The 72089-nt window shown below is 37.7% G+C and overlaps 2 protein-coding genes across 2 annotated transcripts; one reads left to right on the plus strand and one right to left on the minus strand.

The window, feature by feature from the left end:
• Nucleotides 1–25880: 25880 nt before the first annotated feature.
• On the minus strand, nt 25881–26927 carry LOC132603139 (protein TIC 20-I, chloroplastic-like). Its single transcript, XM_060316057.1, has one exon. It carries the CDS (start codon nt 26834–26836, stop codon nt 26021–26023), a length of 816 nt encoding a protein of 271 aa, XP_060172040.1. The 5' UTR covers nt 26837–26927; the 3' UTR covers nt 25881–26020.
• A 7941-nt stretch (nt 26928–34868) lies between these two features.
• Nucleotides 34869–53463, plus strand: LOC132601284 (uncharacterized). Its single transcript, XM_060314383.1, has 2 exons — nt 34869–35192; nt 53209–53463. The coding sequence occupies exons 1-2, from the start codon at nt 34869–34871 to the stop codon at nt 53461–53463; spliced, it is 579 nt and encodes a 192-aa protein (XP_060170366.1).
• Nucleotides 53464–72089: the final 18626 nt, after the last annotated feature.

A 72089-nucleotide genomic window follows, 5' to 3' on the forward strand; every position in this document is an offset into this window, starting at 1 on the left:
CAGCAACGGGGGGCTGGACAAATACTTCCTCAACTCCCTTAGGGCCTCTTGGCACTCCGGTGTCCAAACGAAGTCGTTCTTCTTTCTGAGCAAAGAGAAGAACTGGTGACTCTTGTCCGAGGATCTCGATATGAAACGGCTCAGCGCCGCTATCCTCCCGGTGAGCTTCTGCACCCCTTTTATGTTGTTCACGACCTCGATATCCTCGATGGCCTTGATCTTGTCCGGGTTGATCTCAATTCCCCGATTCGACACCATGAAACCCAGAAATTTACTGGACCTCACCCCGAAAGCACATTTTTCCGCGTTGAGCTTCATGTTGTATCTGCGGAGCACATCGAAGGTTTCCTGCAAATGTTTTAAATGGTCCTCTGTTTCCAGGGACTTAACAACCATGTCATCAACATAAACTTCCATTGTTTTCCCTATTTGTTATTCGAACATCCCATTAACTAGGCGTTGGTAAGTTGCCCCGGTATTTTTTAACCCGAAAGGCATGACGTTATAACAGTAAGTCCCATAGCGGGTGATGAAGGACGTTTTCTCTTAATCCTCCGGGTGCATCCGGATTTGGTTGTACCCGGAGTAAGCATCGAGGAAACTTAACATTTCATGTCCGGCCGTCGCATCGATCATTCTATTGATGTGAGGCAATGGAAATGAATCCTTCGGGCATGCCTTGTTTAAATCCTTATAATCGACACACATTCGAAATTTATTACCTTTCTTGGGCACCACCACCACGTTAGCGAGCCAATACGGGTTTTTCACCTCCCGGATGGACCCTATATTCAAAAGCTTTGTTACCTCGTCTTTCACGAAAGCGTGTTTTGGCTCTGCCATGGGCCTTCTTTTTTGCTTCACTGGGGGAAATTTTCCGTCCAAGCTGAGTTTGTGTGACGCTATTTTCGGTGATATACCTGTCATGTCTATATACGACCATGCAAAGCAATCGGCGTTAGCTTGAAGAAACTCAATTAATTTACGCCTGAGCTCCGGGGTAAGCCCCGTGCCCAGGTATACCTTTCTGTCCGGTAAGAACTCGAACAAGATGATCTGCTCCAGCTCCTCCACAGTTGACTTGGTCGCGTCCGAGTCATCTGGCATGACGAAGGATCTGGGCATCCCGAAGTCATCCTCTTCATGCACTGGATCCGATCCAGTATACTTTAATTGCTATTGGGGGACCTCCCCTACGGTTGTTCCCTTCTCTTCCTGTGCCGGCTCCTCGGGCCGGTGAGTTGCTTCTTCTACTGCGAACATTTCCTTTGCTGCGGGCTGCTCGCCTCGGATGGTTTTCACCCCCTCCGGAGTGGGGAATTTCAGCAACTGGTGCAGTGTTGAGGGAACTGCCTTCATGTTATGTATCCAAGGTCTGCCCAATAACGCATTATATCTCATGTCCCCTTTGATCACATAGAACATTGTTTGCTGAATGGTGCCATCCACGTTCACGGGCAACGAGATCTCTCCCTTCGTGGTTTCACTGGCGATATTGAACCCGCTGAGTACCCGAGCCACCGGTACAATCCTATCGAACAACCCTAGCTGTTCGACCACTCTCCATCGGATGATATTGGCCGAGCTACCTGGGTCAACCAAAATACGTTTAAATTTAGTTTTAAAGACAAGTACAGAAATTACCAGTGCATCGTTGTGCGGTTGAACGATGCCTTCCGCGTCTTTGTCATCGAAGAAAATAGAGCCCCTGGTCGAATGGTCTCGGATGCGTTTTTCGCGAACAATTGAGGCCTTGGTCCGTTTTATTACTGGTCCCCGAGGGACGTCAATTCCCCCAATTATCATGTTGATTTTATGTTGGTGTTCAACCGGTTCGACCCCTCGGTGAGCTTCCCTTTCTTTGTAGTAACTTTTGGCTCGCTCGCTCAATAGATCTCGGAGGTGGCCGTTCTTTAATAACCGGGCTACCTCTTCTCTCAACTGGTGGCAATCCTCCGTTTTGTGACCATGGGTTCCGTGATATTCACACACCACGCTCGGATCCCGCTGTCCCGAGTCTGACCTTAGTGGTTTTGGCCATCGCACATCCGGGACGCGGCCGATGGCCGACACAAGGCCCGAGGTATTGACGTTGAAGTTGTACTCCGAAATCTTCGGTGGACCCTTATTGTTGACGGAACTCCCGGCGTCGCTTCCGAAAGAGAGTCCCCGACTGTTTGACGGGCGCTCGACCCGCTTGCTACCACGACCGGAGAGGTGGTTTAGGCTTTGCCTCAACCTTTCCGTCATGAATATTGGTCTCTTCGAGTGGGAGTATGGCCGGAACCTTTCTTTTGATGATTCAGACTTCATTTCATAACCTTTCCTCGATTTCTCGAATCCTCTATCCACTTTTAACTTTACTGGAGAGAGCTCGAACTGATCATCCTCTACCCGAATCTTCGATTCATACCGATTGTGGACATCGACCCATGTCACGGCCTCGTATTCCAGCAAATTTTCTTTCAACTTGGCCGAGGCAACTGAACTTATCATGTTGAGCCCCTTCGTGAAAGCTTGTGCGGCCCATTCTTCTGGTACCGGGGGAAGTTTCATCTGTTCCCTCTGGAACCGGGTGACGAACTCCCGCAGTAGCTCATCGTCCCTTTGAGTTATCCGGAAGATATCGGCCTTACGGGCCTGCACCTTTATGGCACCAGCATGTGCTTTTACGAAGGTGTCGGCGAGCATTTCGAAAGAAGTGATCGAGTGCTCGGGTAGATGGTCATACCACCCTTCGACAGAGTTTCCCCAAATTTCTTCAGCAACACCGACTCGATCTCATCTTCTTCCATATCATTGCCTTTTATGGCACAAGTATACGAGGTCACGTGCTCGTGCGGGTCCGTGGTGCCGTCATACTTCTGTATGTCGGGCATTTTGAACCTCTTCGGGATCAGTTTCGGGGCAGCACTCGGTGGAAAAGGCCTTTGGATGTACCTTTTCGAATTCGTCCCCTTTAGTAAAGTCGGAGCCCCCGGTATCTGGTCCACCCGAGAATTATATGTCTCGACCCTCTTTTCGGTCGAATCCACCCGTTTCGCCAAGGTTTAGAGCATCTTTAGGACCTCGGTTGAGGAGCCGGCTCCGGAGCCGTCGCTCTCAGCCATTCGTGCTTCGTTTCTTTCGGTTTCGGCCATACCCTTTGCCTTTACCGGCCTTGTTTCACCCTTCCCGCTCTGCAGCTGTGCTATTGCTATTCCTTGCTCGGCGATTGCCGCTCTTTTTTCCTGCAACATTTCAAAAATTAAATGTAAGTTAACACCATCGTTTGGTGCGTCCGGTTCTCTCCGCCCCCGATCCCGGGATAACGTAACGGAATGGTGAGTATTTAGAGGATCGGTGGCCGGTAGGGCGGCATTCTCTTGATCCACGGTATTTTGCCGGTTGAGTCCCTCCCTTGAATCAACGGGGTTCGGGTCAGCGGGGTTCGGCAATGCCCGTAGTCCGCTCCCTTCGTTTTCTGCCACGATCTCGGTATTATTGACATGACCGGATTGTTCGACGTCAGCCATTCGGACCGTTTTCACAGAGATGGGTAGGGACGCTTTTGGTTTTGATGAATATGGTAGAAATCAATGCCAAAGACCACTATTATCCTAGCCCCACGGTGGGCGCCAAACTGTTTACCCCGGATTCGGATAATCAATTGAATTTGTGGATGGGTATAGGATATGTGCTTGGATCTTGATGTGTATTAGATTGAGAAAATATGTATGTGAGGGTTCTTCAACAAAACGGCTAATGATGACAATTTACTATGAATATAAACGTTTATGAACAATGTTGAATACTTGATGGAAGAAACACAATATAAATGGAAACGAGTATCCTTGGCCGGATTAGATATTGAGAGAGAGATTTCATATATGTTTTTCTATTACAAATGTTCTTGGAAAAATGAAGAAGACAACCCCCTTAAAGGAAGAGGACATGCCCTCTTTATAGTGGCACTCCCATGGTTCTCATACAACATGAGTTAACAAAATAGTAATAAAAAGGACTGCTCTGCACGGATTTGGTGGGATTAGACTGACGGCGCCGTCTGACACACACATGGTAGGTAGTTGACCATGACTGGACGTTACTGGTGCGTGACCCGCCTGCAACGGCCATACGGACAAACGGTCACTCGGGCTATCGGTCGTGCGGACCAACGGCCATGAAAGCCCGGGTCCTCGGGCATGGCCGTTTCAACGATGCAGAGGGCGGCTCAGTCGGTGTCCTTGCCCATCTTCGGCCCAGGCACTGTTTCGGTCAAGGGCGAGTAGCCTCGGGCGCATCATTGTTCCTTCCTTCGGTTTTCTTTCCACCGGTTTGGCTCACATCCGGTTCTTACCGTATACAGACGTGGCAGTGGATTTATATTTCTTACATTATAAAATTTTGTGGAAGTGGACGTGGATTTATTTTCAGCATTGTGGATATTGTGGACGTGGAAGTGGATTTATCTTTTGAGATTATAAACATTGTGGACGTGGACATGGACGTGGATTTATCTTTCTTGCATTATAAATTTTGTGAAAGTAGACGTGGATCTATCATTTTTCGCACGAACGACTTCGTGGATGTGGACGTGGAAGTGGATTTATATTTTTACATTATAAAATTTGTGGAAGTGGACGTGGATTTATTTCTGCGTTGTGGATATTGTGGACGTGGAAGTGGATTTATCTTTTTGCATTATGAACATTGGAAAGTAGACGTGGACTTATCATTTTTCGCACGAATGACTTCATGGATGTGGACGTGGAAGTGGATTTATATTTTTACATTATAAAATTTGTGGAAGTGGACGTGGATTTATTTTCTGCATCGTGGATATTGTGGACGTGGAAGTGGATTTATCTTCTTACATTATGAACATTGGGACGTGGACGTGGATTTATCTTTCCTGCATTACAAATTTTGTGGAAGTGGATGTGGATTTATATTTTTGTACCGTGGAAGTGGATGTGGATTTATATTTTGTACCACGGAAGTGGATGTGGATTTATATTTTTGCACCGTGGAAGTGGATGTGGATTTACATTTTGTACAGTGGAAGTGGATGTGGATTTATATTTTTGTACCGTGGAAGTGGATGTGGATTTATATTTTTGTACCGTGGAAGTGGATGTGGATTTATATTTTTGTACTGTGGAAGTGGATGTGAATTTATATTTTGTACCACGGAAATGGATGTAAATTTATATTTTTGCACCGTGGAAGTGGATGTGGATTTATATTTTATACCGTGGAAGTGGATGTGGATTTATATTTTTGTACCGTGGAAGCGGATGTGGATTTATATTTTTGTACCGTGGAATGCGGACGTGGAAGTGGATTTATTTTTTTCGCCCTTAAAGTCTGTGGAAGTGGATGTGGATTTATATTTTTGTACCGTGGAATGCGGATGTGGACATGGATTTATCTTTCTACATTATAAAGTTCGTGGAAGTGGACGTGGATTTATTTTGCATTGTGGATTTTGGGCATAAACATGGATTTAAATTCCAGCACAGTGAATTCCGTGGACGTGGATTTATTTTTTTTTACATTATAGATCTTGTGGACATGGAGGTAGATTTATCTCTTTGCACTTAAAGTTTGTAAAAGTGGAGGTGGATTTATATTTTTGTACCGTGAAATGTGGACGTAGATGTAGATTTATATTTGGGCATAGTGGATCTTTGGACGTGGACATGAATTCATTTTTCTACATCATGAGTTTTATGATGTGGGCATGGATTCCGTGAATGAGGACGTGGATTACTATTTACTCACTATGGATTTTGTACATATGGATTTGAAGGTGATCATAAATTAGACTTCCTCAAAAGCGGACATCATCATGGTTTTAGATTTCCTTAAAAACAAACGTGGATGTGGATTTAGCTTTCGTTAAAGTGGATATCAATGTCGACTTAATTATTCTTCAAGTGGAAGCCATAAATTTAATTCATCTCCAAAGTATGTTGTGGATTCAACTTCCGAAACATGGGTTATAAGTATAAACTTCTCCAACCATGTCTTATTTACACATATATTTCTTTATTGCTAACAATTGTTTTAGCCTGTGGCTTTTTGACAATATTAAAGTTGGCATCACACATCAACTCGTGGAACTATTTCTTCGGCAGCGAACTGGGGCAATTTGGTTGGGAAGGATAATCAGACTTCCCGACAAGGGTCAAGGATCTACCTCGAACACTCGTCTCCAACCCCAAATACTCCGCTTGCATTCCAGCACACTCAATTTTCAGAATTCCCAAGTTCTATCATAATACCCAGTGTCATCATAATTCGACACTGGGACAATATTTTGCAAAGATTCGCGCCAATCGGGATTCGTTAGTCATAAGGTGTCGTAGTTATCCCAGAACTACACCCGGCCTGATTCTCGCGCAGCCCGAGATGTGTAGGCAACTCGGAGGCGGGAGTTCGGCCGTAATCCTCTCAAGTTTTCTTTACTTTTAGTCTTCCAAAATCCTTTAGCCGAGAAAACATAGGCTACCGAGTCAACGTCTTTGCCCGAAAATTCTTTCATCATTACCGGGCAAAGAGGGACAAGTTGTTGACACCCAATTTTGTCCCGCCTCTCCCCCGAAATACCTATTTACGGTTCTAATATTTTGGCAAATTAAAAAATATATTTATATTTTACTATAATTATTAGCCTCTTACCAATACCGGCGTTCATTATTCTATTACAGTTACTAGCTATTATTATTATTATGATTATTATTATTATTATGATTATTATTATTATTATTATTATTATTATTATTATTATTATTATGTTACCAATACTATTATAATTCACATTTTTTATCAGTTCAGCACTTTTTTACCAGCTTACGCACACGCATCGCATTTATCTTCGCATAATTAAATAATAGTGTTTATTTACTGTGGACTTTCAAAATATTATTGCACGGCTATTACGACGACATATAATTTTATTATCTGAGCACTAATAATTGCATATTTTATATTAAGTAATATTTTAACACACGTTAGTATAGAGTTATTTAAATAGGTCTTTTATTTAAATGTAGTAGCCCAATCAACCCATACTATTTTCGGACCAATTCATAAAATCAGCCCACATTTTAATTCACCCCAGCCCACATTTAAAATCGACCCAGTCCAAATTGTGACCCGAACCGGAGGCCCAATTCTGTTCAAAACAAGGGAACCGGGTTCCCTTCCCATTCTTTCAGCCGCACACCCCTTCCTCCCTCTCTCTTCTTTCACCTCTCTCTCTCATCCGCTCCTCTCCACCACGCCTCTATCCCCCACGCTTCTCTTCCCCCCCACTTCTTTCTGTCCCCCACGCTCCTCTCTCTCTTCCACTTCTCTTTGTCCCCGCTCCTCTCAAACGAAAACCCTAATCCACCCTATAAATAATCATGTCTTGAGTCGTTTAGGACAGGGTTCTGGAATGGAAAGAATCCCCTGAAAATACGAGTCCTTAGCCGCAAAAGATTCCCAAAATATTAAGCTTGGCAGTAGTTGTGATAATTCAAAACATCGAGTCAAAATACTAGAACATTTTTTTTCTGCTTTTCATCTGCTTTGTGTTGCAGTGAATTCGAGCATCGCAAGCTCGGATTTGGTAGTTTTCGAGGTAGATCGGAGACTCGAGGCCTCACTTCGCTGCACCCGAAGAAGGTAATTCCCCTCCTTTTTATTGCTTACATTTTTCGTTTTCCTTAGCTATTTGCAGATAGTTATGTGCTATATTGGCGTGTTTTATGGTTAAATAGGTTTTAGGTTGCTGTTTTAAGTTTAGCTGTCATGTGGTATGGATCAAAGGTTATTAGTCTTGAATTTTACTAAGTACATGTTTGGCTAAAAAAATCACCTGAATCTAGTCACACGTTTGGTTAATTTAATAAGTTAAAATCAACATGCCGTATGACCCTGTATGTGATTCTGTACGCTTGTTTCCATTAAATGTATGTTGTTTGCTTCTGTCTATGTCCGTTAATCTAGGAGTTGACGTATAGAATTTTATGGGAATAAATCAGCCTGAATGTTGTCTGGTTTCAGTTTATTGAATTTTAAAGGGTTTCCTGTAAGAGCATACGTGAAAAAGGGGTTTAGTCTCAGATACAGGTCTTGTCTTGTTTGGTTTTAAGATGTTTCAAATCTATTAAAGTCTGGTAGAAATGCTTATCCAGTAATTAAAAGCTTTCAGTCGAAGTAGTCTCTCTTTTGGCATATCAGTAGCACTCCCCTTTCTTTTCTCACCATTCTGTTAAAGGATTCTAGTAATGGATTAACATGTTCTCCTCTGAGAATTATCTCTGTGCTGAGAATGTTAATTGCTTCTAAATTGTTGATTTGATTAGTTTAAGGCAGTCATTTGGATCAACTAATGTCTAGTTAAGAAAAGGACTATCTTGAAATATATATTCTGTCATTCTGTAAACTAATTTTGTTTAGGGTTGGTTTCCTAGTTTTCAAGTGCATTATTCATTAATGCTAAAATCTGGTTGTAATGTATATCATCTATGCTGCTTGGTTGAAATTTGAAGCATATACCCATTTACTTTCAAGTAAGTTACTGTGAACAGTATTGTCTAGTTCTCTCGCTGCTATGGGGTTTAAGTAAATAGATTAGGGGACAAATATGGGTAATAAATGAATCCGAGGATAAGTTGTGTTTGGAATTTCATTTTTTTTTTGTGCCTCTCTTGCAGCTTCTCTGTTGTGGTTTAAGGATTTGAATGTTTGGGTTAAGATAGCAAAGGGTGCGTCCTTGTGTTTTATCAAATGAGATTTAGTTTACATGAATGTATGTTAGAAATGGGATTTTCTTTATAAAAAAATATAAGTGAGTTTGATTGATGAGTGACAAATAAGATTAAAAAAGAGATGTATTTCCTTTTCATTCTAACAAGGAAAAGAGTACCTTTCTTCTATGATTAACCCAAAAGAGTACTTTCTTTTTATTTGGCTTAAACCTCAACCCTATATTACTACTGGTCGCATATGTATAGCAAAAAATGATAATCAAGTGAGCACTTTGCCACTCTTTACTCCCGAGACAGAACTTACAATGGACTGTTTCAAATTGAGAAATGTTGGTTTAAATGTGCAGAAGCTGACTGAATCCTGACAAGTCTATGCACTGTAATATCATTTTCCTCATCTTAGCTTGTATTCTTCTTTGGTTCTGTTATACTAAGTTGTGTTTTTTGTTTCTGCTTAGTTAAAATATAGTAGGACTTATGATTAGTATTAGGAGTCCTGTCTGTTTCTTTTGGACTTTAATCAGGAGAAAGCCTGGCGTTATCTCTACACTCTTTTAATGTAGTATGACATATATATTTGAATGATCGACTTTTAGTTATGGAATTGAAGAGCTTGGCTCCCTTATTTTCCCTTTCATATGATCACAAGTTTATGTGTTTAAAAGAGGACATTGTGAATCTGTTAGGATTCTGCCGTTGATAACCTGGTGCAGCCTTCCTTTCCTGTTGTCATTTTAGTTCTATGGTCTTGCTTATTTGTTTTCGGTGTTTAGCTCCAATTTTGTTCAAATTTATTAAAGATTTACTGTGTTGTGTGCCTTCATGTTAATTCCCAGGTCCTTTCCAACTTTGAAGTATTGTTTCTCTGCTTTGGTTTTGAATGAGCGTAGCTAGTAGTAACTGGTGTTGTTATTATCAACAATGTTCTTACTGTTAGATTTGCCATTGTTAATTTGTTTCTGCTGTTGATTGGTTGGAACTATAAGTTGTTACTTGTATTCTGTTAATAAAACTAGTTGTACAATTCATCTTTATCAACTCAATGACTCATATTTTCACTATTCCTTTTATGTTCTAGAGGTTATATTTGTAGCTTTAATTTAGTTGCTTAGCTTCATTTTCTTTTATTGTTTGAAGTTGTGAAAATTAGTCTTAATGTGTGAAATGTGCTTTAGTTTCCAATTGGTTAAATAGATGAAAAATTGTGTGTTTATTTTTATCATCTTTTAGCATGCTATTAGACTTAGAAGTGTATTTCTAATCCTTATTTCTCTCTTTATGCATGATCATCGCACACGAGTCCGAGGGATTTGTCTTCTTCCGGATTTGGAGTTGGGCTAAAAGCCCAGCATGACCTCTCTCTGTCCAGCCCCCCGTCCGCAGCAAAAAAAAAATAGAAAATAACTTCTGGGCCAAGCCCAATAGGCGTGAACAGTTAGCAGCATGTTTAAAATGGGTCGAGCCCATTCCCACCAGCAGCCCAGATTGCAGCAGTCTTGAAAATGGGCTGAGCCCATTTAACTTACTTGCTCCTCTATTTTATCTTTTTACACTTTAATTTGTATTATGCAACTAACTCTTTGCTTGTTTTGTTAATTTAGATAAACCTTAGCAGAATTAGTGGGTTAGTTTAATGTGACGGGTAGTTAATTCAAAGTAGCTATAATATTGATTTTGTTAGAACAGTGGATTTTCGATAGCATATTTGGAGTAAAAAGGAATCATGTTTTGCTACCTTAGAATATTGTTTTAAGAAATGTCACTAATACGCAAACATAAACTCTAGTATATTTTATAAATAACTCTTCAAGTTTGAATCAATCATGCATTTTTTAATTAAGCATAGTTGATAAAAGATAATGAAAAGGAGAAAGAAAATTCGCATATTGTCTATATTCCTAAACTGCAAAATCAATTAATACCTCGCCACTTAAGTTGTTTCAAATATTTAAACGCTGCAACCCGCACTCTCTTCTACTTATATGCAAATTATTATATTTTGCAAATCTTATTTTTTAAAATAGCACTTTTTAAAGCCATAGCAATATTTATAAGATTATTTTTTAAATAGCATTATTATATTTTCACTTAAAACTTTAGCAACATTCTTAAGTTTATTTTAAATATCTTTATCATTTAAAGCCTTAGTAATTTTTACAAGTGTTATTTTAAACAGCTTATATTTTCCTTTTAAAACATTAGCAACATTGTAAGCCAATTTCTTAAAATTTAAATGCTACAGTTACATCTTTAACTTTAATTAATTAACCTAAGTTTGGCCGGATAACCGTAGTTAACGGATTCTAAAGGATGCCTAACCCCTTCCCTTTAGGATAATATGGAACCCTTACCTAGAATCACACTGATTAAGCAGACTATTAACGGAGGTTTAGTTAGCTTTACCTTAGTTAATAAATTAGGTGTCCTAATTCACCGTTAAATTTATTAGGTGGCGACTCCGTAAAATAAAACAAATAGGAATCACCAATATGTTGCACCCTAATTCAACCCCGGTTAAAATGGGGTATAACAAACACATAATCTCCGCATTGAAAAGCATTATTAATTGCAGCAATTTCTTTAACGCGGTCTTCATTTTCTTTCACAAATTGCTTTTCAAACTGAGAAAGAGTTTGAGTTTTATCAGACAGTTGACTTGATGAAGAAACAGCAGCATCACAGAGCATATCGAGCATGGGAGACGTATCATTTTTTGTAGACCTTGCTTTACAAAGCACATTCTCCTCTTTTCCAAGATGTGCATCTAACTTCACCTCATCATTCACTGAATAACCCAAATCAGCTTGTCTTTTACCAGATGCACAAGCTTTACAAGATTTGTTTTCGCTATGCAGTCGAACTAAACTTTCAACACAATGCATCACATAATCAAATTTACTTTCCAAACTGTCAAGTCTACTTTCTAAACAAGTTCTTTTAGCACTTTCAGAAGCTGCTACACATGACTTTGTTTCATCATGTACACGAACTAAGCTATCCACAGCATTAATCGCGCCAACAAAATTTTTATCCTATTCTTCGAAACGGCTATGCAAATACTACAAAACAACGGAAAAAAAAAATTAAACAAAAAAGAATAGAAAATTAGAATAAACAAAAACAACGAATGTAGCATGCAAAGTATACATATCATATTAACAAACTCAAAAATAAAAAAATAAAAAGCCATACCTTTACTTGATTGACAATTGTAGATCGTTCATCATCAAGTTGCTTCTTCACACTAGACAAAACACCCTGTATAACAGATCAATAAAACAACACATCACTTTTGATGTCACTAAATTAATGTTGAACAAGTATGCCAGAACCGGCAGAACTGAAGTCTGATAATGAAAACAGTTTGTCGGTAGGCGCAGAATTCAAATATGAAAGGAGAAATGTATGCCGGAAGGGGCAGATTTTAAGTTTGCAAAACCAAAAAATATGCCTCAAGGGGCATAAACTTTCATTTCCAAAACCAAAACAGAGAAGACTACAAAATGTGTTACCTACTAAAATTAGTCTCAAAATGGGAACAGTATGCCGGTAGGGGGCAGAACTGAAATATGAAAGGAGAAATGTATGCCAGTAGGGGCAGATTCTACGTTTGCAAAACCAAAAAGTATGCCTCAAGGGGCATAAACTTTAATTTCCATAACCAAAACAGAAAAGACTACAAAAATGTCTCCTACTAAAATACTATACCACAAGGCCTCTAACTCAGAATTCAGTTAAACAACCAAAAACACAAAAAGCAAAGTACAACTTACATCAACTATCTGAGAAGTAACTTCAGATGGCAAAACCGCACGGGAAGAACAAGGGCCTGAATCATCAGGAAATTTAAGTGCAACTGGATAATCCAGCATCTCTTGTTCCGTACTAACAACAACAGCATGGACAATAAATTTCTTGAATCTCTATAACACAATATAAACACATCAAATTAGACAAAAACACAAAAAATAACAAGAGGGAAAAAGAACCAAGAAAAAGAAGCATCAACAAAAGGGAAACACATACTTTTTCAGCATGGAAGAAATTATCAGTAATAACTTTATAATCAACTTGCTTTGAAGGACCCCAACACAACATACGAGGAGACTTCAGACCATGAAAACTTGAAAACCCTCGAAAGATAGGGAAAACCTCCAACAGCCACACATTTAAAGCGTAAGGGAAACCACTAATCATATAATGTGTAGACGGCATGCTCTTGAAAGTCTTCACACAACCACGAATCGACTGTACCAACCAATTAAAACTAAGAGAACCCCAAGGATAAGACACTCGAAGACTGTCATCGTCAATTATCTTCATTAGATGACCTTTAACAACACATTTCTCGTTACGACCCAACAAAACCCTCTCCATTATATAGACCTCAGCAAGTCTAACAGGATCACTAGATCTTTCCCAAAAACCACCAATACGATTACTTGACTTGATCTGTAAGAAACTCTTGAGATGACACAACCTTATTCTATCCTAATTTGGAAAATAAAGTCTCAACAATCTATTTGGTCTGCTAGACACAACACTAAAATCGCCAACACAAGAATCCAACCCAGTAATAAGACGAAAAGACTCGGAATCAAATACACACACGCGATCAAATATCTTAAACTTTAACGCACTATCATTACTAGATGAAAGTTGCGATAAGATCAAGCAATGGAAAATACTATCACTCAGGCGGACATCAACCAAATCCATAAACTGTCCAAACACACCCTTTTTGAACAACTCCAATTGAGAGACACTCAAAAAGGACAAAATCAAACTTCGAAAATGAAAATCACCACTCCACATGCCACCTCCTTCAACCCAGTGTTCAAACTTAACCAACGGATGTTCCTCCTATAAAAGAAAAATTAATGTCAACAGAAACTAAGAGTTTACATAAGAATAAACCAAAAATGAGAATGAAAATAATTAACATATACCATAATAAAAAAATCAGCCCCTAGACTGGTACACAAATACCTACATAATAAAAGAAAGAACCAAAACACATAAGATTGCATAAAAAGCCAACATTATTAACAAAACAACACCAAAACACATAAAGATTGCATAAAAACCAAAATTATTAACAAGACAACACCAAAAAACCAAGACACACATAAATTAACTTAATTCATGAAGTTATGACGGAACAGGCATAACTTTATGCCGGAACCGGCATAACTTCAGTTTCAAAAACCAAGAACTCTGCCAGCCCGGCATATGTTGCCTCAGACAAACACATTCTTCACAAAAACCAGACTATTAAACAAAAACAACAGCAACAACATAAAACAGCTGTTCACAGGCAAAACTTCAAAGATTCAACAAAGAGAAAATCAAAACGCATATCAAAATCAACTAAAACATATTACGACATTCATAATACGACATTCAACCAGAATATATACATGGGAACCGAAACTAAAGTTCAAAAAATCATACAGACACTGTAACAAAACACTATAATTTTAAATAAAAAACGATCAATTAAATATAAAAAACGACGAAGACAAAGATATCAATTCAACAAACAACAATTTAACATAAAAACTAATATTGAAACGAGCAAAAGAACCAAATTCGTACCTAAACTTTAGAACAGATAAGACAGACACAAAGCAGAGGAGGAACGAAGAAGCAAAAAAAAAGAAAAGAAAAGGGCAAATGACGAAATAGAAAGGGTTTTAATGGGGTAAGGGTGATTTCGTCAAAAAACTTTCATTAAACAGACGGCAGGGGCAAAAATTAAAGAAGGCATAAATGAGGGGCAAAATATAAAGACCAGCCCAAAAGAAGGGCACTCCGCGCAAAAAAAGAAGAAGATAATCATGTAAAAACTTTCTCGAATTTTTATTGGGAGAATAACCTATATACATATGTAAGAATAGGGTATATTTACAAAAAATGACAATACTTTTCAGTTTACAAAGCATACCAATAGATTTCTTACAAAACGTATACGAAAATTTTGTGTATGAAAACTATATGAAATGTGTATATCTCGCTCAAAGGTTAAATTTTTCGCCCAGAATTTTGTGTATGAAATATGTATATCTCGCTCAAGACTTAAAAATTTTGCTCAAATTTTTGTATTTGAAAATTATACTATGAAATATGTGTATCTTGCTCAAACATTAGAATTCTCACATTTTTCGTGTATGAAAACTGTATAAAAATGATATGAAATATGTATATACTCTGTATAAATTTTGTATAAAGTTCATATTAGGTTTTTGGAAATTTAACACAACAACATTTTATGCAATTTTCATACAAATTTAATACAATTTTGTATCTCGCTTCGAAATTCGGATGAAATTTAATACAACTACAATTACATTGTATACAACTTTCATACAGTATTAATACCTTTCTAAATAGTCCAAAATCAGAATAGAAGTTTTTGTTTCTTCCGAATTTCTAGAGGGGCAATTAACTCAACTGTCTTGATTTTTCGTTTCCATACCCTAGCTTTAAAAATATTAGAGAACATTTGGGTTAGTTCTGGGACTCTATACTAAAAATCGAGTAGTCATTGGTTGAAGGATCAAACGAGAACAATATAAAGTTGCTAGTGCACGTTGTAACATATCCTTCTCCTCTATAGAAATTTAGCAGTCATCTTCTCAAAAGGCAAAAGAACTAATGATCCATATATCACACTTGATTATTGGTCGAAGGATTTCATAATTGGGGCGGGGCTTTCCGGAAAGCACGGATGAAACAAAGCATCGGCGAGCTATTTTTTTTCCAGATCTGAGCTGATTGTGATAGAGAAGGGGAAGGAAAGGGTCGGTTGTTTTTTTTACAGATCTGGGCAGATTAGAGAAGGGGAAGGGAAGGATGGGCTTTTAATTTTTTCAAATCCGTTATGTTTTGTAATTAAGTTGGTATGTTTTGTAAATAAGGAAAAATTTGTAATATAGAGTCTTAACTAGTATTATTAGGTCATTTTCCCATTTTTATTTACACCAAATCAAATAATGTATTTAACATTAATAGTTAAAAATGAAATCAAAACACATAGTACTTAACCATGGTTAGGTGATAGACGTGGGTGAAAAATATTATTTTCTCTTTATTGCTTTTATATTAACATGATGTGCGAGTAAGTTTCTACTAGATAATCATTTTTTTGCGCGTATTGTCCTTCTTTTGGGGGGGTCTTTAATTTTTGTCCCTCAAATTGGAGGTCTTTAATTTTTGCCCTTCGCCTGTTTTGGATTCGAACCCCCAACAAAGTAAAAAAAAAAATTCTAAGGTAGAGGTTTAAATTCGCAATGAAGAATTTTGCCTTCAAATTCTACCGAGGCAGAAGTTTACCTGACATTGGGTTGAACTTGTAGGATGCAGTGGTTTCAGAGTTGAGGCGCATGAATGATGATGTGTTGGAAAATCAAAAGAGCAGGATAGTTTTCTTAAAGACTCAGAGCCTTTCCAGAAGCAATATGCTGCGGTGCTAATTCAGTCAAATGAAGTCAATGAGCAGGTATGGTTATCCTCGTAGTTTAATTTACTAAGATGCACAAAGTTTGCTATAGCATTCATTTGCTTTGGCAGGTTTGTAAAATTCTGATTTTGCCTTAAGGTAGAGTTGAAACTCTGCCCGAATCGTACAAAATTCTGCCTTGCAAATCCAAACTCTGCCCTCTGAATTTTTTTTAAAATTTTTGACTGAGCGGGGGTTCGAACCCTAAACCAACTAGTTCTAACGAAGGGCAAAAATTAAAGACCACCCTGAAATAAGGGCATTCCTGCGAATTGCCCTTGTAATCATTCCAACTTTACTTTCCACTTTTGGAATATAGCAAGATTAAGTGAAAAAATAGTCTTTTTTTTTTTACTCCAATCTTTCAATAGTTTAGCTAACCTTAAGTTACAAACGCCTGATATGACATATAAACTCATCCAATTGCCCATTGTAACCCTTTGATAATTAAAAAAAAAATCCAAAATAATAAACGAGGAGGAAAAGAAAGGTAAAAATATAACCGCACCGAGTACTTATATCAAATAAATAGATCCATGAATTGTGTTTGCATATAGATTTTTAATACTTAATTATAAATAATTATTCATAGTTTCACTTCATAAATTTACTTAACCACAATAATTGAACTGTCGGATACAAACACCCAATGCGAATAAATATTTACCAACAGAAACTGAAAGATAGACCCATCCCACGTGTGATGGTACAAAGAATGGGACCAAATACATAAATAATTTTTTGTCGTCCAAATACATAAATAATTTTTTGTCGAACTTCAGTAGAAACATCTTATCATTCCCATCTAAGATTTTCCTTTGTTAAATCAAAGGAGCAGTGTACCACGCTGACACCATTCACATTGTTCATATGTATGAACTCCATCGCTCAATTATATGTCCTTTTTATTAATCGTTTTTTTTCCCACTTGTTCAGAAACATCAATCTTATTTTCATTTACCCTTTATCGTGACTTAAACTTAATTTTAATCTATAGATTAGTATAAATCACGGGCGGAGCCACATATGGCTAAGGGGGTTTATCCCAACTCCTCCGGTGAAAAATTACACTATTTGTACATTGTTAAAATTATTTTTTATGCATTAGATAATATATGTTGAACCCCTTTTGGGCTTCTTCGTGCGTTTACTTCTTCATATTTTAAATCCCTTATCGCAAAATCTGACTCCGTCACTGGTATAAATAGTACAAGCGGTAGCAACATATTACTAAAGTAAATCTCACTCGCCGTCCATTTTTGCTCATTTGATTTAACATTATATTATGGGATTATGGGCCCGTTTGATTTAGCTTAAAAAAAATAGTTTATAAGCTGAAAACAGCTTATTAGCCACAAAAAAAAAATTAGCCTATCCCAACTTATTTTTTTGTGCTTATTTTAAGCACAAAATGGCTTATTTTTTTGGGCTTATTTTAAGCACAAAATGGCTTATAAGCTGGTCAGTCAAACACTCAAAAAAGCTCAAAACAGCTTATAAGCCAAGCCAAACGGGCTCTATAGCTTCTTCTTTTTTTTTTTTTTTCTGTTCAAAGTAATTTCTTTAATTTACACTCATGTAATATATTCTTTGAAGTTCTACCAAAAAAAAAAAAAAAGTTCTTTGAGGTGAATGGTAACTGATAGTAGATTTTTTTTTTTTCCAATGGTTCACTATCTTGAAAATTCTCTCATTTTCCGTCTCGCTCCTTTTTATCCAATGTTGAAATTAAAAATATGAGTTGATGAAGTTAGTGTAGATTATCACATAAATTTATCAATTAACCATCTTAAATATGTCTGATCTAATATATTTTTTCTCCATCAAATATAAAACTAAAAAGTTGCAAACAATTTAATAACCCAAGGTAAATTTCCTGGCCGAATTATCTACATATCTCTTCATATCATTGTTAAATCACTTTAGGGAGAATATTTTTGAAAGAAAAAGGAAAAGGTTCAAAAGTGCATTTTAGTTTGCCAAAAGGTCTAACTTTGGTATTATATGTCTTACTAGTTACAGCAGGCTCGGGCTTAACTCACACTATGAAAAAGAAATTATTAAATAAATATAACGTACGTGTCACATTTTTCTACTGCATAACTAATTTAATGCATTTGCAGGTTAATGATATCTTATTGATAAGTTTTATAATTATTAAACTTTCTTCAACACACAATTAGATGGTTTTTAACGAAAATTTTATTTATGAGGATAAAATTTAAGTTGAAAAATGAGCAAATCTCAAATGGACACAAGTGATTCGATATGCTATGCTAAGATGATAAAGTATGATAATTATAACTTGCAAAGATCACAAATTGAGAAATACTTTCGTATTTTTGTGAATTTGCAAGCGTGTGATTTTATTTAGAGATAAAAATCGATTTGTTTTGATATTTATTTAATTTTCACTCATTATTTTGTGTCAAGGGTTTATGCTAGTTAAATTTTGAACCTTAGCTTTAGGAGAAATTCAAGAAATAACCTACATTTTTTAAAATGAACCTCAAGAATAAAAAAAAAAATTCTTCATATACTTTATACTTAAAAGGATTAATTTTTGTTAACCAAAGAAGAGGTTTTAAAGATAACCTAGTCTTGACTGATAATATTGTCTTCATTTCAACACCATATGGCATCACATAAGAAATTTTACTTTCTGTATTTTTAATAAATAATGGATATTTCAAAGGCGACGTAAAAAACATAATTTTTTTATTCACTTAATATTAAATTCTTGTAGTTTTAACTAAAAAGATAATTTAACTAAATTATATATATATATATATATATATATATATATATATATATATATATATATATATATATATATATATATATATATATATATATATATATATATATTCTTTCACTACATTAATCTCTCTCCGTATTTTATCATAGTAAGGGTAAAGGCAAAAAAATAATTAATTATTTCTTGATTTTATAAAATAACAAAAAATTTAGATAAAATAGACCAAAAAATTATGTAATTTTTAAAACTATACTTGAAAATCATTTTAGTACAAATCTTGTTAAACACATAATAAAATATAAATATAAAGTAAAAGAAATGCCTATACGTAAGTAAAAGAACTTTAAGAAATTCTCAAATTTCATAATGCGAATATAAAGTAAAAGAAATGTCTACATGTAAAACTTTATAACAAACGAACCAACAAGAGTGAAAAAAAAAGAAGGAGAATAATAAGCAACAAATGAAAAAGGAAAAAAATGAGAGAGCAACAAGAAGCAAGAATATCTAGCGAAGAAATGATTATTTGTAGGTTAATAGATAAGATCAATAGAGGAAAGTAAAAGGAGAAATAATATAGGAGTTCGGCTGGTTTTGAAATGTAGACCATAAGAATAAAAGGTAAATTTAAATTCAAAAAATAAGATTAGGACCTAAAAGTAATTAATGGAAAAATTTGATATTAAATTGAAACTTTTGCGAGGACTACAAAAGCCCTTGTATCGTTCCATATATATAGTAGTAAAGTGTGGGTCAACCTTGCACTCGATGTTAAGTGCACACATTTGGAGTCCGCAACTTAAATAACCCAAAAAGTGACAAAAGGTATCAAAATATCCCGGTAAAAAAAGAGTTACCAAATTGCCTTTTGCGCACTAAATTAGTGCGCAATACCTCTTTAATATTCGTCCCCACCATCTTCCCCACCCCGACTGTCCCCTACCATTGTTAAAGAAAAAACGACGAACCTTTGAAAAACAGTGGTCCCCACCTTTTAAAAACATCATTTTCGTGTTATTTTTTAACCCAAAAGTCAATATTCTTGGTGTATTCAAGGAAAGGAACAAGTTTCAAAGCTTTGATTTCAAAATAAAGCAGCATAAAACTCGATTTCAAAAACTAAAAACCACCTTCAATCTAGGTATTTCACTACGCATTTTGTATTACATTATTAAATACAGAGTATATTATTATTCTAAGCATGATTGTTGTGTAATAGTTGCGTATTACGAAAAAAAAAATATTACGCACTTTTTTTGTGCGCAAATGGCCAGTCCACTGCCCTTTTTAATTTTTTTTTTATTAATTAATTGTTAATTGTTTGTTAGGTAATTATTTAATTGTTAATTTTTTTATTAATTAATTCTTAATTGTTTGTTAACTAATTTTTTATTTTTTGATTATTTATTTAGTATTTCTTAATTGTCAGATTAGCTAATTGTTTATTTGTTAATTATTTATTAATTAGTTATTAAATATTTGTTAATAGTTTCATTAATTAATTATTTATTTGTTAATTATTTGTTAACTATTTATTAATTATTTGCCAATTGTTTGCTAGCTAATTGTTAAGGTTTGAACATCCTTAGTTTAGGTTTGAACGTCCTTAGTTAAACCTTAACATCCTTAAGATAATATTTGTTAGTTAAATGTATTTAATCCTTAGGTTAGGTTTGAACATCCTTAGTTTAAGATTTAAAATAGCATTTATTAATATTAGTTATCTAATTGTAGTGAGTATAATAATTAATTAACAATTAGAAATTAGAAATTTTAGATAGTTAATATAATTTCCCGTTAAAGTCTTAGTTAGTTAGTATAATTGAACATTCTTAGTTAAACCTTAATATCCTTAAGATTATATTTCTTAGTTAATTATATTTAATCCTTAGGTTAGGTTTGAACATCCTTAGTTTAAGATTTAAAATAGCATTAATATAATATTAGTTAGATAGTTAGTATAATAATTAATTAACAATTATTAATTCACTAATTTAGATAGTGAATATAATTTTCCGTTAAAGTCTTAGTTAGTTAGTATAATTGAACATCCTTGGCTTAGGTCTGAACATCCTTAGTTTAGGTTTGAACATCCTTAGTTAACCCTTTATATCCCTAAGATTATATCTGTTAGTTAATTATATTTAATTCTTAGGTTAGGTCTGAACATCCTTAGTTTAAAATTTAAAATAGCATTAATATTATATTAGTTAGTTAATTGTAGTTAGTATAATAATTAATTAACAATTATTAATTCGCAAATTTAGATAATTAATATTATTTCCCGTTAAATTCTTAGTTAGTTAGTATAATTGAACATCCTTAGTTAAACCTTAATATCCTTAGTATAGTTTTCGATAAAAGATTACATAATTAATATTACATGTTAATGATTAATTAAAAATGCGTAAAACAGATACGACACCTCCATGGATCCCGTCCCACTTCATCCGGGGCCCTTCGAGCCAGAGGTACTTCATCTACAGCAGCAGCATAGGTCCCAGCTAGTATGAGATTTAGATGTAAATCCCACCCGCTTGGTCCGTCCCAGATTTATGGAATAAGCATGGGATATTTTATCAGCTCGGCCCCCACATCCTCGCATCTTAGATATATTATATCAGGGCGGTATCTACCATTGCGTCGCTGTTGGTCACGTACAGCATGATAGGGCTCTTGTGACGGCCATGATTAAGCGATGGCGACCGGAGACCCATACATTTCATCTCCGCACTGGTGAGGACACCATCACCCTTTAGGACGTGGAGGTAATTTACAGTCTCCATGTAGATGGGGGGCGCTTTGTATATTGAGGAGCCTCAGCAGATGTCGTCGTATCGGTAGGAGCTGACTAGGCGGCTGTCGATGCATTCCCTCTTCACTCACTTGCGCCTTGTAGACATGGAGTATCTGATTACAGAGGACACACCTCATGTGGATGTTGACTGACGTGCTCATCTGTACCTTCTCGTCATATTCGGGGGCAAACTGTTCCCGAACACATAGGGTTCCCATATGACCTTGAGGTATTTGTTGTTTCTGGAGCATCTGAGCGAGTTGAGATGTTACAGTTAGGGCGCTGTTGTTCTGTCTTTCATGTATCGAGGATTCTATCGATCGTCTATGGGTGCGAGGACCGATGTCGCTGCATTTTGCCCGCTCCTTCAGGTACTATATTTAAGTGTGTAATTTTATTCTAAATATAGCTTTTTGAAATGAACATCCTTATAAAATATATTTTTTAATGACCCTTTCATATATGGGTGTGGACTAGGATGGGACTTTTTCAGCCTATAGCTACTAACCCTCCGCTCGACTATATTGTTGAGGTGATGTCATACGCGCGGAGATGGACAAGAGGCGTTATCCGAGATGTGGATACGCACCACAGTATTCTCCCGTTCAGGGATCAGCAAGATCGTATGACGTTGGACACGGTGAGTTTTTTTTATTTAACATTAGTATGCTATTTTTTTTTTACTATTTTAGTCTTTTATTGTTAACTAATTCAATTCTTTTTACAGGCTTTTACATGGACGTCGTATGATCAGATTTTGAATCAGCTACCGGCGTTTTGTAAGGCTGGAGAGCCCTCGTGGAGGTCGCGGTGTCCGTTGATACATTTGGATATCGTTGAGGATCACGTGCTCGACAGCGTCTTACGACAGTTCGGCCATATACAGAATTTACCTGAGCAGGCTACTTGGGAGCACGACCATTATACACGGGACGAGCGTGTGGCAGTCACTGATGCATGGCGGGCCTTTATGCAGCTCCAGCTCCACCGTTGGGATCAGAAGGTAGGGACGCTAACGGTGGTCTTACATGCGACTCCGGTCCAGAGGCATATGCAGTTGTACTCGTGGATTACTCGCAGCTTGATTGGCAACCCCGCAAGGCCTCGTGCAGATGGTCGAGGAAATTCAGCACCCGCTAGACAGTATGAGGCGTTGATAAGTTTTATTAGTCTTAAACTTAATTAATCATTTTATGTATTACGTTACAAATTTATTCAATTATTTGCAAACAAATGTAGCTACGGACCGTACAGAGGATGCGATGGGAGAGCTTGGACCATATGGATGCCCCCGAGACAGCGGGATGTGCAGCGCGGATAGTTCAGCTAGCCGAGGGTGGTATGCTACAAGCCGAGGAGCTCGGACGTCTCGACTATCCTGTTCCAGAGGTCCCGCATCAAGCAGCGGGTGGTCTTGGTCATGCCAGAGAGGCTGGTGATCGAGAGGGTAGGGGCAGAGGGGCTGGTGGCCGAGGTGGTAGGGCCAGAGGGCCCGTTCACAGAGGGGGTGGGGCCAGAGGAGGTCGTGGTCTAGTAGATAAGCCTGACGACCATACACCAATTCCAGCTCCAGCCTGCCGCCGTCGACTTCTTACCGGCCGTCGACTTCCGAGCATCCGTCGACACATGTATATACGCTGAATTTATTTTTAGATCACATGTTCTGGCCATCGCCTGCACAGCCGCCAGTTCGTCATCCACAGGGTGAGCGGCCAGCTCGTGATCTACAGGGTGGCACGAAACTGGACTTCGATTACTTATTCGAGAAGTTCGACATGTCTCCGGCTCCGAGGCCCGCTCAGGCGACTGCTTAGGAGCCATCTCAGGAGTCCTCACACCAGCCATGTCAAGAGTCCGTCGACACACAGGTTTGATTTTTTTCAATAAAATAATGTATTCTATTAATTGTTTGTATGTTATTTTATGTTTAGTTTAGCATAAAACTAAACTAAATTGTTTATATGTTATTTCAGGTTCATTCTTCTACGCCTGTGGACCCGTCTCCGGCTCCGGCACGATCTACATCTCCGGCTCCGGGGCCCACTCAGGAGACCGCTGAGGAGCCAGCTCATGAGCCCTCTAGCCAGCCATCTCAGGAGCCTATCGACACACATGTTTGATTTTTTACAATAAAATAATGTATTTATTAATTGTTTATATGTAATACCTTGTTTAGTTTAACATAAATCTAAACTAAATTGTTTATATGTTATTTCAGATTCATTTTTCTGCGCCTGTGGACCCGTCTCCTGTTGAGATTGAGTCATCTCCTGAAGCTCACATTTTGGGACCTAGAGGGATAGAGATTGTGTATTTGTAAATAAAACGTACATTTTATGTTAATATTATATATTTTTTTAGTATTATTTTCTTAATGATAATTAGTTATCTTAGTTTTTATTGTCGTTTAATAATAACTTGTACAACGTCCTAAATTAATCAAAACCCTATAAAATAAAACACTTAAACCTAAAGATAACAAGTTTCCAAACAAACAAAACTTACTTCGGGGCACTTTACAACCCCTAAAACGACGATCCAAACGTATAGGTATACTTGATGCGTTGAGCCTACATTATTGTTCGCAGAAAAAGATATCAGGTTCTATATATAATATTGATATTCCGGTGTTTTTAAACATAACTAATCTTTAGTCAAAATAGGGAAAAAAAACGTGAATTTCAAAATTATTTTTTGAATAAAGGGCTGGCAGTTTTATTAAAGAGGTAATGCGCACTAATTTAGTGTGCAAAAGGCATTTTGGTAACTTTTTTTTAGTGGGATATTTTGGTACCTTTCGTCACTTTTTGGATTATTTAAGTTGCGGACTTCACACATTTGCCCTATTTTCCAACTCATCTAATGAAATCATTTAAAAATCATAAATTAAAAAAAAAAATGAAAATGTCTAACGTTGCCCTTATGGTTTGCTAAATGGTTAATTATATTCTGCACTCCGTTTAATAATCTGGGCTAGATATTGCCCTTTTTCCCTAACGACTCTATTTTGAACAACCTTAATTTATGCTAATTAAAATCACAAAAACTGAATTAGCAATTAATTAAAAAAAAATCATTTCCCAAACTTGAGGTGGGGTTTCACATTTTAAAATGGAGTTGACAGACTGAAGAGGGAGGATGAAAAATGGTTATTTTGGAAACTGCTTTTCCTTTGCAGCAGAAACTGATTTTGTTTTAATTGTTTTGCCAGCAAATCAATTTGTGAAAGCATGTTGTAAAATTGTGGTCCTTTTGTATACTCAGCTAGGGCTGTTCACGGTTTGGTTAAAATCAAAACCAAACCGAAAAAAAAAAACCGACATTTGCTTTGGTTTGGTTTGATTTAGTTTTAAATTTTAAAAACCGATAATATTTGGTTTGGTTATGGTTCTATTAAAAAATAACTGAACCAAACCGATAAATTATATACATAAATTTTATAATTATTTATATGTATAATATTAGTTTTTCATAAATAATTTTAAATATTTTATACCTTTAATCATTTATTTGATTTTTGGTCTACTTATTTCACATGATTATTTAAGGCCCGTGTTTTTAATAATATGTCCAAGCTCATGTCTTTAAGTCTTGTAACATTTTTAAGTGTTAAGTGTAAACCTACTAACAGAAGCTCACGTCAGATTCTAATGTCTTTAACTTAAATTTTTAACCTTTCTTTGTCAGCCATTTGATTTTAGGTTGTTTTTTTTTTTTTTCGAATTTATACCTTTCTTTTTTCTTGTCTGAATGGGTCCTAAACTTCTAATATTTTTCATATGAAAAGGATAGAGGTTGTAGATTTGGAGATTCCTATAAAAGATACTTCAGTAACATCAGCATTTGCTGCAACTCAAGCACATGGTAATGCCCTAATACTTCCTCCGTGGGTAATCCTCCTAACAAGCAGAAAAGAACAACTCCTTGTAGTCGAGACCTAGCCTTGGGGATAATGATAGAAAAACATCTAAAGTTTGGGATCATTACACAAAGTTTTTTTAATAAAATGGGAGAATTGAGGGCAAAATGCAAGTACTGCCCCAAAGTTTTTTTTTTTTTTTTTTTTTTTTTTTTTGGAGAGGAAAGAACAGCACTAGTATAAATTGACAAGAGGCAGTGACCATTGAAAGTTTAAAATTCAGTTACACCCAGCCTCAATGTTCCATCAAAAAGGCATAAGAAACATGATTCATCCTAGTACTCCCTATATGTTGGCTTCATTAATCATAAGGTATTTGAATATAAGCTGCATCACATACAAATGGAATGTCAGCATACATCCCAGCAAGTGCGCATCTCATGGACTCTAAAACTGTGAACCGATAGGCAAATGCGACAGCGGTCCAAAAATGCATGCCCACCTTGCCCCAGTATACCGCAAGTGGCATCCAACGGCTTATAGTCCCAATAACCTGCAGGGCAATCTCAAGTAGCATCCCCATCACCACATGAAACCTAAAGAAATGAGGCCATTCCTTTCTCCTCACTACGCCAAGATAAGCAACAAAGAAGTATGCCATTAAAAACCAGCTCGGTAATCTCCCAATAGCTCCCAGGAAAGGGTATGTCAGAAACTCAAAATCTTCCAAGAAAGGGTGGAGATGATATGCTGTCTCAGCATACATCCAAGTCTCGTGAAGAGGCATCAAGTAAGGGAGGCATGCTAAAGATCTCCACCACCACCTTGGCTTTTTGGTCATCGGAGGGAATCTGTAACTATAGGGGACATCCTTCGATGCTCTAGGGGCAAAGGACAATTGGCTTCGCCTTGGTAACCAGGGCATAGCATTTGGAAGACCACCATATTCACCACGTAAAAGAAGTGATGATGCAGAAGAAAGATCAAGGAAGCTGAATCCATTAGAGCAGGATTTTGAATACCGATGAGGTGCCGGTGAACGTCTAGCACATGCGACTATAACCTTGGAAGGCAGCAGCGGGATGTGTGACGATGCAGATGCATAGGATTTCAAGCTGCATGCTTTGTAAGGATTACAAATACCCCCAGAACTCAATAAGCATCCATTTAGGATCATATTCAATCCCTTCGAGAAGATCTAATTGAAAGGCATAGAGAATGTAACAGCGTTAGGTAGAAGTGCAGAGTGTGAGTGAGTAGAGGAGTTCTTTCTTTGGATCATTACACAAAGTTTTTTTATTTCATATATTTTAATTTTAATTTTAGGTAGTCTTTATATTTAATTAATATGTATGTTTGTATTTTGTAACAACAACTAAAAGCTCATATGCTCTACTTTATTTCCAGGTACAACAACTCCCCACCCCACCCCACCCCCACCCCACCCCCATCCCACCCCCCTCCTTCCTGGCAGCGAACCACCGCCGGCGGGTATACTTTTCCGGCCAGGCCCTCTTCTTTTTCTCTCCTTCTCTCTTCTCTTCTCTTCTCTTTTTCTTTCTTTTCTTTGTTTTTTTGCCTCTTGTCTTCTCGTTTCTACACTTGGAAACCCCCGCCAGTGGGTTTCCGGCGGTGAACAGTGCTCCGGCGGTGAACAGGTTTTTTTGTTTTGAAATTGTTTTCACCTGGAGTTGGTACCTCTAGTGGCTCATATTAATTCATGTGTCTTTTAACCTTGTTAAATCTTGCCTGCTACACATTCTTGACTCTTGACTTTACATTCTTGCCTTTATTCCTGTCACGACCTAGCCCCGTGGGCCGCGACTGGTGCCCTACTTGGACACCCAAACAGACTTACGTACCAGATTGACATATCAAGATTCATTCAAACTTAACACACGTCATTTTAAGCAAATACTGAAAACAAATATCATCTTAAGCGGTCGCCCGTACAGAAACATCATATCTAGATCTAATAGATTGGCGGAATACACATCCCCAGATACATACACATATACAGAAAAATGGGCCGTTTCGGCCATAATAGTAAACGGGGCCGCATTAAGACGCAGATCATAATCACAAACGAACAAACATGACCCATGACCCACATGGATGACTACAGGCCTCTACAAAACATAACAGAAACATATGACGGGACAGGGCCCCGCCGTACCCCAGATAGTCATACATATATACAGAGACATATACCATGAAAGGTCTTTACCAAAAGTATGGGCTCCGAGTCAAAAGAGCACTCCAAAGTAGCAGAATGTATCCTACACTGGCGGGTCACCAGAACAAACGTCTGTACCTGCGGGCATGAAACGCAGCCCCCGAAGAAAGGGGGTCAGTGCGAAATATGTACTGAGTATGTAAAGCATGAGGTACAATAATCCAAATCAGAACGGAATTAAAGAGTATGGGAAGCGGTTACAGAACCAGTATATCAAACCTGTTTTAAAAACATAAGTAATGCAAATAAAAATCATGCATAAAGCTCAGGAACGTGGTCGCCACTCCGACGCTGGCGCCACAACACATCATACTCCAGAAGGTTTCAAATCTCCGTACAATCCCCGAACATATCGTATCATCATATCATATCACAATATCAAAACATATCATATGTCATATCACATCATAACGCCGTATATAAGCGGAACCCGGCCCTACGGCGAGGCCTCGGGAACCGTAACACATCATACTCCCGAATACAACATAGTGCGCACGATCACAAAACCGGCCCGGGATCCGGCGAACGATATCATAGTAGTATGCACGAGCGGAGTAGTGAGGAAACCATATGCATATGAATACATAAACAAATTTCAAAACCCGATGGGCAAATATATTTATGTCATCCGAAGGCTCAGAAATCAGTTTCGGGTCAATCGGAGTTAGTATGCGAAAGTTACAAACTTTTGAAGTACAGAAGTTTCTAAAGGAATTTCAAAAGCTCTTTTCGGAAATTCAAGGGACATTTATATTAGGGAAACTTTCAATCATTACTATGGAGCAAATCAAACGGAGCCTTTAAGATCATATGTATGTATCCAAAATATATGTATCTAAAACTTTAGCCATATCAAATCTTTTCGAACATCATTCGGAAGTATACCAACTAGAATCTTTCGAACCGAAAATATTTCATAAGTCATACTTGGAAATTTAAGTGTCATTCATATTAGAAGACTTTCGAACATCATTATGGATCACATATCCATATTAGGAGACTTGCGGATGACATTATGGATCAAATCAAATGGGGACTTTAAAACCATTTTTTTCATATCGAAATATTCATCAAAGGCTATAGTCTTCTTGTTTTTCTTTCTTTCGAACAACATTCGGAACATAACAAATAGGATCTTTGAACATCATAAAATATGTATCCAGCCATATGGAATAGCTTATGGAGGTCAAAGACATAGGTCATCCTAGTGGCTCTAGGAGTAGAATATTTCTTTGGAGCATACATATATGTCATTCATTTATTGCATAAAGGTCATGCCAAAAGGAAGAACGGTAAGCTTCACATACCTCGATCGCTCACTACCAAATCTCGATCACTCGCCAAACAAATCCTGACTCAAGTCTCGGGCTTTCCAATATCTACAATAATATCATCAATTACCCAAAAATTAGCTACTAGTACTTAGAATTTTTAATTCTAATTAGTATTTGTCTACCGAAATTTCGGCAGCACCCCCAGTAAATTCAACATCCCCGAGAATTAAACTCGGCCAAATTCATCAACAACCATACCAACAATACCAACAACCAAACCAATAACATCAAAAACCAATTTAAAACGCATTCCACATTAGTAACCTTCCTTTCCAACATAATTCATCAACATTCAATTCAATCACGAATTTTCAAGCCGATATCGATGCTTACATGTCCACTACCAATTCAAGATCATTCAAGAGCATTTCAAGGCATTTCATACCATTATACAAAACATACAAAAATCCCACCAAGACTAGAATTCATCCGAAATCTCCAACCTTCGACACAACATTCACAACACACTTTTTTTTTTCATCTCCCAATTTCATCAACAACAACCAAAATTTGCACTTTAACAATTTCATTCTCATAATTACATAATCTATAATAACATCACATACTTTCCGACAACAACTTAACAACAAATTTTTCATGCCAACTAGAACTAGAATTCTTCCATTTGCATTAAAAGGCCATTACAACACAATTAACATAGTAAGTAAAATTTGATCATTCCACTTCATCAATACCCATTTTCGGCCACACACACACATACCCATGACACAAAATTTTCATACTCTACATTCATTCCCACATACTACAACATATATATAAAATTCTTCCAAGCCAAAAAGAGTAGAATTCTTACCTTTTCCAAATTCTCCTCTTTGTAAAAAATGTACTTTCTTGCCTCCAAAATTGTATCACATTGAAGAGGGTTTCCAACTTAATAGGAATTCAAAAGAGATGAGTTTGAACCAAAGATTTGAGCTCCAATTTTTATTTTTATTTTTGTAGGTTGGCCGAACCCCTCTTGGTTCTTGCTCTCTCTCTCTCTTGTTCTTGAAACTTCTACTATGTTGAAGAAGAGTAGTCCCCTTTCCTTTATAATACTAGGCTTTTAAAATCTTATGGGCTTGGGCCCCTCTTTTCCTCCACATGGCCGGCAAATACCTAATGAATTGGGCTCTTTTTATTACTATTTTTTTCATTTCATTTAGGCCCAAATTGTTGCGGGTCTTATTTTAAAATTTCCGAAACTAGTTTCTAGAATTTCTCATTTTGCCCTTGACCTTCCTCCATGTTCCCACATCAACAAATTTCATGGTCAACACACATACATTAAATAAAAATCAAATTATGGCCTTAATTCTTACAAGTCACAATTATTTCAGATTTTCCGAACATGCGAAAATGCGGGATATAACAATTCCTTTAGCTTATAGTGCTATCTTTCTTGTCATAGTAACTTGACTTGCATATAGTCTCTTGATAATTGTGCCTTAGTATTGATTCTTGTTTGTTTTAGATAAATCTTTGATTTGCTTTTATTTCCCTTAGTGGCTATAGTGAGTGATGGTAGACTAGGGTCATGTTCTCGGTCGGGGACGGGAGCTAGGGTTAGAGGGGGTAAGTGGGGTCAGGGAGCGTCTAGGTTGAGAGTAGGGTCCTGGAACATTGGGACTTTGACGGGGAAGTCCATAGAGCTAGTTAAGATTCTTAAGGAGAGGAAGATTAATATAGCTTGCATCCAGGAGACCAAATGGGTAGGATCTAAAGCTAAGGATGTGAACGGGTATAAGTTATGGTTCTCGGGTAAGTCAATGTATAGGAATGGGGTAGGCATTTTAGTAGATAGTGAGCTAAGGGACCAGGCCGTAGAGGTTAGGAGGGTCAATGACCGGATGATGGCGATTAATTTAGTTGTGGAAGGGTTTACCTTGAACATTATTAGTGCTTACGCGCCACAAGCGGGCTTGGACGAGGAGGAGAAGAAGCGCTTCTGGGAGGATTTGGATGAAGTAGTGGGAGGTATACCGCCCACCGAGAAGTTATTCATAGGAGAAGATTTCAATGGACACATCGGCTCAACCTCGGGGGGTTATGATGAAGAGCATGGAGGTTTCGTCCTCGGAGTCAGGAATGGAGGAGGAGTCTCACCTCTAGATTTCGCTAAAGCCTTTGGATTGGCAGTAGCCAACTCGCGTTTCCCGAAGAGGGAGCAGCACTTGGTAACTTTTCGTAGTTCGACGGCTGCGACGCAGATAGACTTTTTTCTCCTTAGAAAAGAGGATAAAGGACTTTGTAAAGACTGCAAGGTCATTCCGGGTGAGAACCTTACGACCCAACATAAGTTTTTGGTGATGGATTTGGGGATTACGAGGAAGAAGAAGAAGAAGAAGAAGAAGAAGAAGAGGGTCGCGAATGACCTGCCAAGGATCAGGTGGGGGAGTTTGACTTTGTCGAGTGCCCAGGAGATGGGGGAGAAGTTGATGGATATGGGGGCTTGGGAGAGTAGGGGGGACGCGAGCAGTATGTGGGATAGGACGACGAGCTGCATTAGGGAAACAGCTAGAGATGTCCTGGGAGTCTCGAGAGGTCGTCGTGGTAGGCGACGTGGGGATTGGTGGTGGAATGGAGAAGTCCAGGGAAAGGTGGAAGCAAAGAAAGTGGCGTACGCGAGGTTGGTAGACAGAAAAGATGAGGAGGAGAAGCGGACGAATAGGGAAAGGTATAACATTGCGAGAAAGGAAGCGAAGTTGGCAGTTTCGACGGCAAAAACGGCAGCTTTCGAACGTCTATATGCAGAACTAGAGGACAAAGGCGGGGATAAGAAGTTGTTCAGGCTAGCCAAGGTGAGGGAGAGAAAGACACGGGACTTGGATCGAGTAAAGTGCGTCAAGGACGAGGATGGCAAAGTATTGGTAGAGGAAGCTCTCATTAGACGGAGATGACAGTCATACTTCCATGAACTCTTGAACGAGAAAGGTGAGAGAGACATTGTGTTGGGAGATTTGGAGTACTCTGAGAGGCGTCGCGACTTTGGGTATTGTAGGAGTATAAAGGTGGAGGAGGTTAAGGGTGTTGTTCGCAGGATGCGCAGGGGAAGAGCTACTGGTTCTGACGAGATCCCTGGGGAGTTTTGGAAGAGTGCGGGCAGGGCAAGTTTGGAGTGGTTGACTGGATTGTTTAATGTTATTTTTAAGACGGCGAAGATGCCTGAGGAATAGAGGTGGAGTATGATGGTCCCTTTGTATAAGAACAAAGGTGATATTCAAAGTTGCAATAACTATAGAGGGAACAAAGGTGATGGATTCAACCAACACTCTGCGAGTTCAACATGATCTAGTATTTCATAATCCTAATATATAAGCGAGAAAATAATGTATACATAAAAGTTACATCTTTCAGAAGTTACACTTTTAATTTAAGTGTTATAGTTTTTAAATTGTGGATCTTTCACCTTACTTAATATGTAGGCACCCTTAGTTAGTTGTTATGTCACATGATTGTACATATTTTATAAAGTTAGACCTGATAAAATTTAGAGGTCGTTTGGTAGGAGGTATTAGACAGAATAATACATGCACTAGCTTTATCTATTATTAATTCCTTGTGGGGTTAACCCTATTTGGTATTATCATATGTATGTTAATACTTAGCAAATCTTGGTATTAACAATAACAAAACTATTGATACATGCATAAGTATTGTTAAGACAAAATTATATTGCCTTTGAAAACCTCAAAACTAAAGAGTATGCAGCATTATTTTTGTAAACAAATAATTTTTTTTAAAATTATGCAATACATATTATTTTTAATACACCAAATCAATCAGTGAATAAAAAATAATGTGAACATAACAAATGCTCGCATTACTAATAAATCCTATTCAAAAGTCATAACATCCCTTAAACTTTTTTTCTCTGTTTTAATTTAAAATTAAACCTAAAATCTGATTGGCTGTTGGGAACATGGAGCCCACATCCCACACACTCAAGTAACATACTTAGCTGGACCCCACCCTCAACATCAACAAATACGGGCGTCGATATATGGAGTTACATTTAAAAAAATTATTTTCCCTACTCTTTTGGTATGTGTATTTTTAGAACTTATGTATATTCATTTTGTATTTTATTCTACAGTAAATCACTGAGGAAATTAATGGTAAAATTGGAAAAGATTGATACTCTCAAAATTTTAATTGACATCCAAAAACAACTAAAAATGGAAAAGAAAGATGCTAGGCTTTACCTTAAGGGTTTGGATTTTACGTTTGTTTCTAACTTTAAGTTGGACTTGTATGCCAAATGTTTTTTCTTCTGCACGTTTTCTTTTTCATTTATGCATAACTTGGAGTAATTATAATTACCATAAATTGTCGAATGTCGAGAATAGTAAGAAATAAAAGAAGAAGAAGAAATAATTGGTTGCTCGGGTGATTCTAAGGAATAAGAGGTGCGGATTTAAATTTTATGGATTTGACCTTAATATTTTTAATACTAAACTTATGGTACATTAAAAAACTAGGAGCCAAATTCAGAATTTAATAGCATTTTTTTACATTTAGTAGCTTATATATATATACACTTGTTTACCCCGAATTTGGATAATTAATTGAATTTGTAAGTGAGTATAGAATATGTGTTTGGATCTCAATATATCGTGGGGAAATGGGGTATATGAACGTTATGTAGCAAAGCAGTTGATGAAGTGTATTAGTGTTGCTAAATGACATGCAATACTTGTTTGAAGAAAAGCTATGTAGCAAAGCTCCAATTTTTATTTTTATTTTTGTAGGTTGGCCGAACCCCTCTTGGTTCTTGCTCTCTCTCTCTTGTTCTTGAAACTTCTACTATGTTGAAGAAGAGTAGTCCCCTTTCCTTTATAATACTAGGCTTTTAAAATCTTATGGGCTTGGGCCCCTCTTTTCCTCCACATGGCCGGCAAATACCTAATGAATTGGGCTCTTTTTATTATTATTTTTTTCATTTCATTTAGGCCCAAATTGTTGCGGGTCTTATTTTAAAATTTCCGAAACTAGTTTCTAGAATTTCTTATTTTGCCCTTGACCTTCCTCCATGTTCCCATATCAACAAATTTCATGGTCAACACACATACATTAAATAAAAATCAAATTATGGCCTTAATTCTTACAAGTCACAATTATTTCAGATTTTCCGAACATGCGAAAATGCGGGATATAACAATTCCTTTAGCTTATAGTGCTATCTTTCTTGTCATAGTAACTTGACTTGCATATAGTCTCTTGATAATTGTGCCTTAGTATTGATTCTTGTTTGTTTTAGATAAATCTTTGATTTGCTTTTATTTCCCTTAGTGGCTATAGTGAGTGATGGTAGACTAGGGTCATGTTCTCGGTCGGGGACGGGAGCTAGGGTTAGAGGGGGTAAGTGGGGTCAGGGAGCGTCTAGGTTGAGAGTAGGGTCCTGGAACATTGGGACTTTGACGGGGAAGTCCATAGAGCTAGTTAAGATTGTTAAGGAGAGGAAGATTAATATAGCTTGCATCCAGGAGACCAAATGGGTAGGATCTAAAGCTAAGGATGTGAACGGGTATAAGTTATGGTTCTCGGGTAAGTCAATGTATAGGAATGGGGTAGGCATTTTAGTAGATAGTGAGCTAAGGGACCAGGCCGTAGAGGTTAGGAGGGTCAATGACCGGATGATGGCGATTAATTTAGTTGTGGAAGGGTTTACCTTGAACATTATTAGTGCTTACGCGCAACAAGCGGGCTTGGACGAGGAGGAGAAGAAGCGCTTCTGGGAGGATTTGGATGAAGTGATGGGAGGTATACCGCCCACCGAGAAGTTATTCATAGGAGAAGATTTCAATGGACACATCGGCTCAACCTCGGGGGGTTATGATGAAGAGCATGGAGGTTTCGTCCTCGGAGTCAGGAATGGAGGAGGAGTCTCACTTCTAGATTTCGCTAAAGCCTTTGGATTGGCAGTAGCCAACTCGCGTTTCCCGAAGAGGGAGCAGCACTTGGTAACTTTTCGTAGTTCGACGGCTGCAACGCAGATAGACTTTTTTCTCCTTAGAAAAGAGGATAAAGGACTTTGTAAAGACTGCAAGGTCATTCCGGGTGAGAACCTTACGACCCAACATATGTTTTTGGTGATGGATTTGGGGATTACGAGGAAGAAGAAGAAGAAGAGGGTCGCGAATGACCTGCCAAGGATCAGGTGGGGGAGTTTGACTTTGTCGAGTGCCCAGGAGATGGGGGAGAAGTTGATGGATATGGGGGCTTGGGAGAGTAGGGGGGACGCGAGCAGTATGTGGGATAGGACGACGAGCTGCATTAGGGAAACAGCTAGAGATGTCCTGGGAGTCTCGAGAGGTCGTCGTGGTAGGCGACGTGGGGACTGGTGGTGGAATGGAGAAGTCCAGGGAAAGGTGGAAGCAAAGAAAGTGGCGTACGCGAGGTTGGTAGACAGAAAATATGAGGAGGAGAAGCGGAAGAATAGGGAAAGGTATAACATTCCGAGAAAGGAAGCGAAGTTGGCAGTTTCGACGGCAAAAACGGCAGCTTTCGAACGTCTATATGCAGAACTAGAGGACAAAGGCGGGGATAAGAAGTTGTTCAGGCTAGCCAAGGTGAGGGAGAGAAAGACACGGGACTTGGATCGAGTAAAGTGCGTCAAGGACGAGGATGGCAAAGTATTGGTAGAGGAAGCTCTCATTAGACGGAGATGACAGTCATACTTCCATGAACTCTTGAACGAGGAAGGTGAGAGAGACATTGTGTTGGGAGATTTGGAGTACTCTGAGAGGCGTCGCGACTTTGGGTATTGTAGGAGTATAAAGGTGGAGGAGGTTAAGGGTGTTGTTCGCAGGATGCGCAGGGGAAGAGCTACCGGTTCTGACGAGATCCCTGGGGAGTTTTGGAAGAGTGCGGGCAGGGCAAGTTTGGAGTGGTTGACTGGATTGTTTAATGTTATTTTTAAGACGGCGAAGATGCCTGAGGAATAGAGGTGGAGTATGATGGTCCCTTTGTATAAGAACAAAGGTGATATTCAAAGTTGCAATAACTATAGAGGGATCAAGCTGCTAAGCCACACTATGAAGGTGTGGGAAAGGGTAGTGGAGATGAGGGTGAGAATAGGCGTGCCCATTTCAGAGAACCAGTTCGGATTCATGCCGGGACGCTCGACTACAGAAGTCATCCATCTTGTGAGGAGACTGGTGGAGCAGTATAGGGAGAGGAAAAAGGACCTGCACATGGTTTTCATCGACCTAGAAAAGACTTACGACAAAGTGCCAAGAGAGGTTTTATGGGGATGCTTGGAGGCCAGAGGTGTACCTGTAGCGTACACTAGGGTGATCAAGGACATGTATGATGGAGCCAAGACCAGGGTAAGGACAGTGGGAGGAGACTCGGAGTACTTCCCAGTGGAGATGGGGTTGCACCAAGGATCAGCTCTTAGCCCATTTTTATTTGCTCTAGTGATGGATTGTTTGACGCGGCGAATTGAAGGTGAGGTGCCATGGTGTATGTTATTTGCGGATGACATAGTCTTGATCGACGAGACACGCAGCGGAGTGAAAGTTAAGCTGGAGGTTTGGAGACAAACTCTGGAGTCTAAAGGGTTCAAGTTGACTAGGACCAAGACAGAGTACATGGAGTGCAAGTTCAGTGACGTGACACATGAGTCTGGTGTGGAAGTGAGGCTTGGTACCCAGGTCATCCTAAAGAAAAGAAGTTTCAAATATCTCGGGTCTATTATACAAGAAAATGGGGACATTGATGATGATGTCTCACATCGTATTTGTGCAGGGTGGATGAAATGGAGGCTTGCTTCAGGAGTGCTGTGTGATAAGAAGGTGCCACTAAAACTTAAAGGCAGGTTCTACAAAGTGGTTGTGAGACCGACCTTCTTGTACGGGGCAAAGTGTTGGGCAGTCAAGAGCTCTCACGTCCAAAAGATGAAAGTTGCGGAAATGAGAATGTTGCGATGGATGTGTGGGCACACCAGGCGAGATAGGATTAGGAATGAAGATATCCGGGATAAGGTTGGAGTAGCATCAGTGGAGGACAAGATGAGGGAAGCGAGGCTGAGATGGTTTGGGCATGTGAGGAGGAGAGGCACAGATGCTCCAGTGCAGAGGTGTGAGAGGTTAGCTATGGATGGTTTCAGAAGAGGTCGGGATAGGCCGAAAAAGTATTGGGGAGAGGTGCTGAGACATGACATGGCGCAGGTTCAGCTTACCAAGGACATGACCCTAGATAGGAGGTTTTGGAGGACTCATATTAGGGTAGAAGGCTAGTAAGTAGTCGTTGTTTCGATCTATAGTCTATTGCCCTTTGTTTCTTGCTACTATATGTGGTTTCTTGTACTTCGATTAAATAGTTTAGCAACTTTGGGTAACTTGAGTACTACACTATCACTAATAGTGAGAATGTTTCTATGATGTATGTTCCACCTTAAACTATAAATAAAAGTTATCGTTTGAACAAAAAAAAAAGACATGTCTTTTTTCAACTTTTTAATGTTGTATTGATAAGTCTAATGGTTGCTAGTCATAAACCGAAAAATCGAACCAAACCGACAATAACCAAACCGGTGGTTATTATTTTATTTGGTTTGGTTATGGTTTTAGACATTTAAAAATTGACTAAATTGGTTTGGTTATGGTTTTAATCAATAACCGAACCATGAACACCCCTACAGTCAGCACAATCCTAAAAATTGTAGTAATGTATTCTTTTTTGTGGATATATGTTTGGCATAATAGAGTAAGTGGTGTTACCAATCAACTGAAGAAACTGATTGATGTGGTAATTTGATTTGTCACCTGACTCTTTCAATTTTAAAAAGCCATTCTTGTTTGCATCTTGTTTGAACTTTTACTTTGGCCATTTTAAGGTATAAATATTGTGTTTAGTAAATTTCTTTTCATATCTATGGTGATGGATATTGTATCTGCGCTGAGATGGATAGAATTTAATTTTGATTCGAACTTTGAAAATTGAGGATTTTTTTTAAGAAGCTTTGTCTTGTTTTTTAATGATCTCCACGTAGCACGAATCCATATTAATTGGACTAGTGAGTACCGGATATCTGATTGTTAAAAAAAGTTAAGATGCATTTTGAAAGGTTTATGGAGATGTTGATGACTAATTTTAACTTCTCAAAAACTTGGCCAAACAGATTATAAAACAATGCTTTTTCAATTGAGAGAGGTTGGACAAACTCGTGTATGTATATATGAACATAATATATAATCTCTATGCAAAGTGGATCCATATTAATCGTGGAGCTATATCGAATATCGGATTGTTTAAAAAAGAAAGTTAGGATGCATTTTGAAAGGTTTATGATGATGTAAATGACTAATTTTGACTTCCAAAAATTTAGCCAAACCGGCTATAAAACAAATGTTGTAGTTGAGAGAGGTTGGATAGAGTACTCTTGTCTGTATATATGAGCATCTATAAAATCTCTACGTATATAGCGTGAATCCATATTAATCGGATCAGGAATACCGAATATTAGATTGTTCAAAAGAGTTAGGATGCATTTTGAACGGTTTATGATGATGTTGATGTCGATGACTAACTTTGACTTTCCAGAAACTTGGCCAAACATGCCATAAAACAGTGATGTCAGTTGAAAGAAGTTAGATAGACTCGTGTCTTTATATATGAACATAATATATTATCTCCATGTAACATGAATCCACATTAATCAGATCAATAATACCAAATATCGAATTGTTTAAAAAAAGTTAGGATGCATTTTGACCGATTTATGGTAAATATTATTGATGACTAATTTTAATTTTTCAAAAGTTTGGCCCAACAAACTATAAAATAATATTTTGTCAATCGAGAGAGGTCGCTAGACTTGTTATATATATGAAGGATAAACATAGAATCTTACCTCTTTATATACATGATAACTGTTAAATGATGACTAATTTTAATTTTTTAGAGGTTTGACCAAACATATTATAAAAGTGATGTTTTGTATGTCGAGAGAGGTTGACAAACTCTTGTAGTTGTATAGATAAACGTAATATAAATAAGTAGAAATATGAAAGATAAAACTTAGAATATTACTCCCTCTGTTTCATATTACTTATCCACATTACTAAAATAGTCGTCCCAAATTACTTGTCAATTTATAAAATCAAGATAGAATTAATTAAATATTTCTCATCTTACCTTTAATATTAAGTGTTCTTGAAAATAATCAATATTGATCAGAGTGTAATTTATTGGAGAAAAATAAGAATTTCCCATCTTACCTTTAATATTAAGTGTTCTTGATAATAATCAATATTGACTTTAGTACAATTTATTAGAAAAAGATAAGAGTAAAATAATAAAAATATTTTTTTTATTTATGATTTCTTAAAGAATATGTGAAGAAAAAGAGGACAATTAATATGGGACGGAGCCCGGAGGTAGTACCTCTTTATACATTTGATGATGGGTAAATGATATGTTGCAATAGGAATATCTATAGATTCCCTTTACTCATTAGGTTAAAACTTAAAAGTACTTTGGATCCCTGTAAAATCAGAGTTGGATACAGCCTTTAGATACTCCCTATAAAAAAAATGTTTACTTAGCTTTTTTTTCATGGGTCAAAATAAAAATTTACCAAATTTTAATATTTTTATGCTTACACGTGGTTGCAATAACTACCTATTCCAACTTTTTGCCCTCATTTAGGTTATTGTTATGTTATTTGTCCTATAGAGTAAAATTGCAGAAACTTTGCAACAAAATTTTCTTTTTTTCAATTAAGATACATTTGTTTCATCATATTTGCTTACATCTGTTCTAGAATCAATTTTAGTTATAGTTTTAAAAATCTTTTACTTTAAGCACTTTAATTATTACTTTTTATGTCCCGATTTATATGGCACAGTTGGAATTTCGAGATTCAAACTTCTAAATTTTTATCGTGCATCCGAACATAGAAGCTTTAAATTTTTTTGAAATAAAACTTATACATTTGAAAATTACCTAAAAAATACTATAAATCACAATAATTAACAACTTAAGAAATTTAAAAGGCATATAAACAAATTCCAATAAGAAAACTTGATTGACTCTCGAAATTCCCATAAATTGGACGAAGGGAGTTACTATTATAAAATTATTAAGTAATCCCTTTATATATTACACATGATAAATCTGTCGAGTTCTTATATGATGAACTTACAATTAGTAATGACTTTAGGATGAATAATTAGAGTAGTGAATATAGTTTTGTGTTGTTTATTGATTTCAGTTTAAAATCGATGTTTGTATTTATTTATTTTATCTCAAAATGTCTAGAAAAAAAAAATGAACAAACAAACTTGGTTCCCAGCTTTAGAATTAGTTGAGAGATAATTAGATAGAAGTAAAAATACCCAAAGTGATAAAGGAAAATAGAGAAGAAAACTTGTAGACAAAATGATTAGCTTCGTGAGTACACTCTTCCTTAGTGTTGTATCGTTTCAATTATTTTTTAATACCAAAATATCTTTCTATGATAATTATGTTGGTCAATCAATACTGGTTTAATTCAGAAAAAAATAAGTGAAACTAATCCTGCATATAGTAAAGCTCAAGTCGAATTATTGAAGATTATATTCTTAAAAATCGAATTTTTTTTATATCCTACATTTGCTTTTGTTTGAAATAAAATGAAAAAAAAACTCTAAAATAAGAAAAATGTTCATTTTAACTCCCAAATACTTTTGTATGATTAATTTATAGGAGTTTGTAGGAAACTACTCTTTTAACAACTTAATGCCACAAAGAATGGACCAAAAAAATAACTAACAATTTAACTTTTAATGTCAGTTTGGGCCCGGACTTAGCACAGGTCAAATGTCACTAGTATATATATAGAGAGATGTGAAAAAAGACAAAACACAAATTGATAATTGTTAAATTTATAAATTCATAATTTTAAAAACATAATATCTAAGAATCTGTATTGCTGAACTCGTCAAATCTAAGACCTAAATCTATCTGTGTGTAAAACCAATAATGTTTACTATAGATATAAGTTACATATTTGGCCGCTCGCCAAAAATAATTACAATCACTAGCTATATATATACAAAAAATATACACTAGTTATATATAAAATATGTATATTATATGTGTGTGTATGTGATAATATACAAAAAAAATATACATTTGCTACTATTATTTTGATGGATAGCTATACAGTGTAAAAATCTCTTTAATCTTTGTATTTTTTCAAATTTGAACACCACACAAGAAAAAGATGGCTCGTAATTTGCCTACGGAGGGTCCATGAAAGAAGTAGTAAGGGGTACATGACACTGAAATGGAAAGTGATAGTTGTTATCAGCATGAGAAAGATGGGCCAATACATGAACTGTACATTCAATAGTACTCAAGAAGCTTTTTGGCTTCTAACACAAGTGATAGTTGTTTCTCTAAATTCTTGTTGAATCATATTATTGTACTTTCTACTTTATAACCAATCTTTTGAATTGCCTACAGGGATAAGGTGATAACAATCAAGTGTAATATTTACATCGTGGACAACTGTAATTTAGATCACAGTTGAGTGACATTTTGAGTGTTATAGACATAGTTAAGTGACTTTTCTGCTACAAATCAAAAAAAGATAATTTTACTAGATAATTTCGTATAGTTTGAGTGATCATTTGAGTAATGGACCTAACCAGATTATAATAATATACCGATACCCTTTGCGCAAAATTGAGTCTAAGTCAGTACCTGCACTCTCCAATGAGCCGGGATGCAGTCCTTAAGTACCTGCCGATTAATCTGAATTTTGTATTTTCAACGTGATACATAAATATACATTTGAAAATCCACTAAAACTCTACAAATCTGGTCATACAACTTTAAGAAAGTACGTACGATGAGCTTAATGTTAAAAATACTAAAAGTCAAACTCATCAAATTTAAATTTGGAATCCGTCTGTATTTTTTGCCCGAGCAAAGGTAAATGAGGGATGGGAGGGGCAAAGCCAAGTGGAAGTGTGTTTACTTCTTTATATTTTGAACTCCCTTAATGAAAATTCGTGTTCTGCTAAAGGGGGTGGAGTGGGGGTTTAGTGCATTACACACGTCCTTAATTTAAAGCAACAAGATTCAAAAATCTCTTTTTATTCCTTAAATTTTATACCCATACAAATCAAGACACTTAAATGGGACACACCTGAAAAAGAAGAGAAAGCAACAAGCGCTATAGATGCGCCGGCAAGGCTACTGTGCATCAGCAGCACACGTGAAAACATACGACGCTCCATGTCAGAGAAGGCCCAAATGGTGGCCCAGCCCAATCAATATAACCCAAAGTGCTGTTTGCGGATGATATTTTATTTTATTATGATAATAAAAGCGACTCATCATCACAAACACTCACGTCTCGTGGCTTCTCTTCCTAGACTAGACTAAGCCTAGCTGTTTGTTTGTTGCAACTTCTTGTAGTTGTTAAAACGTGTCGAGAAAAATTAACTAACATAACATCCACCTCATTTTTTATCCAGCTTTAAATTGCTTGTCCTTATGTCGAGGGTCTACCGGAAACAATCTCTATATCTTTTAAAATAGGATAAGGTCGGTATATACTTTATCCTCCCCACACACCCCTACATTGTGGAATTTCACTGAGTATGTTGTTGTTATTGCACATCCACCTGGTGTAATACATAAAATGCCTACAGAATTAGGTAAACAAAAGTCAATCACACTTTTCAACTAGTACCAATGTTGAACAAAGGCAGAATACTGGAAGACAGATCCTTAAACTTATCAGTAAATTTTATTTAGATATTCAAATTATAGCTTGTTTCAGTTCAGCACTTGAACATAAGATAAAATGTTAAGACACTTCCATCTCGAATTATGAAAAAAATTATGTGCATGTTCTTAAACGTTAATTACGTAGATAATGTAATAACTTAAAATATTTTACCTCCTTTAACTATATGCATTAGTGCCGGTAAGCCATAAAATCTTAGGCTTGTTCCAATTGAGGTTGATGAGTTTAATAGGAACACTATATCATGTATTCAGGTGCTCAACCAAAACAAACTACAATTCAAATGCCTAAATGAAATTTATTAGCTAATTCACGGGGATGTCAATATATTCAAATAGGGTCATATGCGTTAAGCATCTATCTCTGGAGACGAGTTCAAAATTTAAATATGACTAATTCAATCTTTAAAACTTTTAATACTAAAACTCTTTATATTTTTCAAATTATCGGTGATTCAGTATTCCCTCCTTTTAGTTCTTTTATATAACAACACTATTAGAAAAAGAATAACATTTTTTAATTTTGAAAAATAAATAAATTAAACTTTCAATTTCTTAATGACAATATTTTCTAGCCACACAGATATTGATATGACATGTTTAAGACTAGAAGCTTAAGAAGTCGTATAGCAACACAAATGTTACGGTACCATCTTTAAGACCACAAATTTCAAAAATCTTTATTTCTTAGATTTCGTGCCCCATGTAAATTAAAACACAACAACAACAACAACAACAACAACCCAGTGAAATCCCACATCGTAGGGTCTGAGGAGGGTAGAGTGTACGCAGACCTGACTCCTACCAAGGTAGGACGGCTGTTTCCGAAAGACCCCCGGCTCAATAAAAGCATAAAAAGAAGTCAAATACGGTTAGATAAGGTTAAGAGATTCGGATAAGAGATTTAAAACGATATGGAAATGGAATAATGCAAGCGACACATATAATACAGGATAATCAGAGCACAGAAAATAACCGATAATAGCAGAAATCAGAGCAGATGACACAGGATAACCAAAGCACAGGAAATAACACATAATAACAGATAATAGCAGAATTCGGAGCACAAGAAATTATATTGCAATAATGCGACTACTAATAAGAACGGATAACGAGACTATCTACTAGCCTTCTACCCTAATTTGGGTTCTCCAAACCCTCCTATCTAAGGTCATGTCCTCGGTAAGCTGTAATTGCGCCATGTCGTGTCCCATGTAAATTAAAACACATGAAGTATATATGCAAGTCTAAATAATAATCAGGCACAAAATATACACTTAATCTTTAAAAGAAATTGGGTTCAATTGAATAAACAAACTATAAGCTCCATTCTCCAATGTCCAACCTACGTTCAATCTTTACTTTGCGAGCTATACATATCCATGAGTGTCTAGGTACAGCAAAAAAAAAAAAAATGTTGTTAAATAGTAAAATTTGTCGTTAATTTTATTTAATGATGATTAATTATTAAAAAAATATTAAGTACATATTATTTAGTTATAGACTAACGCTAAATTTATAGCTAATTTCTATTTTCTTTAAAATACCGTGAGATTTTTAATTTAATATTTTCTTACTTTATTTCTTTTACTTTCTCTTTGTTTGACTATTCTTTTTTTTTTTTTTTTTGTCTGTTTGTTTCCCTTCCAGTGTCCGATACTCATATTGGGGCCGGACTAAATCCGGATTTACGCTGGAAAGTATCGACTTCAATTTGTTCTCACGAGTTGGTATCCAGACTAATGGTTCATTGTCTTTGGTAAATCTCAACAAGAGAAAATTTCCAGTGTATATAGGTAGATAATTAAGAAATCGAAAGGACTCAAAGGATAAACACCAATTGTATATATCTTTTTCAGATTATGTTTATAAATTATATTGTAGAAAAATTAACTTGTAACATTTTTATTTTCTTTTGTTTTCTATTGTCTCACAACAATCTTAGCTAGATGCTGCAGTAATTTCTTTGTCCGGTACCAGCTAATCTTTTTAGGAAAAGGTGGAATGACCATGTCCAAATGTTGCATCAGTTGAAGTGTAAACATGGCAATTGATATTCTACGGACCACAATTCCAAACTTTAGTTTTTCGACACTTAGAGTTAAAAAAAAAAATTGCACTTTTTTGCCTCTGAGAAGTGAAATGAGACAGAACATGGCAGTAAAGGACAATTTACCTTAAAATTTACTGCGCCATGGGGGTCAAAGTAAATAAGGGGAAAACGTTCAAATTTACCTTTAAAGTGTTCAATTTGTCTTAAATTTGGCTCCAATTTATCTACCAATCCATGCAAGCTCCCATCGTTATCTTTTGTCCCAACCAGATATACCTCCTCATACGCTTGTCCAATTTGGCTCTTACATTTGCCACCAACGGAAGCAATAAAACGATTCAAATTTATCTGTTAACTATTAAATTGATTTATATTACGTTATGCAATAATTCGAAGCATGCCCCTGAACAATTAAAAATATCCAAATACTCCTGAACAACTTAAAAACTTCCAAATATACCATATGCGGACTCTATCACGTAAGTGACATCAGATCAATATTTCCACGATCGAAAAACATTCGTGGAAGGGCCGGGCATATTTGAGACAAAAGGTAACAATGGAAGCTTTCATGGACTGATAGGTAAACAAAAAGCAAATGTACTAATACAAATCACAAACGTTAAGTAAGAGTTTTGGTGATATACACTGACTTTGTAAATAATATTTACGCAATCTTATTACTTAAACAGTAATTGTGAGTAACTTCGTTTATAAGAGCATCGATTAAAAACTTACAATAATAAGTAATTTATATTCTCTCACAATTTAAGTGTCTTACTTTCCTTTTTAGTCTGTCTAAAAAAAGAGTGTCTCTTTCTATATTTAGTAAGTTGACAATTCAAACATCCGACATGAAAAATTTAAAGCCACAAGACTCAAAGGACATTTTAGTACATTACACACATTTTTAATTTAGAACCACAAGATTCAAAAGTTTCTCTTTATTTTTTAAACTCCGTGTCTAGTCAAAGTAAGACACTTAAAATGAGACGGAGGGAGTATAATATATAAAAGGTTGAACCCATTGGGAGATACTTGTGATTGACAACATCTTTCACTTAGACACCTCAACTTAGGGGTGTTCCTATTGAGCACTCATACTACATCAAATTTGTTTCAATCAAATACTTTTTCGACAATCAGCTAAAATTATAAAGTGTGGGTAATTCACTCACGGTGACGTGACATGATTACTAATTAAAAGAGGACATATGACATTTGGTCCAGCATAGTAATTAAAAAATAAATTATAAGAAAAAATAAAAGAAAAACTATTTTTCAGTAAAACAAGAAAATAAAAAAAAATGTATTTACTAAACCCCACAACCACTTATTGTACTCTCTTTTGTTTTTTGTTGTTATTAGATTTGAGTATTTCTTTTGTTTTTGGTTGTTATTAGATTTGATCATCTCTTTTGTTTTTGTAGATCTGATTTTTTCTTTAAAATTTTAAATATGGTTGTTTCTATTTCTCAATTGAATCCAGCCGCCACCGGCCACCTATAATCGCTTCCTTTCCGTCGTTGTCCATCCTCAATTTTCTTTCTTTTGACTTTTTATTTTTAGATCTAATTATTTCGTGGTTATTAATTTTTTTATTTTTAGCAGAAGAGAAGGAGGGAGAGAGAGAAAAAAAGAAAGAAAGAAAGAAAGAAAGTGGTGGTGGTCTCTCGTTTTTCCGGCAAACATTGTAACAATGGTGCCAATTGTTGGATCTAAGAAAAAATGAGGAGATATTTCTAAATATAGTAATGTATCATTCTTTTTGGGACCGACTAATGTGTGTATCACATTCACCGTGTCAAGTAAGCGAAAAATGTGTAAATGACACAGTCTGGCCCTACCTTGGGTGTCTAAATGGAACAAAGAGTACTTGAGATTTTCAAGTGAAAAATCTTGACCATCACAGAAGACCACCGATGGATTTGGCCTATATAAATTTATACTAGTGTTTTTTTTCACATTATTATTATAGTATAAAAATTTAAATCCATAAATAAATGGAGGGCCTCAAGTTGTGCCGAGCAGAAACAAAAAAAGAAGTTGAGTAGTAAAAATCAATATGAGTCAAATACATATGACGAAATATAGTAATGTATCATTCTTTTTGGGACCGATTAATGTGTGTATCACATTCACCGTGTCAAGTAAGCGAAAAATGTCTAAATGACACAGTCCGGCCCTACCTTGGGTGTCTAAATGGAACAAAGAGTACTTGAGGTTTTCAAGTGAAAAATCTTGACCATCACAGAAGACCGCCGATGGATTTGGCCTATATAAATTTATACTAGTGTTTTTTTTTTCACATTATTATTGTAGTATAAAAATTTTAATCCATAAATAAATGGAGGGCCTCAAGTTGTGCTGAGCAGAAACAAAAAAAAGAAGTTGAGTAGTAAAAATCAATATGAGTCAAATACATATGACGAAATATACTTAGGCCAACTACACATGAGTACAATATGAGCCAAATACATGGCGAAATACACTTAAAATACAAGGAGAAGAAGCAAGCTAAGAAAAATATGTAAGAAAAATAATGTGGTTGGGTGGGTTTGAATCTGGGCGAGCAGGGGCAAAGCCACACCCAATAACTACTCCAAACATAGAAGCTTGATGTATTTTGATATAACTATGAATGATAATTTATAAAATCACTGTAATTATTAAAGATAAATAAATTAAAATATAATTATCATTAATAATTACCTCTTATAAGTAGTTATGCCAAGTAAATATTCTCAATTTAAATCCATAAATAAACAAACGGAGGGCCTCAAGTTGTGCCGAGCAGAAACAAAAAAAGAAGCTGAGTAGTAAAAATCAAAGTGATGGATGCACGGGTGGTTGATGACTAATGACAGATAGCCTGATGGATGTGGACCCTCACACGTACTTCACTACAGTAATATTCTTTCACTACCAATATATATTTGAACTTTTTTTTTTTTTGGAAGAAAGTTTAATAACTGACAGGTTTAAAGTTTTTGGATATGTTCAACTATGTAATTTGATCAATTTCAAATTTTCAACAAGTTACTGCGAAATACTGCATCTGTCTCAATATTTTGTGACATTATTTATCGTTTTTTGAGAGTAAACTTCGTAATTTTAACCATATATTTAAATATGAAATCTATTATTTTTAAAATAAAATTTAAATATTTAAAAATTATGTAAAAAGTATTATAAGTTACAATAATTAATACTTTATTCAAATATTTAAAAAGCATATGAAAAAAAATTACAGTAAAAAAATAATACGTTTGACTCTTAAAATCTGAACATCTTCACATAAATTAGGACGGAGAGAATATATTTCTTAGGTTACTATTGTTGATGGATTCAACCAACACTCTGCGAGTTCAACATGATCTAGTATTTCATAATCCTAATATATAAGCGAGAAAATAATGTATACATAAAAGTTACATCTTTCAGAAGTTACACTTTTAATTTAAGTGTTATAGTTTTTAAATTCTGGATCTTTCACCTTACTTAATATGTAGGCACCCTTAGTTAGTTGTTATGTCACATGATTGTACATATTTTATAAAGTTAGACCTGATAAAATTTAGAAATCGTTTGGTAGGAGGTATTAGACAGAATAATACATGCACTAGCTTTGTCTATTATTAATTCCTTGTGGGGTTAACCCTATTTGGTATTATCATATGTATGTTAATACTTAACAAATCTTGGTATTAACAATAACAAAACTATTGATACATGCATAAGTATTGTTAAGACAAAATTATATTGCCTTTGAAAACCTCAAAACTAAAGAGTATGCAGCATTATTTTTGTAAACAAATAATTTTTTTAGAAATTATGCAATACATATTATTTTTAATACACCAAATCAATCAGTGAATAAAAAATAATGTGAACATAACAAATGCTCGCATTACTAATAAATCCTATTCAAAAGTCATAACATCCCTTAAACTTTTTTTCTCTGTTTTAATTTAAAATTAAACCTAAAATCTGATTGGCTGTTGGGAACATGGAGCCCACATCCCACACACTCAAGTAACATACTTAGCTGGACCCCACCCTCAACATCAACAAATACCGGCGTCGATATATGGAGTTACATTTAAAAAAATTATTTTCCCTACTCTTTTGGTATGTGTATTTTTAGAACTTATGTATATTCATTTTGTATTTTATTCTACAGTAAATCACTGAGGAAATTAATGGTAAAATTGGAAAAGATTGATACTCTCAAAATTTTAATTGACATCCAAAAACAACTAAAAATGGAAAAGAAAGATGCTAGGCTTTACCTTAAGGGTTTGGATTTTACGTTTGTTTCTAACTTTAAGTTGGACTTGTATGCCAAATGTTTTTTCTTCTGCACGTTTTCTTTTTCATTTATGCATAACTTGGAGTAATTATAATTACCATAAATTGTCGAATGTCGAGAATAGTAAGAAATAAAAGAAGAAGAAATAATTGGTTGCTCGGGTGATTCTAAGGAATAAGAGGTGCGGATTTAAATTTTATGGATTTGACCTTAATATTTTTAATACTAAACTTATGGTACATTAAAAAACTAGGAGCCAAATTCAGAATTTAATAGCATTTTTTTACATTTAGTAGCTTATATATATATATATATATATACACACACTTGTTTACCCCGAATTTGGATAATCAATTGAATTTGTAAGTGAGTATAGGATATGTGCTTGGATCTCAATATATCGTGGGGAAATGGGGTATATGAACGTTATGTAGCAAAGCAGTTGATGAAGTGTATTAGTGTTGCTAAATGACATGCAATACTTGTTTGAAGAAACACAATGGAAATGAAAATAATTGTTATGGACCGAGTCCGATATTTGAGAGAGATTGCATATATGTTTTTCTATTACAAGTGTTCTTGAAACATGAAGAAGCCAACCCCCTCAAAGGAGGAGGATGAGCTCTATTTATAGTGTTGCCTCTATGGGCCTCATACAATACAAATCATTAAAAGGTACAGAGAAGGACAACTCTGAGCGGATTAGGTAAGTCGTACTGACACACACATGGTTGGTGGTTGACCATGGCAGGACGCTACCGACACGTGGCTCACACGCAACGGCTCTACCGGACCAATGACCACAGATAATCGGCCTAACAGCCTCGACCGGCCCGGTGGTGAAGAAACCGGACCAAATGGTGCCTCTGCTTAGCTCCGGTCCAAGCGTTCCTCCGGTTCGGAATACAAGTCTTCATGTATGCTCTCTTCCTCTTCTTCCTTCGGTTCCTCGTCTCACCGGTTTGACTCATATCCGGTTTTACCGTATACAGATAGTCCTCACACTTTCCGGATCACCGGTCTATCGGAGTAACGGGAAGTGGATGAATCATGGAACCGGTGATTCTATTGGCTCGTCGTTATCTTCTCATTTTGGCGGGAACGGTTGCATCACGTCTCCCTTTTCATCGGCCACGTGTCTTATCCCGGATGGTCTGTTCTGACAACCGCCGCACGTACGTCGTTTCGAGTCGCCTCTTATTAATTATGGGGACACGTGGCTTCCCCTAATTAGCCGGCATTGGTAACCGCTCCATTCCCATGCCTATATAAGGCTCTTTACTCCTACATTTCAACATTTTACGATCCATTTCCCTTTCACTTTCACTCTTTGCTGCACTCCTTCTCCTTCAATATAAATTTGCTGCTAATTAATCACTCACACCACGTGAAAAGAAGCAAACTTGTTACCACCTTTGCTGACTGCTCTTACTCGAGTGTCGCCGCTTCTTGTTCTGCCATTTTCTTGGTCCGTCTGTTTCCTTACTCTTTTTCGCTTCCTTCCAGAACCCACTCAATCTCCTCTTTTCATATTTCAAAAATGTCTGAAACCACTTCCCCTGACATTCCCTCGGTTTCATCCCCAGGAACTGAGGCCGTATCTCCGGTTAAAGCAAAGAGCTCCTTCGAGCCTACAACCTTGGATATCATACCGGCCAAATTCAACTTCAACAAAGACCTCGAGGTTGAAAAAACTTCATCGGTGTCCGACAGGGGGTTCAATGTGAGGCGATACCCCTCCTCCATTACCGAGGATAAGCTCGACCTGGTCCGGGCTGACTGCGGGTGGCATACGCGTTCGGTTCAAGATTTCTCCCCTGGGCCGGACGAATCAGTCACCGACCACCGAAAAGGCTTTTTGTACGTTTACACCTACCCCTTCACTCTCAAACTCGACCCTCCGATCAACCCGGTCATCTTAGACATCTGTCGGACTTACGGCGTGACCTTGGCCCAAATCGGTCCGATTGTTTGGAGGGTCGTGGCGTGCCTCCGGCTACTGGCCAATAACGCCGAGAAAGAGTTCACGTTGGCCCACCTGATACGCATATATTCCCCGAGGCTATTCCGGGGTGGCGTAATAAAATTAGCAAAACCCAGCCGGAACCCCTTTTTCTCGAAGATGGATGAAGACAGAGACCGAGGCTGGTTGGAGCGGTTCGTCCGGGTGCGGACCTCGGACTTCATTCCGAACGACTTCATGCGCTTCCCGGAAGAGTGGAGTAACAAGCGTAAGCCTGAACTTCTAGCTATTACCATTGTATGTTTTGTCATTCTTCGGTCTTATTTTCATACTGCTTTTCTTATTTTTATTAGCCAGCGGATACATTCCTTCGGTCGTCCGTAACCTGCATGAATGGGTCACGGCACTCCTCAGCCAGTATGATCACGACAACCGGACATGGGCCCACCTGTCACGCGGCCGATGGGTCGCCCAAAACCACGGTAGTGCTTTGCCTTTACCCGTGTTCACTGCATTTTTCACTATCCGTACTCATCGCCTTTTCAGCTTTCAGGTTTGCCTAAGGGCTCGGTGGATCCAAGATCGCAGTCGGGGACCTAACCCACAGCGTCGGCATCTGAGTTCGATATAGCGGGTTCGTCTCGTATTCTTGCCGCCGCCGCAAAGAGGAAGAGGCCATCCGAAAAGGCGCCGAAGCCAAAAAAGAGGGCGAGGAGCGTCGCTCGGTCCTCAAGGGATAAAACAGATCCCGATATCGTCATAAGGAGAGTCGGCGCAACCCCTTCCGTGGATCCAATACCGGAGGAGGCTGTCTCCGTTCCACCCCTGCCTTCCGCTGGCGAAGGTCTCTTGGTTCCTGTTTCACACTCAGGTGCGGAAGAAATTCTTTCCCCGGCACCTCTTTGGTCAATTGACTTCGTAGATATTTCAGGTGAAACTTCTTCGGAAGATACCCCCCTGCAAAGGACAAGGGGGCCCCAAGAGACGGTCGCTGCTGAAGCCGATCAAAGGACTGGGCCGGAACAGGAGACCGAATCCCTCGTAGACGCCCATCCGATTCCCGAGCATGATCCTGCTGCAACTGCGGAGCCCCCGGCCTCTGCCGAAGATACTGAGGCGGCTCCAAGTTCCTCTACTCCGGCTCCAAGGATGGACGAATTTGAAGGCATGTTCGCGGGTACTCCTCCTGCAACCGGCGGAGCCGCAGGATTCGGGCATCTCCCGACCCCTCGGGCCACGAGGTCGGCTAGCCGGACCTCCGACTCTGGGGCCAGGGACAGCTTGGTGCGTATTTTTCCAGCTCTAAGTGTGGAGCCGAGGAGAACAAGATCGGTTACGGTCACCGTTCCTGAAGACTGTAGCTTTCTTTCCCGCCCGGTGGGCGTGGCGAGCTATCTAAGGCCTCTTGTCTCGGATTCAGACAAGAGCAAGAAGACCGGGGTCTCCTGGCAATGCCATATGAACGAGGGCATGCATGCTGGCAACCGGGTAAGATATTTAACCGTTTTCGCACAGCTTTATCGAGAATTTCCATTTCGTCTTATCCAAGTTTATAATTTGTTTCATTTGCAGAGTGTGGTGCTTGTCAACGAAGCCTTCGTCCGTGCCCAGCAAGAGATGGACGATCTAAGAGTCCAACTGGACGCCCAGGGTCGGGAAACGGAGAAGTATCTACACCTCCTCCGGGAGAAAGAGGAGGAGTTGAACCGGGTAGTCGCTCTTTCCAACCTCCGACCCGAGCTTGATGCTGCAACGGCCGAAAACTGTCAGTTGAAGAGTGAGCTGGCCGCAATGACCGAGTACAATCGGAGTCTCGAAGCTGACAAGATCGGTCTTAGCCGGGAGAATGCTCGATTTTCCTCGAGGCTAGATGAGCTCGAGATCACCGTTTCTCAACTCTAGGAGGAACTGGATTTGGTAAAGGCCGATGCTACGGGCTTGGCCGAGAGGAACCGGCTGCTCGAATCTGAGACTGCCCTGTACAAAGAGCGCATGAGGACGTTCGACGAGAAAGCTGAGAAAAGGGCCCAGATGTATGAGAACCTGAAAACCGAGCTTGCAGAGGCGGTTAATGCCAATGATGCTCTCAAGGTCGAGCTCGAGACGGCCACTCGAAGGCAAGATGCCCTCGAAGAGAACCGGGGTGTTCTACTGTAAAGTTGGCTGAGGCCGATTTGGAGGAGGCTTTGAAGAATGTGGAGTCCACCGAGGCTCATACTGCCATTGTTGCCGAATATGAGAAGTGGAAGTCTCAGAGGATTACCCTCGAGCAAGATGAGCACGGTTTTGAGGATCTTCCGGCCCTGATACTCGAAGCCAAAGGGATCGAGGAGGAGGCCAACCGCGCTCTCGGGTCTGAATCAGACGACTCCGAGCGAACCGAGTCCGAACACTCCGCCTCTAGTCACGCCGGATAACATAGGGCCTGTACTTGGGCTTTTACCTTTTTTGCCTTTGGTTTTGGTGTAAAACACCCTTGTATAAATTTACATGAATGAGAAATGCATCTTTCTTGTTTCCTTGTTTGAATGTTCATTACTATTTTTGCCAGAATTGTCGGTCTGTTTTGAGGGCGAGCTGACCCGTGGTCGTTAGCTCCCCGTGCCCGTAGGACTTATCTAATGCCTTTTTAGAACAAGTAGATTTGTAGTCGTTAATTCATTGTGCCCGTAGGACTTACCCGATGCTTTGTGAGTTCAGATGTCTCCAAAGCACGATAGGTATTTCCTTCGAGCCGGTATTTTTGGCAATATTTTAAGGCCGGTATTGTTTCGGCGTCGGATAAATTTTGACGTAGCAGTCCTCGTTTGGGGAAGTTTATCGAATTTTGGCTCGGATCATTGTGGCCTCGTTGCCTTAGTCGAGTTTCGACCGTAGTGCCCGGTATAGGGTGTGTGAATGAGGCAATGCCGAAATACGGCGGTTGTCACCGGGGTAAAGTCCATTTAATAGAAAGACACCCGAGGTATTGTTATCCAAACTTTCGATAGTTTTGTGTTTGCGAAATGTTTGTACATATGAGAATTTTCATTCTTTCTGCCTTTGCCGTAGCAAATACTAAATGGGATACGATTCATTATGATCGTTTGGTCCTTACATCGAACGCTATGGCCGATGGTCGGGCCTTTGTTTTGCCGTAGCAAATGCTATATGGGACACGATTCATTATGATCGTTTGGTCCTTACATCGAAGGTTATGGCCGATGGCCGGGCCTTTGTTTTGCCGTAGCAAATGCTATATGGGACACGATTCATTATGATCGTTTGGTCCTTACATCGAAGGCTATGGCCGATGGCCGGGCCTTTGTTTCACCATAGCAACTGTTGAGTTTCTCCATCTTCCTTGATCGCGGTAAACTTCGATTGTGGGCATAGTATTCCCCTAGCACTTATCCGAGCTGCGAGGTCGGGTGAGTGCTACTAAGTCCCCAATCGGATGGTGTGACCTCGGATTTCCGGGCGCTGGTCCTTTATCTTTGTGGAGTAACACGTTGTACTTGTTGCCTCATTAAAAACCTTGTCGGAAAACCCATTTTGGGACAAAACCGTACTAAGGAAAAGAGTGCAACACATGTTTTCAGGCCTAAACTCTAATTTTGTCCCGTTCTTGACTCCCTGCAAAAGAGAAAGGTTAATAGGAGAACACGGGGAGCCCATACCTTAGCAGTAATATCTTTTCAGATGAGCCACATTCCAGTTATTACGCAACCGTTGCCCGTCCATGGACTCCAACTGGTACGACCCTTTGCCCGTTATCCCGGTTACCTTATACGGGCCTTCCCAGTTTGGACCCAACTTTCCCTTGTTGGGGTTCTTGGTGTGTAAGGTAACTTTTTGAAGCACCAAGTCCCCGACTTGGAAGTGTCGAAAATTGGCTCTTCGATTGTAGTATCTTTCCATTCTCTGTTTCTGGGCTGCAATACGGACCAACACGTTTTCGCGTAGTTCATCTGTGAGGTCGAGCTTCACGGCCATGGCCTCCTCGTTTGATTCCTCGGTGGTATACCTGAACCGGAGAGTTGGTTCGCCAACTTCCAAAGGGACAAAAACTTCGGCTCCGCAAACCAATGAGAATGGGGTCTCCCCCGTGCTTGATTTGGACGTGGTTCTGTAAGCCACAGCACCTCCGACAATATTTCTCTCCAATGGTGCTTTGATGCTTCAAGTCTTTTCCTCAGATTTTGGATTATCGTCCTGTTGGTGGATTCCGCCTGTCCGTTTGCACACGGGTGATACGGGGTTGATACAATTTTCTTGATTTTTAATCCCTCGAGGAAATTGTTGACCTTGGCACCCACAACTGAGGGCCGTTATCACAAGTTATCTCGGCGGGGATGCCGAAACGACAGATAATGTGATCCCATATGAAGTCAATGACTTCCTTTTCTATGATTTTTTCAAAGGCCTGCGCTTCCACCCACTTAGAGAAATAATCAGTCATAAACAAAATGAATCGAGCCTTACCTGGTGCCCAGGGTAACAGACCCACGATGTCCACTCCCCACTTCATGAAAGGCCAAGGTGAGACCATCGAATGGAGCAACTCTCCGGGCTGGTGAATCATCGGAGCATGTTTCTGACACCCGTCACATTTTCGGACAAAATATTTCGAGTCTTCGTCTATCCGGTTCCAGTAATAACTGGCCCTGACAATCTTTCGGACCAGAGCTTCCGCACCGGAGTGGTTGCCACAAGTTCCTTCGTGTACCTCTCTCATCACGTATTCCGTTTCACCGGGGCCCAAACACTTAGCCAGGGGGCCGAGGAAAGAGCGTCGATACAATTGGCCTTCTACCAAGCAAAAACGGGCGGCCTTGGTCCTTAGTGACCGTGATTCCTTTGGGTCGTTTGGGAGCTTACCATCACGCAAGTAGTCGATGTATTTGTTGCGCCAATCCCAAGTTAAACCCATAGTGTTTATTTCAGCGTGTCCGTTTTCTATGGCTGTGTTTGACAAGTGCACCGTCGCCCCGGGGTTGATTTCCTCCCCTTCGACCGAGGATCCCAAATTTTCCAATGCATCGGCCTCGCTGTTCTGCTCCCTCGGAATGTGCTGCATGGTCCATTCTTTAAATCGATGACGTACCACTTGGGTTTTTTCAAGATACCTTTGCACCCATTCGTCTTTGACCGCGAAGACGCCGTTCACCTGGTTCACGACTAAAAGCGAATCGCATTTTGCCTCGATTGTTTCGGCCCCCATACTTCGAGCCAATTCCAAACCTGCAATCATAGCCTCATACTCGGCTTCATTGTTAGTCAATTTAGCAGTTCTAATGGAATATCGAATGGCATCCCCGGCCGGGGTCCTAAGGACAATCCCTAGCCCGGAACCTTTGAGGTTCGAGGCTCCGTCTGTATGTAGAGACCAAATGCCCGAGGCCTTTCCCGAGGTCAGCAGAAGATCTCTCTCGACCTCGGGGACCTTAGCCGGGGTAAAATCTGCCACGAAGTCGGCCAAGATCTGGGATTTGATGGTCGTTGGAGATTTATACTCGATATCATAACCGCTAATTTCTACAACCCATTTGGTTAACCTACCCGACAATTCCGATTTATGCATGATATTTTTCAGAGGGTAAGTAGTTACTACACATATGGGATGGCATTAAAAATAGGGCTTGAGCTTTCTAGAAGTGCTCAACAATACCAATGCCAATTTTTTCAAATGGGGATAATAACGGGTCTCCGCATCCTCCAAAGTTCTACTCACGTAATAGATAGGGAATTGTGTACCTGATTCTTCTCGGACCAAGACGCCACTTACCGCTATCTCGGAGACAGCATGGTAGAGAAAGAGCGGCTCGTCCGCCTTCGGTGTGTGCAGCAACGGGGGGCTAGACAAGTACCTCTTCAATTCCTGTAGAGCTTCTTGGCACTTCGGTGTCCAAACGAAGTCGTTCTTTTTCCTCAGTAAGGAGAAAAAGTGATGGCTCTGGTCCGAAGATCTCGATATGAAGCGACTCAACGCCGCTATCCTTCCGGTGAGCCTCTGTACTCCTTTGACGTTATTCACTACCTCGATATCCTCAATGGCCTTGATTTTGTCCGGGTTGATTTCAATACCCCAGTTTGACACCATGAAACCTAAACATTTACCGGATTGGACACTGAAAGCGCACTTTTCCGGGTTAAGCTTCATGTTATACTTGCGGAGCACGTCGAAGGTTTCCTGCAAATGCTTAAAATGGTCCTCTGTTTCCAGGGACTTAACAACCATATCGTCAATGTAAACTTCTATTGTTTTTCCTATTTGTTCTTCGAACATCTTATTAACTAGGCATTGGTAAGTTGCACCGGCATTTTTTAGGCCAAAAGGCATCACATTATAGCAGTAAGTCCCGTACCGGGTCATGAAGGACGTTTTCTCTTGATCCCCCGGGTGCATCCGAATTTGGCTATACCCGGAGTAAGCATCGAGGAAACTTAACATCTCATGTCCGGCCGTCGCATCGATCATTCTATCGATGTGAGGCAACGGAAATGAGTCCTTCGGGCATGCTTTGTTTAAATCCTTGTAATCGACACACATTCGAAATTTATTACCTTTTCTGGGCACCACTACCACATTAGCAAGCCAATCCGAGTATTTCACCTCCCGGATAGAACATATTTTTTTAAAGCGTTGTTACCTCGTCTTTTACGAAGGCGTGTTTTGCTTCTGCCATGGGCTTTCTTTTTTGCTTCACCGGGGAGAACTTCCCGTCCAAGCTGAGCTTGTGAGTTGCTACTTCTGGTGGTATACCTGTCATATCTATATGCGACCATGCGAAGCAATCGGCGTTAGCTCGAAGAAATTCAATTAACTTGCTCCTGAGCTCCGGGGTAAGCCCCGTGCCCAGGTATACCTTTCTGTCCGGTAGGTACTCGAACAGGATGATCTGATCCAGCTCCTCTACAGTTGACTTGCGTGCATTCGAGTCATCCGGCATGACGAACGATCTGGGTACCTCGAAATCCTCCTCCTCATGCACTGGATCCGACCCGGTGTGCTTTGATTGCTATTGGGCGCGCCCTCCTCTGGTTACACCCTTTTCCTTCTGAACCGATTCTATGGGCCGAAGCGCCGCTTCCTCTACTGCGAACATTTCCCTTGCAGCGGGCTGTTCACCTCGGATGGTTTTTATCCCTTCCGGGGTGGGGAATTTCAGCAACTGATGCAGCGTTGAGGGCACAGCCCTCATACTATGTATCCAGGGCCTGCCCAGTAATGCATTATACTTCATGTCCCCTTCGATCACGTAGAACACCGTTTGTTGAATGGTGCCATCGACGTTTACAGGCAATGAGATCTCCCCCTTTGTGGTATCACTTGCCATATTGAACCCGCTGAGTACCCGGGCTACCGGTACGATCTGATCAAGCAGCCCTAGCTGTTCGACCACTCTCCACCGGATGATGTTGGCCGAGCTAACTGGGTCAATCAAAATACGTTTAACCTTAGTTTTAAAGATAAGTACAGAAATTACCAACGCATCATTGTGCGGTTGAATGATGCCCTATGCGTCCTCGTCATCGAAGGAGATAGAGCCCCCGGATGAGTGATCTCGGATGCACTTTTCACGAACAATAGAAATCTTGGTCCGTTTCATTACCGGCCCTCGAGGGGCATCGACACCCCCAACTATCATGTTGATTGTATGCTGGGGTTCCACCGGCTCGGCCCTTTGATGCGTTTCCCTTTCCTTGTAATGACTTTTGGCTCGTTCACTCACCAGATCTCGGAGATGACCGTTCTTTAGCAACCGGGCTACCTCTTCTCTCAATTGGCGACAATCCTCGGTTCTGTGACAATGGGTTCCGTGATATTCACACACCATGCTCGGGTCCCGTTGGCCGGGATCCGACCTTAGAGGTTTCGGCCATCTTACATCCAGGATGCGTCCGATAGCCGAGACGAGACCCGAAGTACAAACGTTGAAGTTGTACTCCGATATCTTTGGCAAACCCTTGCTACCGGCAGAACTTCCGGCATCGCTCCTGAATGAGAGACCCCGGCTATTTGACGGGCGTTCGACCCGCTTACTACCCCGACCTGAGAAACGACTTGGGCTCACCCTTGACTTTTCCGACCTAAAACTTTGTCTCTCCGAATGGGAGTATGGCCGATACCTTTCCTTCGATCATTAGGCCTTTGTTTCGTAACCTTTCTTTGGTTTCTCAAAATTCCTGCTCGTATTAATCGGCCCCGTGGAAGCTCGAATTGATCATCCTCTACCCGAATCTTTGACTCGTATCTATTATGGACATCAGCCCATGTCACGGTCTCGTACTCCAGCAGGCTCTCCTTCAATTTGAACGAAGCCGTTGAGCTTCGAACATTGAGCCCCTTTGTGAAAGCCTGTGCGACCCATTCTTCGGGAATCGGAGGGAGCTCCATTCGTTCCCTTTGGAACCGGTTGACAAATTCTTGGAGCAACTCGTCGTCCCTTTGGGCTATACGAAAATGTCCGCTTTTCGGGCCTGCACCTTTTTGGCACCGGCATGAGCTTTTACGAAGGCATCGCCGAGCATTTCGAAAGAAGTGATCGAATGCTCGGGCAGATGGTCGTACCACGTCAACGCTCCCTTTGACAGAGTCTCCCAGAAATTTTTCAACAACACTGACTCAATTTCATCTTCCTCCATATCATTGCCTTTTATCGCACAAGTGTATGAGGTCACGTGCTCGTGCGGGTCCGTTATTCCGTCATATTACTGTATATCCGGCATTTTGAACCACTTTGGGATCAGTTTCGGGGCTGCGCTCGGAGGAAAAGGCCTTTGGATGTACCTCTTCAAATTCGGCCCCTTCAGTAAAGGCGGAGCCCCCGGGATCTGGTCCACCCGAGAATTGTATGTTTCGACCTTCTTTTCGGTTGAGTCTACCCGTTTTGCCAAAGTTTCGAGCATCTTCAGAACCTCGGTAGAGGAATCGGCTCCGGAGCCGTTGCTCTCAACCATTCGTGCCTCAATCCTTTCGGTTTCGGCAACACCCTTTGTCTTCTCCGGCTCTGCTTCATCTTTTTCGCTCTGCAATCGCGATTCCTTGCTCGGCGATTGCCGCTCTCTGTTCCTGCAACATTTCAAAAATTAAACGTAAGTTAACATTTTCGTTTGGTGCATCCGGTTCTCTCCGGCCCTGGGTCCGGGATAAAGTAACGGAATTGTGAGCATTTAGAGGATCAGTGGCCGGTAGGGCGGCATTCTCCAGGTCCACGGTGTTCTGCCGGTTGAGGCCCTCCCTCGAATCGACGGGGTTCGATTCAGCGGGATTTGGCAATCCCCGTGGTCCGCTGCCTTCATTTTCCGCCACAATCTCGGTATTGTTGACATGGCCAGATTGTTCGATGCCAGCCATTTAGTACGTTTTTGCAGAGACGGGCAGGAGATATTTTTGATTTTGATGAATACGATAGAAATCAAGACCAAAGACCACTATTATCCTAGCCCCACGGTGGGCGCCAAACTGTTTACCCCGAATTTGGATAATCAATTGAATTTGTAAGTGGGTATAGGATATGTGCTTGGATCTCAATATATCGTGGGGAAATAGGGTATATGAACGTTATGTAGCAAAGCAGTTGATGAAGTGTATTAGTGTTGCTAAATGATATGCAATACTTGTTTGAAGAAACACAATGAAAATGAAAATAATTGTTATGGACCGAGTCCGATATTTGAGAGAGATTGCATATATGTTTTTCTATTACAAGTGTTCTTGGAAAATGAAGAAGCCAACCCCCTCAAAGGAGGGGGATGAGCTCTATTTATAGTGTTGCCTCTATGGGCCTCATACAATACAAATCATTAAAAGGTACAGAGAAGGACAACTCTGAGCGGATTAGGTAAGTCGTACTGACACACGCATGGTTGGTGGTGGACCATGGCAGGACGCTACCGACGCGTGGCTCACGCGCAACGGCTCTACCGGATCAATGACCACGGATAATCGGACTAACGGCCTCGACCGGCCCGGTGGTGAAGAAACCGGACCAAATGGTGCCTCTGCTTAGCTCCGGCCCAAGCGTTCCTCCGGTTCGGAATACAAGTCTTCATGTATGCTCTCGTCCTCTTCTTCCTTCGGTTCCTCGTCTCACCGGTTTGACTCATATCCGGTTTTACCGTTTACAACACTCTTATACTACATGTTGAAAATACTAAATTTAATTAAAATCGTAATTAAAACACTACATTCGCCTCTAAAAGCAATCATTGAAAATGTTTTGAGAAATACTCATGCTTTCTATTTCTCTCGAAAGTAGTATCAATATTTTCTGGAATAGGGACCTATCTTTTCAACAAATCGAATTGTAGGCCTTGTGAACGAGCTTAACTGCTTGTAGTCTTTGTTCCAACAGTCTTGCTTGTTTCAAGAGTTTCATTTATTTTTATTTTTGGATGAGTGTCTCTTTCTGCTGGTTAAGTCTTTTGACGGTCTATATCACAGTAGAGCAGTGATCGCAAAAAATCACTTTGTCTGTGTCTTTTTGTATATTGTACTGAGGGGTTCTATCTGGATTTTGTCTGAGAGCTGGAGAAATATAGTAGTTTGGACCCAACACTCTTCTAGCATAGTCTAATGCCTCAGTGAAATCATTAAAGCCTTTTAAAAAGAGGTTTTCTTATGTCTTTAATAGAATCTAAAACTTCTATCCAATACCATTAGTTCTATCATGGATTACAACATAAAATTTAAATTTCTTATCTAGATTTTTGTCTGTAAAATACTGACATAGTGCATTTAGAGTGGCTACGAAATGACTCGCGTCTTTTTTGTTATGTGATTTCCATAAATTGTCTACTAAACATGTCTGTTGTTTGTCTATTACATAGTCTGATAATACCTTAAAAGTTAAATTAGATGGCGGAAAAAATACTAAATTATTGGTTCCAAAATGTATTCTTTCTATGACGTTTTTGTCTAATGCACATGTAGGTCTAAAATGAAGATTACCTAGTACCTTTTGTCTGTAAGTGTCTTGGGTTGAGGTGCCTTTTCCCTTGTCTGCTGTCTGAAAACTTGATGGTCTCATGCTGTTCAATAGAAAATCAGTTAGATGTGATTTCTAATCTACTTAATTGGTCTGCTAGATTATTATCTTTTCCTTTTATATGTTCGAATGTTAAATTATATATATATATATATATATATTGCATAATCAAAATAATGTGATGTTGTCGTAGCTTCCTTGTTCTTATATATTGATATACCCTGAAGCGTAAATAAAGAGAGTCAAAGGGTTTCAATTAGATTTTCTTTGTCGAAAAATTATACTGTATAAATTAGTAAAAATATATATATATATATATATATATATAGATAAACTATTGAATCTCTTATTTATATGAAAGAAGATTTTTGTATAGGGGAAACCCCTAAAATATTGAATCCTTTTGATATGAAGGAAGATTTCTGTACAGGGGCAAGTGGGGGTTGAAAATTGTTTTAAGTCCCAAATTCAAGTTCTAAGGGTGTGTTTGGTACGAAAGGAAAATGTTTTTCATGATAAATGTTCTCCTGGAAAACGTTTTCTAGAAAAATAAGTTTTTTTTTTTTTTTGCTTATTTTCTAGTGTTTGGTAAGTAAGCAAAAAGAGTTTCAAGAATACTTATATGTAATCTAAAAGAACACTATGGGATGAGGAGTGAATTGGTCGGGGTGGCGTGGGTGGCGGAGTCAAGGGGCGTGGGGGTTAGGGTTGTTGGAGGATGGGGAGTAGACAACGAACTTTGCCACTTATGAAACTTATTTTTCCTAATCTCATCACAGAAGTCACGTTCCTTATTTTAAAGGAACTTGTTTTTTTAGAGAAAAAATATTTTTCAAAATATTTTCCAAAATATTTTGAACAACCAAATATGTTCCTCGTATTAGTTTGCTGCATTTAATTACTGTTGCTTTTCGGCATAGTGCTTATCTATACAATTTTACAATGACTTCTTTACTTTCTTTAATCCTTGTATATCCTTTTGTCATGCCTTATTTTGAGACGAGGGTCTTTCCGAAACAGCATCCCTACCTCCCAAGGTAGGGGTAAGGTCTGCGTACACTCGACCCCCCCCCCCCCCCCAACCCCACTTATGGGATTACACTGGGTATATTGTTGTTGTTTTATTTTGACCAACCCAATATGTGAAAAAATTAAAAATTATTTTTCTCCATGCCAAACACACACCTTTTTTTAATTAAATTATACCAAAAGGCCATTGCCCTCTGATGTTTTATTGAATAACCTCATGTCCAGCCAAACACACCGTATATGAGACACTCTAGATTTTTTTTTTTCTTTCGAATTCCTCCTTTACCACTCTCTATTTCTTATATTTCTAAATATCTGTAAATGAGTTAACAACCCACACCAATTAAAAATAAGATAAATGGAAAAGCAACCATGCAGGATTCCAACTCATTGTTTCCACATCTGAAATCCTGTACATTTTAGGAAAAGAGTAAGAGCATGCACATGCATAGGTTTTTCTCTTTCTTAAGTTTTCCAGAATGACCCAAATCCCTTAACAAACAAAAACCTACATTCTTGACTGTATTTACATCAAAGATAATATATATTTAGTGTATGATGCAGCAGCAAATAAAACTTTAATTTTAGGGGACCATAAACCCCGCCATACCTTTTGTTCCCAACAATTTTTTTTTTAAAAAAAGAAAATCATCATGGTGACATGTGATGGGGATGGGATGCCCTATCATTTTCCTTCTCATTTTTCTTTTTCTCCCTGTTAAATTAAACATTTAGCTAAACTTATAAACGAGTTTAAGCTATATAAATGCACTACAACTATGTATGACAAAAAAAAATTATTCAATTTTCTATAATCAGGTCCCTTATAAGATAATCAAGTAAATTCATGATATATATATATATATATTAATTGATTATCTGATAAAAATTTATAGGAACCTGCTATCACATGTTAAAATATATTGATATAGAACAAAAAAAAATTGCACCGTTAGTACATGTAATTGTTATGTAAGATATCTAGCTAGTACAATAAGTCAATTTAACATGATAGTATAAAAATATTATGCAACACATATTTTTAAAAATGTTGATATGGAGTAGCTTTTTGTTTGTTTGTTTGTTTTCAAGATTTAAACATTAGGTGTATGGTACCCCACAGCGCACTCACAAAATAAAAAAAGCAGGCATTATGTATTTATGCGGGCAAAATGAACCCTACTATCTTTCTTTCCAGTCTCTTATAGTCCCCTCTATAAAGCTGGTAGTAATATCACAAAATAATTTATATATTGCTAGTGTGGTCCATCAACACATTTGTTGCATTCTCTATATGGCCTATGCCTTAACTCTTCTCTCTTCTCACTTCACAATTTTTCTCCCTCCTTTTCTTTTACCAAGTTTTCTTCTACTTCTTCTTCATGAATATATATAAATCTTGAAGAATTGATAAGTTTTACGTGACGTCGAGGAAGTCCTAGTCATGCTTTTCCACAGCTTTCTTGAACTTCTTCTTGCTGAATTTTGATCTCTAAATTGGGAAGTTTTTGAGATGAAATTTGAAGCTATGAAAGTCCAAGAAAGCTGTGGGAAAAGATGGCAAGCTTAGGACTGTTTTTTCTTTCTTCCCATGGAGTTGAAGATCAGCCTAATTTTTCATGGTAAATTCTTGAAAATTGCCTTAGTATAGTTTTATTTGCTTAATTCACTTCTAAAGTACTCATGAGTTAGATAATTCGATTACTTGGCATACTTAATGTGAATTCTCTGAACACATTTAGAGAATTATGGTTATTACTACTTTCTGAAATTAGTTCTGAAAATTCACGGCGGCTAACACTCTTCATTGAAAAATTACACTATATGCGTACACACACAATAAATGATGAACTGCTTGGTGAAAACTCTGTCTTCGCCACTGAAAATCAGATCCACATTTTTAAGCTAGCCATATGGAAGGCTGCAATTTTAAATTTATTTTGGTTTATTGCTTCTTGAAAAGGGAAAGGTGAAAGTTTTGGACTTTTCTCATTTTGTACACTAAAGTTCATTGAATATAATGGAAAGTTACATTTCTTTGATTTTATTTTTCATTTTAAAACTCTTTTTTTTTCCTGATTTGCTTAAAATCAAAGTGGTGAAAACATAGAGAAAGTGGCAGAGAAGATTCCCTGTCTTTCATCAATTATTGATATAAGTTCATCTTGTTTGCCCCTTTGTTTTTGCTCTCTCTCTGATCTCTCATACATTTCAGTGAAAAAGGTTAATTTTTATTTTTATTTCTGGGTAATAAAAGGTTAAATTTTTGTTACTATATATGTAAGACAAAAAAATCATTTTTCCTTTAACCACACCCCCTTCCCTTCCTCTCTCACCATTCAGAGATATGTAAAACACCTAAAAAGACAAGAATTCTCAATTCCCACCTTATATTAACCGGAAAAAAAAAAAGAAAAAAAAGAAGAAACTCATAGCAGCAGCATGGAATTTTTGGTTGAGGTCATTCTTTAACACAAAAATTTAAGTTATATACAGACAATGTAAATAAGAAATGTCAACATGAAGTAGTAAAACGCTTAAATTAATTATGATAAGTTACTGCTTAAAGGCATAATTCTAAAACAAGTGATATTGTTGCTTCTTCTTCTTCATCATCTTTTTTTTCCTTCTGATGTACTTAAACTTTGTCATATGTTTATAATTGACCAAATGATGTTCACTTAAAATTGATTACAATCCACCACGAAAGGATGTGGTGCAGCGGATGAGGTTGCTCCTCCCTTAATCAGAGGTCTTGGGTTCGAGCCCTGAGTATGGAAAAATCCTTGGTAGGAAGCGCTTCCCCTCTATGGGGCCCTACGCGGTGTGAATCCGGATATAGTCGGGGTCCAATGAGGGTATCAGACACCGGGAAACCAAAAAAACAAAAAAAAAAATTGGTTACAATCCAACAATTCTTAATGCTAACTTAGATATTATAATATCTGCTAATTAATCATCTTAACTAAAGTATTATTTCAATCTTATAATAAAAAAAAGGTCTGATATATTTTAAGTTTTTGTTGTAGGGAGGGGTAAAAGGGGTTGCTGTCAACATACCACTGTTAGTTAAGCAATTCATAACAAATTTGATGAGAAGTAGTTTAACTTACTATACATGTTAGCATGCATTTTCCATGGGAATGAACAAGTCATGATATTATAATTTTATTCATTTATTTATTTATATATATAGGTATAGTGGGGTAGCTAGCTAGGGTACTCTGTGGTGATTCAAATAGGCCAGACAATAAGGGATGGTTGCTCTGTGAAACTTTAAAAAGATATATATGAGAGTACTACTTTTATTGCATTATTATCATAGGTGTATCAAGAATTTTGGTTTGATGCATTCAAAATTTTAAGTTCTTAGGGCTGAACTTACACATTTAAGATTATCGATTTTTCACATGTATTTCTATGCTCAGTGTAATAAAATTTCTGCATTATCAGTGAAGTTTAACTTGTATCATGTAGCAAGTCAGTTACCATTTTTACTAGGTTATCAATTAACGGTTATCATATAAAATTATTTTATAAGTGACTTGATTGGGCAAATATATCTTACACAAGTACATAAAACTTAAACTCTTAGTTTTATGATGGAGCAATTCATGATACTCATATTAACCTATGAGCAACATTTTATTCTTAATGATTTCTACTTAAGTAGTGTAGGCTTATGTTATATATATGCAGCAAACTGAATGCCTGCTGGTGGAAATAGGGCTGCCATTGACATTTACTATAACTATTGTCTACTGTAGTAAGTCATGTTTCTTTATGAGTGGTAGAATGAAACTTTCACTAAGAAAGGTTGTGGTGGCATGGAAAATATTTTTTCACCCTTAATTAGAGTTCTCGGGTTTGAGCCTTGCACATGAAGTTGTCTTTGTTAGAAAGCACCTTACCCCTAACGTGGGACTTCCTAATACGAATCCGAATATAATTGGGCTCCAATACAAGTACCGATTACCGGATGAGGAACAAAAAAATAGGTACAATGAAACTTTAGACTAGTTTTAAGACAAATTGGTAAATCCATATTTAAAGTTTGTTGAAGTTGTAAATCTGTTTACAATTCACATAGTACACACATCAAGTGATCTCTCTCTCTCTCGATGATACTCCCTTCAATATTATAAGGTGTTTTTAGCTTTTATATTTAGTCCAAAATAATAAGAATAATTTAGTGAAAACACTTCTTACTTTTTAGGAGTGAATGATTTCTTAAGGGGTGTGAACAAAATAAAAATACTACTATATATAATTATATGGACAGGAAGGAGTACTATTTTTTCTCCTCATATAAAGGGAATTGAAGAGGCTTTAAAGTAATTTGGTGGTTTCTATATCTTTATTCGAACGGGTAATATTTGAGGATTTTAGTATATTTAAAACCATGTCAGAGTGTTCTAATAAGATACTGTAATTTAGTGAGTTGCATATTTCAGGCACCATAAAAGTTTTCTGATATTTCTTGAATTATTGTTGCTTGTTGGAGTTATGCAACACAATTATTATGTGTATTAACTTATAATGTGCAGAGAATTAAACACCAAAGCTAGATACTAGAGGTTCTCAATCTTATTACGTACAAGTACAGACACAATTAATCATCCAACCATTATTGCTTGAGAGTTCCTTTCTCTATGGACCAGTATAAGCTTTTACCCTAGTTGTGCAGTATAAATGTCCGACGAAGACAATTGAATATCCTCCATTGCACGTGGCTCCGGCCCCACAGCAGAATGTTATGCTGGCTGTTTGTAGAGGCGCATCTAAGACGGATTCTATGTGTTTGAATACATTGTTTTCGATTCAAATTATAAATGCATATGAAGAAAAAAAATATCTTATATATAAAACTTATTTCGAATTTAAATCATGGATTTGCTTTTGGCAGTTTCATTGAAAACCTAGTGTTTCTGGCCAAATGGTGTGTGTGTATATATTTGTTTTATTCTACAAATTTAACGAGATCTCTAACAGACAACTCATATTGCTAAAGGGGAAAAAAAATTGTCGCTAATCCTATTTAACAATGATTTAGCGATGAATTATCAAAAATCTTGTTAGCTACGAGCTGTTCATTGATAGATTAATGCAATGAAGTTCATAATTGTTTTGGGTGTGTGAACTCCAAAGAGCGTACCGTTATAAATTGGTTGTTGTTGTTATAAGTAAAATGTTGTTATGGAGAAGTAAAATATAACATAAAAAATTGATTTCGAAAAAAACTTGATTGTTATAGAGAGATGCTATATGCGGGTGTTGTTATAGAAATGTCCGACCATATACATTGGCATGTGCAAAAAGGAAGTTAATAAGAGCTATTTAAGTAAAATTATGGGATCAACCAATGATTTTCAGAGCATATGTCTAATGTCGAAACCTTGTAATTACAATGGGACGAGGGAGGAAAAGTTAAAACAAAAAAGTGAGGAAAAATTATCTATGTCCCAAGATGTTGGAAAGCAATAGTCATGTCGCTATTAGCATCAATTTGTCCATTCACTTCACTTTTTTTTTAAATTTTTATTTTGATCGAAAAAGCATCAAATAAAACTATATAAACTCCATGGACATGGTTGCTAGCATATTTGATAGTGAAAATGGTCCCTCAACAATTAATGGCCACTTTCTCTACCATGAAATGGACTTGAATTGAAAAATATAGCTATTGGCTCCATTCGCAACATGGCCATAATTGTCAAAGTAGTAACATTTGCAACTTACTCTTTTCTTTTCCGATTTTTCATTCCATTATCTCCTTTGGATTGACTAATGCGAATTAGGGCGTGCTGGTAAATACTCACTTGGGAGTAAAGTGTTCGCTATGAAAAGTGACCATAACTAGAATCAAATCTGAGACCTCTGATTAAGGATAAACAAGTATCTAGCATAAACCACAAAAAGGGTGATGGTGTTCGAAACTACGTACATTAAATAACGAAGTCACTTGTACATGACTAGGTAGGGAAAACGCTAGAAAAAATGGCGCTTATTATTATTAGTAAACGTAGTTAACTTTAAAGTGCAAGTGAAATGTCAACTTTCAACCAACAAGTATACACAGTTGGATAGATACTAGAACTTACTACATATAAATTCTGAATCAAAATCGTTTATTTAATTCGACAAAAAACTTTTCACGGAAAGAGGGAAGAGATGCAAATTAAGAAAAAAAAAATAGCAAGTTGAAATTTAGAAATTAAAATGTGAAAAAGAGTTTGCATTGGAATTCAAAAGCAAATCAAGCACAATTTTTTGAGCAAATACTAACAATAACATGCTGGTCAAATTACCTTCCCAATAACCAAAAACATATCCCAATAAAACTTCCCAAAATACAGAAGACTGCCCCCTATCTTTCCTGCACCAAAGCAGCAAATATTCAGGCATACAAAATGAATAATGCATGTGCAATAAACAAGAAATATCAACAAGTGGCCAATATATGTAGGTAAGAATTTATACGTGCACGATATTCACATAACATACTAATTTATCATGATTTAGAAATAAATTAAGGTGGTAATTGAAATAAACTAACTACGATTTTGTGATAACCGTGTATGTGAAGACATGTCTCATATGTTAATTATTATTAGGTTGGTTACTAAGCGCAAGTAATTTTCCATAAAATGTATTAACTCCAAATTTACACAATTCAGTTTTGATTTTTCTTTTAATTTGGTTTGTTGTGGCATCTTTTGATAGACAAAAGAGGTTCAAACAGTTCTAAGGACAGCCAAATCAAACACATAAGATTATGTTTGATCCAATTGCAACTCCTTTTTGTGTTAGTACTATAGTTATTTTATTTTCCACCATAAGTAAATAAATAAATATAAAGTGTTATAGGTGTCTAATCTTAACTTTTAAACATTATCTTTTTGTCCACATACTAAATTACACTTACCTATCGGACAAACACAATAATTTAATTGCATGTTGATCCCATCTGCTTGACTTTAAACCAACAGTGCCTGAAAATTAAAGAGCTATTGACCCTCTAAAGTTAAGCAAACAACACCAATCTATTGAATTAACTAATGAAAAATTATACTAAGCACTAATCAAGAATCTTACAGCAAAAAAAAAGGAAGGTTACAACTTTTTCTTTTATTTTCCTTTTTTATGAACAACTTTGATAATGAGAATAATTGGAACATACTAAGAAAGTGCAAAAACAAATTGAACGGGTTTTTATTATAATCAGCGTCTGTAATTCCAGCTATTATAAAACATGAAACTCTGCGAATTGATCTGGATTAATATATACTATAGATCCTGCAAAGAATAAACAAATAAATACATCAATTTTTTCGTCTTACTTTATACAGTTAATTGAATTTCAGTACAGATGTGTCTAACCTGGCCTAAAAATTGGACCAAGCAACTAAATTAGTGTAAATTATTAAAATAATTTAAAAAGAAGCTTTGTTCTTTATACCATCCAAAGAAGAGGCAACAACTGCGGGATCTAATATGAAGGCATGTCAGCCTTAACAAGACAAAACAATATAGTATATGTTCCTTGCTACGTAGTTGTCTTTGCTATTATAGGAAGAAATAAAAAACCCTAATATATATACTTTTTTTAATAGATGATTTTATTTCTTGTGCAAGATTTTGACTTCGCGTGTTTCTTTCCCAAGGTGAAAAAATCACAGAAAGGGGGTGTACGTTTTCTTGGTTAAACTTGCTGGCCTATAGTCCCGTCTGATCTGACATCCATGTATATGCACATTGTTTTTTTTTTTTTCGTTTATATCATCCGGTATCAAAAGCTAATTTGGATTCGTATTAATTGGCCCGACGAATTGTTTAAACGTCCATTATTAGAAATTAATTGGCAGGACTAATCCAAATTTGTATCAGATAAGCCTACTAATTGGCCCGACTAACGGTTTAGCCATCCGATATTTGAAGTTAACTGGTCAAACTAATGCAAATGTGTATCGGATCTAGTCAGAATAGTAGCAGAAGTTAATCAGTCGGACTAATCCAAATTTGTATCGGGTAGGCCTACTAATTGGCCCGACTATTGAGGTTGGACAGATAATTGTTTTCTAATAACAAGAGGCGGAGCTAGGGTACACAAATGGGTTCATCTGAAACACTTTAGCCGGAATTATGTTGTTTATAAAAGGACACATTTTTTAATGGATATAATTGGCCCGACTAATTGTTTAGTCATCTGATATGTGAAGTTAACTGGTCATACTAGTATCAGAAGTTAACCGGTCAGACTAATCCATCGGATCTGGTCAGACTAGTATCAGAAGTTAATGGGTCGGACTAATCCGATGGGTATACAAGGGGGTTCAAGATGACCCCCTTGCCGGAATTACCCTGTTTATACAAGGTCACAACTTTTTTACTGTATATTATGTGGTAGATCGATGCTGAATCTATTTGGTTTCTTTATGTTTACTTCTTTATATCTTGGATCCCCTCAATAAAAATTCTAACTACACTGCCTACGACATGCTTAAATGGCCTATAAGATGTACAAAAAACTTAGATGGCTAGCAAGGTTCCAAATATGAGAAGGCAAAGCCAACCTAGTGGTCCATGTAGACATTCAATAGCTAGCACCACATTCACAAGCTAAGGGGTGAAATGCTGGTCATGCATTCCTTTTATCTTAAGACTACAAAAGAAAAAAGAGGTGGAAACTAAATGATCTTAAGATTAGTAATAAAGTAAATCAAAGGATTGTTAATAATGGTTAAACCTAGATCACATTCGAAATAATTGGATCGCTTGATG

Source organism: Lycium barbarum, chromosome 7 (genome assembly GCF_019175385.1).
Source record: "Lycium barbarum isolate Lr01 chromosome 7, ASM1917538v2, whole genome shotgun sequence".
Lineage (NCBI taxonomy): Eukaryota > Viridiplantae > Streptophyta > Magnoliopsida > Solanales > Solanaceae > Lycium > Lycium barbarum.

Bases quoted from the DNA above. Each gene is read 5' to 3' on its own strand.
- LOC132603139 (XM_060316057.1), bottom strand. From the start codon at position 26,836: ATGATCCTAAATGGATGCTTATTGAGTTCTGGGGGTATTTGTAATCCT.
- LOC132601284 (XM_060314383.1), top strand. From the start codon at position 34,869: ATGGCGATTAATTTAGTTGTGGAAGGGTTTACCTTGAACATTATTAGT. The intron at 35,193-53,208 runs GTAACTTTTCGT...TCTCAACTCTAG, and splicing joins CGAAGAGGGAGCAGCACTTG to GAGGAACTGGATTTGGTAAA.